General features: G+C 38.7%; 2 protein-coding genes and 1 pseudogene across 6 annotated transcripts; 2 read left to right on the top strand and 1 right to left on the bottom strand.

Annotated features, from left to right (window-relative positions):
* Positions 1-17,138: 17,138 nt before the first annotated feature.
* Positions 17,139-21,885, top strand: LOC131235056 (uncharacterized). Of its 5 annotated transcripts, none has more exons than XR_009165905.1 (4): positions 17,139-17,975; positions 18,383-18,460; positions 18,953-19,047; positions 21,493-21,885. XR_009165905.1 is itself a non-coding variant. In XM_058232156.1 (3 exons), the coding sequence occupies exons 1-3, from the start codon at positions 17,235-17,237 to the stop codon at positions 18,956-18,958; spliced, it is 807 nt and encodes a 268-aa protein (XP_058088139.1). In that variant the 5' UTR covers positions 17,139-17,234; the 3' UTR covers positions 18,959-19,156. The 5 variants fall into 5 exon arrangements, 2 of the variants coding, with proteins under 2 accessions (XP_058088139.1, XP_058088137.1); XR_009165904.1 differs by lacking the exon at positions 21,493-21,885 and adding an exon at positions 21,000-21,420; XR_009165906.1 differs by lacking the exon at positions 21,493-21,885 and adding an exon at positions 19,200-19,706.
* A 26,739-nt stretch (positions 21,886-48,624) lies between these two features.
* Positions 48,625-70,611, top strand: LOC131234416 (AMSH-like ubiquitin thioesterase 1). The gene is made up of 14 exons (XM_058231270.1): positions 48,625-48,912; positions 57,009-57,073; positions 57,387-57,462; positions 57,555-57,746; positions 60,027-60,127; positions 61,392-61,497; positions 61,574-61,620; positions 61,813-62,143; positions 62,332-62,421; positions 62,515-62,577; positions 62,680-62,754; positions 69,366-69,428; positions 70,049-70,101; positions 70,188-70,611. Exons 1-14 carry the CDS (start codon positions 48,793-48,795, stop codon positions 70,204-70,206), a joined length of 1,401 nt encoding a protein of 466 aa, XP_058087253.1. The 5' UTR covers positions 48,625-48,792; the 3' UTR covers positions 70,207-70,611.
* On the bottom strand, positions 51,642-53,519 carry LOC131235016 (shaggy-related protein kinase zeta-like; annotated as a pseudogene).
* Positions 70,612-72,089: the final 1,478 nt, after the last annotated feature.

Raw genomic sequence — 72,089 nt, 5'->3', positions numbered from 1 at the left:
GGGCATTTATCACCACTGTGTGGTCCACATGAAATTTGGACCTTCCTTATTTTTGGGCTCATAATGATATGAAAGATTGGATGACCAATGTGCATTAAACACATACATCATAGTGGGCCCAAAGTGCACCATATGCAATCATCATCAGGTTGAAGGCTCCACGTGAGTGGGCATTTCGTGATCTTTGACAAACACGGAAGGTACTTGTTTGACAATAACATGATTAATGAGGTAGTTTAACGAAAACTTAATTAAAAAAGGTAACAAAATGTAATTATATTATTTTGTAAAATTCCCCATTATATAAAAATTGAAACAAAAAAAAAAAAACTTAAAATAAAATCACTTTTTATCTTTAACCTTAGGCCTCGCCCAAATTACCAACCCAACTATACCCTAACCATTCAATAAAAAGATATCACGTGTCTTAAGAACTCTTAAGAGCCGATCACAAAAAGTCATTTAGCATTTTGCCCCACCAACTTATTAATAACCAAAATACCATTATTCTCATTTATAAATATTTCATCTCCTCTCATTTTTAACACACAACAACCACAACTTGGCCTTGAAGACTAGATGAAGACATCCATTTTAGAGAAAAGAGTAAAGTGCTTGCCTTTCTCTAAGACTACCCTCCGGAGGTTTGACATGAAGCTTTAAAATCTACGTGGGCATGTCCTAGAGAAAAGAGTGATATGTTCCCTTATCCTTAAGACTAACCCCCGATAGGTTTCGTATGACAAGGTCCTATGAGTAAGGTGCATGTTAGAAAGCTCCGACTATCTTCTCTGATTAAGGAGTTCTTCTCGACTCACATCTCCAACTAGGCCAGTCGTCTTGTGAAACTAAAAATAAAAATATAAAAAATAAAAAAGTCTTAGAATTGAAGATCTAAGAGCTCTAAGAGGCGTATTGAAGTTCTTCCCCCATCACTCACATCTCTAGGTTATCAGTTAATCTAAGCAATTCATTTATTGCTTTAAATTTAATGTGTTGCTACATTTTTTTCTCACACACTAATTTGATGTAGTTTTCCTTTAGTTTTTTCACTGTTCATTTATTTATTCTAAAGCAATTAGCTAGAGCTAAAGTTCTTAATAATCCCAAGCTATGTAAAGTAGAGACTATACATTTGTGCTGGTGGATTTCCCCATAATTGAGGCTCTTACCCAAAGTCTATAAACATTGACCATGTGGAGTTGTTCAAATCCAACCACGCATCACGACCCTATGTTATTATGTTTTTGTGTCTAGCCAATCGTTGATTTTGAGATTTTAACTAAGCGCGACTCCATAAATATTCTCACTTTCTCCTGCCACATCCTCCTCACTTTTGGTGTGTTTCGCCGATCTATCTTGTACCTAGGATCGAATGAGATCGAATGAAACGGTCTGAGTCACCAAGTCAAAAGCCTACCATATATTGCTCTCACACGTTCTATACTATGACTAGATGAGAACCGTTAATTTGACAAGCTGAATATTAAATGAAAATTAATATAAAAAAATAACACGAAAGACCCGTTTGGATACTACCAAATAAATTACTTTTTAACTTATGTTAATCAATAAGTTGTTTTTCCACTTAAGTTAGTTTTATAAGTATTATTGTAAAAGTAAGTTACGTGCTAAAAGCTACTTATCTTAGTAAGTAAATTTTTTTTTAGCTTTGTAACTCATGACTTTTCTACTTCTCTCTCTCACTGGTCATATCAAAGGAGACTCTCACTATTTATATCAAAGGAGGCCCTCACATGATAGATTGTCCACATTGAAGGTGGAGCTCACATGGTTGACAATCTACATAAAAGGTGAGTCCCAGATGATGGATGATCCCATATTAATGTGGGCCTACATATGGATGGTCTACATATTAATGTCATATTGGCACGTGGCACATGTGAGATGCTTAGAAATGAATAGTAGCACATGTAGCATACACAACACATGTGACCACTTGAAGATGAATTGTAACATGTGTGGTACATGTAAGGTGCTTGAAGTTATAAGTGACATATGTGGCAAAAGGCATGCATTGGCATATTTAACATGTGGACACTAAAACTAAATAAAAGTATTTGTGTACATTAGCACCATTCACACGACACATTTGAAGATTGAAGATGGACAATGGCATGTTTGGCACATTGGCACGTGTGGGGTGCTTTGCATTTGTAGGGCACATGTAAGATGAATGGTGACGCATGCGATAAAATATCACATTTAAGATGTAAGAGAAGATAGATGGTGAAATATGTGACACATTAGCATATGAGGTTCTTTAACGAGAAAATGAATGGTAGCACATGTGGTATAGTGGCATGTATGCATCATGACTGAATGTGGACAACTTCTTCTTTGGCATATTGTCATACATGGCACATGTGAAGCAGTTGAATATGAATGATGGTGCATATAAGCTTTAATCTTTGAGAAATTCATTTTTCTTCCATTAAAAAAATGAGATCATAAAATAAAATAAAATAAAAAAGGTGAAAAGATAAATTTATTCATTTCTAACAAAGATAGAAAGGAAGAGACAATGTTTTCCATCCTTTCTCATTTAGAAAAAATATATATATACCCGCGTAATGAACAAATAAAAGTAAGTTATAGGAAAACACAATATCCTTCCTGAATCCAGACAAACCCTTGAAAGGAGGGCAGACCTTGTTAAATCATGCTTGAAACTTCTAAAATCATATGGTGTGGCCCACTGGAGTTTTGGAATTGTTTAATTTAGGTGTATCCATTCGTCCCAGTGCGGCCCACCTTCCAAATGGATTTAACAGTGAAAAACGTGTAGGGCACACACGGTTTGCAAGGTTTTTCTAGGAGACGGATTGGCTACTCCCCCTTCCACCAGCCCATGGCTGGTGATCGATGCTCGGTGGGCCCCACCATGATATATGTGTTTCATCCATGCTGTCCATCTATTTTTCTAGATCATTTTATGGTAAGTACCGAAAATAAGGTATATTCCAATCTCAAGTGGACCACATTACAGGAAACAGTATTGAATGAACTTCAATCATTAAAAATTTTTTGGGGGCCATAGAAGTTTTGGATCAAGCTGATCTTTGTTTTTTCCCTTAATCTAATCTGTATCACCTAATCAACAGATTGGATGTCAAATAAACAGTACATTGGGCCTTAGGAGGATTTTAACGGTGGATATCCATTCACTTTTATTTTCATGTGGTGTAGTCGGCCTGAGATTTATATCCCTCTCATTTTTGGGATCAAGCCCTAAAATGATCCGTAAAAATGGATGAACAGAGCGGATGAAACACATACATCATGGTGGGCCCACAGAGCACCAACCATCATCCACCGGGCTGGTGACAAGGAGAACCTTAGGGGACACACCTGATGCACGGACAAGATGTCATCATGCACGCATCATCATGGCCCCACACAAATTAATCTATAAAGCTTTGGAGTAGAGACTGTAATTCCTAAAACATTTCCCATCACTGTCTAATCGAAATTCGACAGGATAGCTACTCCATATTAATCAGTGCAAGCACTATCTCGACTGCACTTGCGTCACACATGGAAATGGGGGGAGCACGTGTCACGCGATGGTGTGAATGTGGATGACTTGACGTCTAAAGAACATGGCCCCTGGAATCATTAGTTTCGCCACACCTGGACGAAGCAATATATGGTTAAGACAAGTTGAAGATGGTCTAATATTCCAAGTACGGCTGAGATTAATTGCCATTGTGCTCATTGGCACATTTGATCCATTGGATGATTCAAACCACTCATCAGGTGGGCCACATCATGCAGATTCTAGAGCAGCATAGTTCAATAAGTAGGTAGGATGTACGTAGATGCGTTACGTACACTAGTTACGCACATTGCAATTATGAACGGCCTCGATTTTGCACGAAAGTGGATCTTTAGGCTTGGATTATGATCGGTTCTATTTACCTGAATCGACCAAACTGTGCTGAATTACGTTGAATTCTGGTTCAATTTACCTGAATCCGCGGAACTATGCTGAATTATGTTGAATTTTTTTTGGACTGCTTTGATCCATATGTGTTAGGAATGTGATTGATTTACATTAAATTTCTTCCCTTGAAAAAATAAAATAAAAAATAAAAATAAAAAAATAAAAAATCCTTGAGTTATCCTCCAATACCAATTCATGATACTTATACAAGCCAACTACATTAAATGTGCATGAGATTTTTATATATTCGAAAAGATCAACAATATAAGCATTGTCATTGATTTTATGGAGTATAGGGTCACAGTAATGTCTAAATGGTATCTAGCTTGGTTGTAAATTGCCAATCACCCAGTCACCACAAGGATACTCCATGATTGGATTTGATTGTATCACATGCTACTATTAGATATGAGTATAACTCAACAACTTTCAAACATGTTTTGTATGGGTTCTATCTCTATCAAGAACTCATGGCCTAGTCAAATCCCACCATGTTTAGTCACCAGGGATACTGAACACCAAGCAATCTCGCATCCTCTATCTTATGTACCAAATGCGCCCTTATCAATTAATGTTTTAAGATTCTCCCAAAATCTGAACGCGTATTGCGTCTTACCCCCGCTCAGACGATAACCTGTTCGGGCAAAGCTCTGTGGAGACTACCCTAATGTAAGTGTTTTATCCACACCGTTCATATTTTTTCTTAGATCATTTTAAGGTATGATCTAAAAAATGAAGTAGGTTCACAGCTCCAATGGACCACACCAAAGGAAGCTACGGTGACAATAACACTCACCGTTGAAACCTTTCTAAGGGCCACCGTGATGTTTTTTACCATCCAACCTATTCATAAGGTCATGTAGACGTTGGATGAAGCGAAAAAAAAAAGAAAAAGAAAAAGTAAGCTTGATTTGAAACTTCTTTAGCTGCCAAGAAGTTTTTAATGGTGGATGTTCAATCCCAAATTTGTGGTTCACTTAAGACTTTTTTCTGCCTAGTTTTTCTATTTATGCTTTAAAATGATCTAAGAAAAATGATGAACGGCGTGGATAAAACATTTACATCACGGTGGGCCCCACGGAGTCCTACCCGGACGGATTACCATCCAGGCAATCCGTCCGGGCAGGGGTAGGACGCAATCCGCGTCCCCAAAATCTGACCTTAATAGACCAGGATTGCTTGGTGAGTCACCGGATATACCTTATGGCTAGCATGGTTGCAGTTGGGATCCTTGCCTGTGGGGCCCACCATAGTGTATGTGCCTTACATCCATGCCATTCATCCGTTTTGAAAGCTCATTTTAGGTCATGATCTCAAAAATGAAGTAGATCCAAATCTTAAGTGGATCATACCTTAGAAAAGAGTGATAAATGAATAACCATCATTAAAAACTTCTTGGCAGCCACCAAATGTTTATTTTCTATCCAAATTATTGATATGGTCACAAATACCTGGGTGAAGGAATTAAACAAATATAAGCTTGATCTACTGTTGTGGTCCCAAGAAGTTTTTAATGGTCAATTACCACTCTTTTTTATGTGTAGTCCACTTGATATTTGGATTTGATTCATTTTTTTCATCATCATGGATGTGAGGCACATACATCATGATGGGCCATATAGTTGGGAATCCATTAAAGGTCATTCCCATTTGTCTAAACTATAAGATTTGATTGGATCACGTGTTGTTGACAGAGATAGGCCAGTCCTCCATGGAATAATTTTTAACCTTGTTTTGTATGGGCTCATTTCTTACAACATCACGTGACCCAATCAAATCCCACCCAACCAAATATATCTAGTCACGTAGTTATCAGGCAATTCTTATTTCTCTCAATGGCACGTGGCCCAATCAAATCTTAAGAAAACAATATATCTAGTCACTCGGTCCCAAGCAATTTCAAGAGTCGCTTCAACCATAGTTAGGTAAGACATTAAAGTGAAGAATGAGGACAAATTTTTGGATGGAATGTGGGGTCCAATGTTTATATGTGCAAAGGGAAGCATGAAAAATTAGATCATTTCAAAACTTCTCTAGGACTCAATGTAATGTTTATTTGTCATCTAACCTGTTGATTAGATTACTTGTACTTGGACGATCGGAAAACAAAAATATCAGTTTGATTCAAAACTTTTGTGGCCCCAAGAAATTTTTAATGGTAGGCGCTCAATCACCACGGTTTCCTTGGGTGTGGTCCACATCAGATTTCAATCTGTTTTAATTTTGGGCTTATGCCATTAAATAGGATGGAAAAGTTGATGGACGGCGTAGATAAAACATATACATCATGGTGGGGCCCAATGCACGGACCAGTACGGAGGTCGTACTTGAGAGGTCACTCCCGAATCCGAGTCGGACTCGCGTAAGATGATTTTCGGATCATTTACTAGATTGGTAACAGTATGCTTGCATATGATCCGTTAATCACAGTGAATTGACTGTCCCAAATCGTAGCTCCTTTTTTGTTTTCAAACTGTCTATTTTCATACCTTTGATGCAACGGCCGAGATCGTCCAATGGTCCCTGAAAGTTGACCTATGCCGCATCTTTCTCATGACGCATCAGATGAACGGTTTCGATTCACGCAGACATTTAACGCGTGTACAAATAGAGATGGGAGTGTCGGCGAAGCAAGTGCAACCAAACCCGGACGTGGATTTCCTGCGAATGATCCTGCGAAATCCTTCGCAGGAAATTCCTGCGCTGGGAACCTAGGTGGGCCCCACCGTGATGTTTGTGAGAAATTCACCTTGTCCATCAGTTTTATGAGCTAATTTTAGGGCATAAGTCAAGAAATGAGTTGCATCCAATACTCAAGTAGGCCGAAAATGTAAGGATTGAACGTCTACGGTTGAAATATTCGTTGGGCACAAAAGTTTTGAATCAGGCTAACATTTGTGTTTTCAATTCATAATAGTAGGAATGACGTTATGAACGGCACGAATGAATGTAAACATCAGCGGAGACCCAAGGAGGTTTCAATGTTAGGAATTTCTCCACCCACCTTTTCCTTTAGTGCAGCCCACATGAGTCTTGGATCCTGATCTATTTTGGTCTCAAGTACTAAAATAATCTCACAAAACTGATGGACGGTGTGGATTTCTCACAAACATCACTGTGAGCTCCACCTAAGTTTACCGGGCAGGAACTTCCTGCGAAAGACTTTTGCGGAAAATCCGCCTCCCAACCAACCCTAACGTGAGCCGTTCTAACAAGCTTCGTGTAAGAATTATCCACATTACTGATCACATGTTTATATCCATCCATTTGTTTCCTCCCAGAGTATCCTTGTACACAATATACGATCATCCGTACAAAAGGTGGGCCCCATTAGTATGATCACATTAACTGAGAATCAGTGCCGTCCACGTATTCGGTGGTCCCCACCAGGGCACTGAATCATAGAATCAGTTGTCTGTTGATTATGTTGAGTCCGGGCCAATGAATGGGTTTGCCCCACTTTTGAATAGGCCGAAATATCTACACATTTTAGACTAGGCAGGAAAGAGGCGGATGAATGTTAAAGTTCTGATACAGCCTCTGTATCTAATTGGCTAATTATGTCTACTTTGGGTTATTAACTGAAATGGCCCTCAAGTATAATGTTATACCTCATAGATTCAATTTATATATTTTTTTAGCTTTTCTGGTATTGTAGGAGTTTTTTCCAAAAGTTGAAAGGATTTTTTGAGAATGGGGTGTGAGCCTTATTAAATCAATGATTGGGGCTACTTATCTGATATAATCTGTTCACTTTAATCGGACAAGCGAAAACCCATAATATGATCATTCAGATCCTTATTCTTGCTCTGGTGGTAGACTCTTAGGAGTTTCAACACCCGGTCAAGGGTTCGAGTATCCATAGGTGGTGAAATCCTACAACCGTGTGAGTGTGTGGGGTCTGTGTGCATGTGTTTAAAAAAAAAAAAAAGGATCATTTAAAAAAATTTAGAGTTGTTTGTAGCCCACAATTGTATTAATATTATGAGGTAATTCTGAATTGTTTCCTCCGGTGTAGTCCATCTGTGATGAATCTTTTCCTTAAACTTAGGTAGATGGTATGAAATTAAAATTCATTTCTTGTGAACGGCTTGGATATGTTATAAGATGAGTCAGTAGGCCTCACACAGGATGTCAAATGGGTTCAATTGGTGGGTCCCTTGCTCGGAAGGCCATTTATCTTTTTCTTTCTTTTTCTTCTTGGGTTTTTTTTCAATGGAGCATACCATTTTAGCTGTTAGGACCATTGTTACCTCCGTGGCACCCAGTCTAATGAGCTTCCAACGTACATCTGATATCATTCCCTGCTAATTTCATTCCCTACATTGTAGCAAGCTTCTAATGTTTTTTTTTTATTTAAATGTTCGACCACACTATCCAATGTAGAAGCTATGACAACCAAAGATAGGTTTAGGTTAAAATAATAGTAGCTTTGTGTGTTTTGTTTTCGTGAGTATTAATGATGAGAGTTTGTAAAGGGGAGGAGAGTGTAGTGGTTCCCTTTATAAATTTTTTTTATGGCTATAAATGAAAGGAGTTTATAAAATTGATGAATTTTATAATGGAAGAATATTATAATTAATGAATTTTGAAATGGAAGAATGTTGTAATAGATAAATGTGACGAATGTTGAAATGAATAAATGATGTAATGGATGAATGTTGTAGTGGAAGAATGTTGAAATGGATGAACGGTCAAAACTGTCATAAAGAGAGAGTGATGAATGTTTTCATTAGATCGACGATTCACAATGCGTATCGACGATTCACAGTTTTTTATGAATTTTAGGCCCACTTTTGAGTAATCAAATGTTGTCCAAATGAAATGATTCTAAAGACATTTAAAATTTTTATTAAAGTATTCTTTCGACGATTACAAGATCACCCAAATCAGAATGTAATAAGAGAATTATGGCCGTTTTCATCGGATCGATGATCCACAATGCGTATCAGCGATCTATAGTGAATATCGATGGTCTACAGTTAATATCGACGATCCACAATTAATATTAGCAATCATCAATGAATATTGTTGATTCATAATGAATATTGGTGATCCATAGTTAATATCGGTGATCCATGTGATTATCAATGATCCATAGTGAATACCTCGATCCACTATACAATATTCATCCATTTGAACATTCATCACATTTATCTATTATAATATTCTTCCGTTTCACAATTCATCTATTACAACATTCTTCCATTACAAAATTCACCCGTTTCACAAACTCTCACTATTCATGTAAAAAAATAATTATAAAAGGAACTACCACACCCTCCTTCCTTTTACAAACTCCTACTGTTAATCTATTAAAAAAATATATAAAAGTCATTTTTATCCTAATTTAAACTTACTTTTGGCCATCATAGCTTCTATTTCGAAGAATGTGGTGAGAAATCATTAAAAAAAAAAAACTCAAAAGCTCCCTGGAATAGAGGGAATAATGTCGATGCATGCTAGAAGCTCACCCGAGTTAGTGTAATAGAGATGGCAACGATCCTAATGGATACAATGGTCCTCCCCATGAAAAAAAATGAAAAAAAAGAAAAAAAAAAAAGAAAGAAAATGGTAAATGACCTTCCCACACAAGGGACCCATCCCACATCTTACGTGCAGCCCACCTGATCATCTTATAACATATCCGAGCTGTTAACTTGAAAAGGGTTTTAATTTCATGCAATTTGTTCAAGTTTGAGGGAAAAACTCATTAAAAATGCATCACACCAGAGGAAACAATTCATATATAACTCACAACGTTAATGCAATTGTGGCCATATATACCTCCAAATTTATTTTTATTTTTTTAAATAATCCTACCATGAGTTCATGACTATCCAATTAAAATGAACATATTAAATTGGCTGAGGGGTAGCATCAATTGTTGATTTAGTAGGACCATAATTTTTTTTCCTTAAAAATGAAGGGATTAGGTGTGGCCATAACCGTGGGGCCCACCTGAATGTATATGTAATATATCCATGCCATCCATCCATTTTTTCATATCATTTTAGGGCATGGTAGCAAAAATGAAGCAGATACAAATCTTAAGTGGACATCAATACATGAAAGAGTGGTGATTGATCGCCCACGGTTAGAAAATTCCATCCAACCCGTTTATGTGGTCAAATATATCAGGATGAACTAAAAACAAAATAAAACTTTAATGGTCAATCACCACTGTTTCCTGGAGTGCGGTCCACCTGAGATTTGGATTTGCTTCCTTTTTTCGTCCCATGTTCTAAAATGATATGAAAAAACAGATAAAAGGTATAGATATACTACACATACATCAAGGTGGGCCCTACGGACAGTGCCCAACGTGTTGGGTGAGGCCGGGCCGCACCTAATCCGCTCCCGTTGTAAAAAGCGGCTAACGTCTGTCAATCAACATAAATTCATCCATCAATAAATGGTTAGGATTGCAGTTTTGAACTGTGGCCCACGATCGGTGCACTATGAATGGTTTGGATTCATTGACGGTGGGCCACATGTATGGTGTATACAATTTCGAGTGCAATGGCAGTCCACGTCATCATTCATTCAACCCCCGTCAACTGTCTGGCTTTTGTAAAAGCCAAAAGGTGTAAAGTGTCAACTGCCAGGCATTCGTTACGTTCAAAATCTTAGCCGTCTAATTGTTAGCCGTAGATGGGGAGCGGATTAGGTGTTTCGTGGGCAACACCTTACCAGGTGTTATCACCCTTACCGTTTGGCCCACCTTGATGATTTTTTTGTATATCCACTCCGTTAGTCCGTTTTTTCCAGCCCAATTTAAGACAAGATCCAACGAATTAAGAAGATAAATCTCAAGTGGACCACACCACGGAAAACAGTAGTGATTGAATGCCCCACCATTAAAAATTTCCTAGGGCCCATCGTATGATTTTCATAATGTTTATTTGCCATCCAAACTGTTGATAAGGTCAACAAGAACTGAATGACGGTAAAATACAAAGATCAGCTCGATGCAGAAACTTTTGTGGTTTAGAAAAAGTTTTTAATGGTCATTCACCACTGTTTCCAATGGTGTGGTCTGCTTCAGATTTGAATATTTTTTGAGGTTTGGCATAGCTTCATAAATTGTGATGAGAAAACAGATGGACGGCATGGATATTCGAAAATTTTATCAATGTGGGCCTCTACCAAGGTGTTACTAGGGTAACACCTAATACGCTCCCTGCAAATGGGAAGATGAATGCCTGTGAGCTCTCTGCCCGGGGCTGTGTGGGGTCCACAAAGATGTTCATGACAAATATACTCCGTCCATCTGTTTTGGAAGAGAAGAGTAAGATAGGATTTAAAAAATCAGGCGGATCCAAAACTCAAGTGGGCCACACCAACAAAACACTGGGAATAGCAACGTCTACTGTTCAAACCTTTCTGGAGCTGACCATGATGTTTATATGCCATCCAAACCGTTCATAGAATTATTACCACTCAGATAAACTGTGGAAACAAATACCGTCCGGATACAAAACTTCTGTCACCGTCGTTCGTTCAATTCCCACCGTTTCGTGTGGCATGAGTATGACCCACATGAGTTCTTTATCTACCTGATTTTTAAAATCTTCTGTTATTGTGGCCTTTCGAAACAGATGGATGGAGTGACTTTGTCATGGACATATCTGTGGGCCCATGCAGCCCCGGCCACAAAGGTATGGGTCCAAGGCAATCAGCTCCCTATGAATGGACGGTTGATTCAGAATCAAATGAAACAATGGTTCGGATATGTTAAAATGATTTTTATTTATTTATTTATTTATTTATGCCACACCCACACACACCACAATTAGAGGTCGGCATTGAGTCAAGCCGGACTGAGTTAGGGCTGACTTGACTTGATTTGGTTTTGAAATACTCTCCACTCAGACTCAATTCGACTCAATACTGTGTCTAGCATGCTTGACTCGATCCAAGTCCGGTCTAGCCTGAACTGATCCGGATTGAGTTCGATTCGATCAAAAGTACTAAGTCAGATTGAAAGATGAGAGAGGGAGAGATCGAGTGTGTGGAGAGGACATAGAGGAGGTGGAGGAGGAGGACGAGGGTGATAGTGGTGGGTGGTTGTCAGACTTGGAGATGAGGATGATGACGGAGAGAGAAAGATCGGGCTTGAAAGATGATGAAGATGGAGGGAGAGAGAGATTGGGATCGGGTTGAGGTAGGAAGCGGCGAGTAGGAGTTTTGGGTCGAGTCTTGAACTCGACTCCATTTGAATTCGGATTGGGTAAATCCTACTCAGTTCAGACCGACTCACCCATTTGGTTCAGTCAAGTCAGATATGAATGAGTCGTAAGAGTCGAGTTAGCCGGATCGAATCGTCCCTTGCCCACCTCTAACCACAATGGTCACTCCATCACATTAGTGTTGAAACTCTTGTGTGTTTATCATTTATTGAAATGATTAATCCAACTTGTATGATTGTTAAATGTAAATATGGAACTGCATACTTCTTATAGGGTCCCACCAGATGAACGGTCCTGATCACCACTCAGGAACGGGTCAGATAAAGTGTTAATCCATCTAAGTCAACGTTGGCGTGTCAGGTGTTCAGTCGCTAATCCCAGTCTGGTATGCGCACGACGCACCACCGCGTGTTCTAGAACTCCGACACAATATCTACGGAAGGTCTTGATTATGCTGTGAGTACGCAACAAACATGTCATTTTAGATTGACCACATAACCTTGATGGGGCTATCCAAGTCGTTCGGGAGGAATTATAGGGTCTGGATCATTTGATCTAAATGATTATAGGGTCTTGATTATTTTATCTAAATGATTATAAACTTAGTAGGGTCCAACGTGATGTTTGTGAGAAATCCATCCCATTCATCCATTTTTTTTAGATCATGTATTTGATCTAAATGATTATAAACTCAGTAGGTCCAACGTAATGTTTGTAAGAAATTCATCTCATTCATCCATTTTTCTCCGATCATGTTAGGACATGAGCACAAAAACAAGAAAGATACAAAACTCAAGTGGGCCGCACTATAAGAAAAGGTGGGTAGGAAAATGCTACGATTGAAACCTCATTGGTCCACTGTTATGTTTTTATACCATCCATACGGCTCATATGGTCATTCCTAGCGTCATGAACTGAAAACATAGAACTCCACGAATGTTTCAATGGTGGATGTTTAATCATCATTGTTTCATATCATCTGGGGCACTTGAGTTTTGGATCTACCTCATTTTTGAGCTTATACCCATACATGGTCGGTCAAAACAGATGGACGGAGTGGATTTCTCATGAACATCATGTTAGGCCTACCTAGCTTGTGACTGCAAAAACCTCCTCCCACTAGGAGCCGATAAGGTGTTTACCTGGATCCACAGGGTGCGTTGGACCGCTGACTGTTGGGCTGATAGTGATGTATGTCCCTTAAATCCACACCGTTCAACCATTTTGAAAAGTCATTTTACGGCATGTTGCCAAAAATGAAGTTGACTCAAACCTTAGGTGGACCACACCATAAGAAACAATCATAATTGAATCCCCCATTAAAAGCTTCACAGATTCTATGGGAATGCTTATTTGCCATCCAGCATGGTGATAAGGTCACAAACACCTAAATGAAGAGACCACACTAATATTATCTTGATCCAAAGTTTTTGTGGCCCACAGGAAGTTTTTAATGATCATGCACAACTGTTTTCCTATACTATATGGACGGTTTGAGTTATATAACTGCTTCATTTTTTGGATCGTGCATTGAAATGAGTCGATATGGATGGGTGGCGTAAATGTAGTCACATACATCACAATGGGCACAATAATCAAGGTTCCCACCCACCTTGGTTAGGGTTGTGTATTCAGCCGAGTCGAGGTGGGCCAAGCTTGGCTTGACTCCTCCACACTCTCCTCGAGTTCAATCTCACCCTTGAGCTTATTACTAAAGCTTTGCTTGACTCGTCCCTACTCTCCTTGAGCTTGAGCTCGCCCTCGAGCTTACCAGTTGAGCTCGTAGTCCCAAGGTAGTCCCAACCTAACTCTCAAACATTTTAATTTGCAAATTATAAATTTAAAATCCCAAATCTCAATTTTGGAAATAGAAATTTTTCTATTCTTAAACAATTATATTTAAAAAAAAAAAAAAGATTTAGAGGTACCTTATTGGTGAGAGAGAGTGAGTGAGTTTGGTCAGTGCGGCTATGTGATTGAGACGCTGAGTGAAGCTAGAGAGAGAGAGAGAGAGAGAGAGAGAGAGCTCGGGTGGGCATGACAGATTGAGTTTGTAAAGAGAAATGTAAAGATAGAGATTGGTAGGGTATGGCGTTAAGGGTCGCAGCCAAGTCGCGCTCCCTAAATTTGGTAGTGTATAACGAAAGCGGATTAGGTGCTGCCTGGCCTCACCCAAGATGATGTAGCCCTTACTGCGGGGCCCACTTTGATGTATGTATTCTATGATGTCGTTCTTCATTTCTTCGTATCATTTTATGCATGAGCCAAAAAATGAAGCTGATTCAAATCTTAAGTGGATCATGTTATAGGAAACAGTGGTGATTGAACACCATACTATTAAAAACTTCTAGGGCTCACAATAATGTTTATTTTTCATTTAACGTATTGATAAGGTTACGCAAACCTGCATGAAGGGGAAAAAATATATTAGCTTGATCTAATAATTTGGTAGCCCATAAGAAGTTTTCAATGGTCAATCACCCCTATTTCTCAGGGTATGGTCGTCCGATCTCAATCCACTTCATTTTTTGGCTCATGCCCTAGAATGATGTGAAAAAACGGATGGGTAGCATAGATGTCTAATACATGCATCAAGGGTGGGCCCCACAGAAAGGATTGCACCTAATCCACTCTATATACATGGCAAAGCTCCATGAGTTCCACCATGATTTATGTGTTTCATCTACATTGTCCATCCACTTTGCCAAATAATTTTAAGGTATGGGTTAAAACATTATGCAAATCCAAAAATTAAGTAGGCCACACCAAGCAAGATAGTCAAGGGACATTGATGCCCCCTATGAAACCTTCTTAGGGCTTTACCATGATGTTTATTTACCATCCAACTAGCTCATAAGGTCTCCTACAAACATGGATGAAGGAAAAACTCATATTTCGACTTGATCCAAAAAATTTATGCATGGCCTCGTAAAGTTTTTATTGGTAGGCATTCACTCCCCATTTTTTCGTGTGGTGTGGCCTACTTAAGCTTTGAATCTTTCTCAATTTTGGGCTATTGCCTTAAAATGATTCAGAAAAAAATAGATAAACAATAAAACACATATATCAAGGTAGGGCTCATAGGGCTTTGTCACAAATGCACACAGTATCATGGTAGGTGCTGTGTTCCACACCACCCAATCCAATTCTCCAACTGTTTTTAACAGCACATTTTAAGCCATCAGCTCAAAATTAAGGTGGATCCAAAACTCAAGTGGACCACCCAACAAAGAGTAGAGAGTGAAATGCCTACAATTAAAACCTTCTTAAGGTTTACCTTGATGTTTCTGTGCCATCGCAACAGTTCATTCTAAGGTAATTCCCGTTGGGATGAACTGGGAAAAAAAAAATGAAAGAAAAAAAAAAAAAAAGAGCCTAATGTAAAACTTCCATAATTTGTGAATATTTCAAGGGTAGGCGTTTACTCCCACTTTTTCCTGTTGTGTGGCCCACTCAAGTTTTTGATCCTCCTCATTTTTGGTATTATGTGCTAACATGAGCTAACAAAATGCATGGACACGGTGGATTTCTCACAAACATCGCTATGGCCCCACCTAGCTTCCCGACTGCAGGAACTTCACTTGCACTCCAAGGTCACTGGCAATCCACGTCCTCCATCTTGAAATGTTTCAACCAGCAATCTATTTTATTTCTTTTCATGGTCCATTGATTGAAAGGTTAGGATCTTCCAATACTGGGCATTTTAAAGACAACCCTAAGCAGCTTGGGGCCAACTGCTTGGATCACCGACCCATCCCATCATGTACTCTCTCCCAATTGAAGCACTTAAAATTGAAATAGACGCTTAAGATCTTCTGCTTATTTTAGTTCCAGGTCTATATTCCGTTTAGGGGCCATGATCTTTATACGGTCCAGATTGCGTTAGGTCGATCACATCAAGTTCATTTTCTTTTTAAACTGTGAAAAACGCGCAGAGTAGTCTATTCTATATAAAACACTCAAGATCACAGGCGAACGTTAAAAGAACATAAAGAAATTCAATATTTACTCGCACGAGTAAGTAAGAATAAAACTCACGATATAAGTACAATCATCTCTCACCTATGAAAGATCTCATCCGTTCATCAATAAATTACCTCAGTTTCCATAAGGACAAACACAAACTAATATGATGTTATTGGAATATGAGCCATACTTGCAAGCCTAACATTAGTCTTTAATCAATATTTCATAACCGTCCTTTTACTTTAATCATGTTTAATCCCTAGTAAAGATAAAAAATGTAAATTAATTAATTATATCAGTACTTAAACTACATGTCCCACCAGATGAACGGACCCGATCGTATTTAAAATTGTTCCATATAGCCACGTGCGTCCGCGAATACGATTCATACACTACAAGCGAGAGTAGAATTTGCCCGCTTAACGGCTTATATGCTGAAGCGGATTGCGTACTGCCCCGCCTGGATAGAAATCGGTCCAGCCAGAGGCTCTGTAGGGCCCACTTTGATTTTAAAAGTTTCATCCACTCCGTTAAAAATGTTTTTAAAACAAATTAAATCTATAATATATAAAATTATATAGAAAAATCTTCATATGGACCACACCAAATGAAAAACCAGTGATAATGACGCCCAACGTTGGGAAGATTAATAGGGCTCTCTGTGAATTTTATTTTCCATCCAACCTGTTAATAAGTTTAAAAAACTATGGATGAAGGAAAATAATAAATTTTATCTTCATCAAGAACTTCTATGGCCCCGTGAATTTTTTAATGGTACTAGTTCATTTTCCACTGTGTGGTCCACTTGAATTTTGGATATGTATAAAGTTTTTTATCATATCTTTAAGTCATCTGGAAAAATATATGAACGGTGTAGATAAAATTAATACGTCAAGGAGGGCCCCTCAGATCCTTGCCTCTACCAATTCTGTCCAGCGGGAGCAGGACGCAATCCGCTTCCCTTATATTCCCCTCCCTCCCCTCTCCCATTATTTCCCGGCGATTTCAGAAATAGGGAGCGAGAGAGAGAGAGAGCTTTTTTTCCTACACTCCGACACGCCCAATCCGATACATCCGATCCGGCACGCCGAAACGTTGTTCTCCCTTACATGGGATTTTCGGCCATGTCCGAAACAGAAACGGCACCGTTACAATCCATGCCTTCAAAACCCCACCCACCTCTCCACAACTTCTCTCTTCCATTTCTAAAGTGGGGCGGCCAACGCCTCCTCCGCTGTATGAAACCCGATCAGGCCGTCGATCGTAGATCTCCTCCTTTCGAGTCCGAATCCAACGGCTCCGGCGCTTCCCCCATCAGAACTGTGGCCGCCCAGCCTAAAACCTTCCGCAAACCTTCTACCCCTACTTCCTTCGAGAAATTACGGAGTATGGCACGGATCGGAGCTTCGAAGTCTGAAGGAGAAGCGGACGATGATGGAATTGAAGAGATTCGAGAGAGGCTCTTGGATCATCTCCGCTCAGCGGCGGATAAGATGAGTTTTCGGGTCCCGGAAGATGAGGAATCGACGGCGATGCCGTGGAATCTCAGGACGAGGAGAGCGGCTTGTAAGGCTCCGACGGAGATCGGCGGGATGCCTCTTCACTCGCCAGCTCCCCTGCCACCTCCGCCGCCATCAGTGCAGGAGAATCAGACGAGGTCGATGCGGTCAAGAGCGGCGGCCACGGCCGCGGCGGCAGCAGCGCAGGGCGGAGATAAGATGAAGGAGAAGAGGAAGTTTTCGGTCGCGCTGTTGAGAGAGGAGATTGAGGAGGATTTCTACGCGATGACAGGATCGAAGCCAGCTCGGAGGCCGAAGAAGCGATTGGGGAAGGTGCAGCGGCAATTGGACGTAAGGAATTTCATTCTCTGTTTCATTTTTCTCCTTTCTTGAATTGTAAATTTACTGCCGGCGGGGCCCGCTTTCTAGCGTTCGGGATCCTTCATCGGTGGACCTAATCATGGAATTAGTGGACAGGCGGTGCCTTGAGAATCTCCCTCGTTGGAAAATCCCTGCTGCAAAGTAGGAGTATTGGTTTCCATTGCAGAAACTATTCATTTGCAGAACAGATCATCCATCTGATAGAGGGGATGATGGTTGTGGGGTCCATCCGTGATGTGGCCTACTGGATGAACAGTCAGATCACCACCGGAAGAGTGCACCCGGCTTCTGCTGTTGCTGGCTGCTAAAAAAGCATGCGTGATTCTGTTTCTTGATTTTTAGCATGAAATTGATGCATTTTTAACGATTTCTCTCAGGCGACTTTCCCTGGTTTATGGCTGTCCGACATAACGCCCGATTCATACAACGTTCCTGAAGTTCATGAGTCTCGAAAGGTAACTCCTTTTCCTTTATTATTATTATTATTATTAATTTTGCAGCTAGTTTGATTTTTTGTTGAAAATGATATGATTAGAGGTAGTCTGTGATGTTTGATGCAACAAAACATCAGCTTCTGTTGCCGGGCCTGACAACTAGCTGGGTGGGCCTACAGTTTGATGATCCCTCCTATTCATCATGCTACAAAAATATCTTCCATTGGATAGATGATCTTAACTGTCCGGTTGGTTATCTGGAAATAGACAGTATAGTCAATAGTTTGAATTTTATGAGAAAATTGAAATCTAACAATGCATGGTTACTTTCTGATAAGGAGTTTTTTTTTGGGGCATGACCTATTTAGATTACGGCTCACCAGATGAATGGTTGGGATTCAAGAAAGGTGTTAGGCGGGCCCACCTGTAGAGTTGCCTGTTGAGCAGTATATATTTCCTTGTGTATGATTGTTCTGTTGGTGGAACTAATGATCTTGATTTTGGTTTATGCAGAGATAAATGCAATTGCAACTTGGATCTCTTGAAGCTACATCATTTTTCGCAGGCTAACTAATACCTACCTCTATGCTGTGACCTCAATTGGAGAGGTACTATACTATGTTGATTTGTAAAATGGAAATGGAAATAAAAGTGTTGAAGTACATGCTAACTTAATGTTGAAGTTGCTTTAATTGCTAATTTGATTTGTTAATGTGATTCCGCTGTCTCTTTGTTTGTTATATATCTTGTGTGTGGTCAGGGATGGATTGGTTTGTTGCATGGAAGGTTCAAAAAAAAAAGAAAAAAAGAATCGATTTGAGATGGGTTTTCTGGAAATTTTCATATGAATTGAATTTGGTGTAAATGCATGCAGCAGGCATTGAGAATAGTAAAGATGAGCAGGGGAATGAATATAATTTAGAGGCTCGTCTTTGTTCGTTGTGATGAACTGGCCTTGATACATTTCCACAGACCATTGTATGTGGTGGCTGTACAGTTGGTTAATCCAGATCATCCACTTAGTCGGTCCTACCGCGAATGGCCCGACGATGGGAAGCCACACGGACCAGGCACTCGTAGCTGTATGATATATGGGCTTCAAATCAACTGGAAAAAGGCTAAAGAAGGCCAATGATCCATGGCAATGACCAATACCAAGGAAATCAGAAATCTCGTCAACATGTGGATTATTCATCTGTGAAATTTTTGTTTTTTGTATCAAACAAGAGAAAACATTGCATTAAGAGCCTTGCCTTTCTGTCTAGAAGCATTTTGGTGTTGAATAATTTCAGAGTTTTAGCTGTTTGGTTTATTCATGTTGTTTACAAAAAAGTGGGAATGTGTTCATAGCTTTTTTAGATGCAATCTCTGAATTTAGGTACACTTCTTTCTCTTAATACCCATTAATGAACGATTTATTAAAATGAAGAGAAGCCAAAAAGAAAAAAAATTCTGGTTTCTTCGGTTAGGATGTTGACATAGACCAAATGTCCGGTGCTGTATGCTGCAGTGGCATATGTTCGCCGTAGAATTTCCAGGCAAAACAGGGAGTGATATTAGAGAAGATCCTTGATGATATTTTAGATTTGTGAGTTTGTATATTCATTAGGATAAAAGCCATAGGAAAAAAGAAAACTGCCTTTGATTTTGCAAGCTGCAAATGGGTTTTATGTTCTTTTTTGTAGTAACAAAGAAAAAAAAACAGTAAATGGGTGAATCTTTTAGAAATTTAGTTGAAGTTCTCTTTCTGTCATTTCTCTATTTGTTTCCCGTCTGACCCCACACCCGACAATCAAGGTTTATTTGTCAAAGATAATTGTTTCAGTTTTCAAATATCTTTTACAGTACCATAAGAGCCCCATTAGATTTGTCCGAAGCTATTGTAGTAGATAATCATCGATCCAGCTTTTAAACATCTTTTACGGTACCTAGATCCCCATTTGCTCCATTTTCATTTACCCATGATAGATGAAGACATTGACAGATATATGAAGACATGACAGATTAATGTATATGACGACATGGAGCATATGAAGATATGGACACATTTCTTTCTTGTAAGAAAAGGAAAAGCTTCTTTAATGGCTTTGATTATTCAGTTTTATTTGCAGAATGTCTTCTGGTCTGTAAATTCTCATTTAGAAGTTTTTATAGAAGAAATGTCACTTTCAAAGAATGTAACTGGAGGTTTGCCAATCTCACATCCCCTGCCTAACCAAACAGCAGCACATGTGAGCTTTCATTACATCAGGTGGGCCAAAGTGGGTAGATCTTGTGGCTCAAAATCCATGCTGGCTAACTCATCAGGTTGGCCACAGTGAATGAAACTAATGGAAGGCTAAAACATTTGCTTTTTAATCCTTACCAACAATTCTCTTCACTGTGACCCACCTGATGATCTGGCCCACTTGATCGTTGGACCCGAACATCTATACTGTGTGACCCTCCTAATGAAGTGCTCTGATCTTTCACATGAGTGTTCGAATTGGCACATGTGGAATAGCAAACCTCTGTAGTTAAATGGAAGCTTGAAGCCTTGTTTCTCATTTTGGCTTTTCAGGGCCACTTCATCAGAAGTGAAATGCAAGAGGGTGTTTTAGTTGCCTTACCAAAACAGTTAACTTGCAAGTCATCGATGCTTTTGGTGCTTCATACCATTTCAGCTCCCCACTCCCAAGCAACGATCAGATGCAATGCCATGTAGGCCGTGGCGGTGCTGGATAAATCCATCCGTTGGATCTAGAGTCGAGCAATGTTACACATTCGATGCCCAAATATTCACTGATCGGTTGGATAGAACTGTGTTGGTGGATTGGAATGTGGGCCATGGGCAATCCAATGTATGCCCCACTAGATAGACGGTCCAGATTTGTGATTGTGATTGGAATCTGCATCCATGATATATGCCTTGTTGCATGATGATGCCCAGTTGTTGTCTGCTGGCATTCCTTACCGTTTTTTACACGTGCACCTGCCTTTCTTTTCGGTGCTTAAGATACGTGCGTCATTTCACTGTTCTGCCTAAACCAGGGTTCCAATTTTCACTGTTCCAGATTTTTATCTAGTGGACCCCACTTCCAAGTGCGATCAATCAAACGTGCACAGGACCGTTGGATGTTGGTACCTTTTGCCGCATCGACCATCCAGACTAGGGCCTACCAGATGGGTGGTCTGGATCAGATGAAAACGGGAAATAAGGCGGCTGCTTTATTAAGTTACAGTCGAACTAGCTTTCCAACGATGGGACACGGCTTATGCGGGGACTCGGATGGGGAGGCGGTTTGGCCGGTGACCCTGCACCATCCGCTAGCTGGTGGAAAAGCTCCGTGGGCCCACCATGATGTATGTGTTTTATCCACGCCATCCATCGATTTTACCAAAGCATTTTAGAGTATTCGCCCAAAACCGAGGCAGATGCAAAGCTCAAGTGGACCACACCACAGTAATCAATGGGAAGTGAACACTTATCGTTGAAAACTTCTTGGGACCACAGAAGTTTTGGATCAAGCTGATCTATGTGTTTTCCCTTTGTCCAGGGTTATGTTTCTTTATGAACTGGTTGAATGGCAAATAAACATTGCGGTGGGCCCTCAAAAAATTTTCAATGGTAAGCTTTTAATCTCTACTATTTCCTTTAATAGGTCTAAAGCTCATTGGCAAAATGAAAGGAAGCCGTAGATAAAACACATGCATCATGGTGAGTCTCACAGCTTTTCCACTAGCTACCTGCATGGTGTAGAGGTCACCAGCCAAACCTCTTGCACTTGTGTAGCCAGATATCACAATGGCCCCACCATTCATTTATTTTGTTGGATCACTAAAATTAAGGAGAGCCAAGGTGGTAGACTGAGTGAAAGATACTTTGCTTCAGCGCTGAGGTCTTGGCATCGATTCCCCCTAGTGGGGGTGGCTAACAGTGAAGTGTGATTGGAATTAAAAAAATTAGGTAAAAAAAAAGAAGAAGAAAGGAGAGCCAAAGTTCAAGTCGACCACGTTACATGAAGCGTTGGGAATAATGGCGCTCACCATTAAAACCTTTCCAAGATCATTATAATATTTATTAACTATCCATTATCCAACCCCTTTGCAAGGTCATAAATATCAGATTGACCTGAGACTTCTGTAGCCCCAAGAAGTTTTCAATGGTAATCCAACTGTTTCCTGTGGAGTGGCCCACTTAGCTTTGAATCTGTCTCATTTCTAGGCTTGTGACTAAAATGATCTGAAAAAAATAGATGGATGGCGTCGATATAACACATCGGTGGGGCCGACAGAGTATTGACAGTTATTCACAGTACCCACGTGTGCTGTGTTCTGCACAGCACAATCCCAGTCGGACCCATCAATATTTCTATTGTATATATGCAGCATGAATTACCGATTGAGGACCGTACGTTCTATGTAGTTCCTAATCCTAGCCATCCGATCAATGGGCTTCAAAGTCAACGGTGGACACCACGTGTAACGTGTACAGACGGCTCTACCATATTCCGTTCCACTGTCTCTCTATGCAATCATCTTCCACCCAACATTGTCAACAAACCACTTAAAATTTAAAAATACCAGAGCTCAAAAGTACAGCAAAAGAGAGACTATCCAGTTCATCATGCAATCAAGGTATCGGTTCATGTGATACACTTGTAGATGATCTGACCTTTCATCTGTTCGACCCTACTATGTATTGTGGATTCTACTTAAATCATCCAGATTCAGGACATCCTAACCACTAATGACTATAAATGGGCTGTCAGTATCCATGATCATCGGACTGGTGGTGTGATTTTGGGCTATGGCATATCCGCCGTGGGGCACACTAGATGAAGGGTTCGGATTTCGTGTTCGTGTGCCAGATATGCGTGCATGATAACTATATGATAGATACTCTCTCCTATTAAATGGGGCACGGACCGCACGGTCCTTTTCAGTCGGGTGAGATGAGAGAGGATTAGGTGAGACCCCGGACTCACCCAAGACGGTGCGGCCCTTACTGTGGGGCCCACCTTGATATATGTTTTCTGTATCCACGCCGTCCATCCATGTTTTCAGATCATTTTAGGGCATTATCCCAAAAATGAAACAGATCCAATTATCAGGTGGACCATACTATAGGAAACAGTGGTTATTGCAAGCTTTACCATTAAAAATTTCTTAGGGCGCACCATAATATTTCGGTAGTGTTTATTTGACCGTGCCCCCTTTGATAGAAGAGAGTATATCAGCTGGTGTTGAATGGACGGTGTTGATAAACCCATACATCACGGTGGGCCCCTCGGAGAGCAGCCTGTTCCGAGCTCGGTATATGCGGGGTAGTACCTAATCCGTGTCCGTTTTAACAGCCCATATAATTTCGGTTGGAGGATCCTGACCATCCATCTAGTTGTTTCAGCCGTAGATGGTCTATGGTATAAAACCGAACACAATGCCAGCCACACGATTTTTACCTTCACAACGAGTAAAATAGAAGCGAGTCAACGGTCAAAAAAAGAGAGAGGAGAAAACCATATTAAACTGATGGCTAGGATTCTAATCAGAAGAAAGACAGATGGGCGGACGGTCTGGATTCATCATCTCCACAGCCACTTGAACCAAGATCCATTGATTCCGCAACCAGCCTGAAATGCACATTTTCACATGATGGCCCCACTTTAGACGGGGCATACCTTGATTTGAAAACCTAATCTCCAGCCCTTGGAAATTTGTTTCTTGAATTTGGACCATTCACTAATTTTCATTTAAACCGTCCATTTGATGGCCACTGGTTGGATTTTTAGGATTATATGTAATCTATTTTTGTGCCGTGCCCAAGGTTTGGATGGTTAGGATTGAGGTTGCCAGTTGCACAATGTCTGTGGACAGTGCCAGATAAGTTAGGTCGATGGATCAGTGATCTAGATCAATTGTCTGCTTGGGTCCACTGTAGATGGACCATCAACAAGCATCTCCGCTATGGAAGAATTCAACCCTGTCAGATAGATAACAGGATCCACGTTCATAAAAAAAAGGCCCACGACTGATGGCTAGGATCTTCAGATTTGGGACATTCAGACCTTATTCCATTGAGAAATACGCCCACCAATATTTCTTTATGGTCCAGATCATGTTCATAGTGTGAACTACATGATGAATGGCCCGGATCTCATACACTTGTGCTGTCCGACGCAGAAAACCATGTTGCGCAAGGTAGATGTCATTCTGGGCCCACATTTTATAAAAAGATTACTTTTTTTTTTTCTTCTCCTTTTTTGTTTGTATAAGCTGTCCCTTTTAAATAAGGGACCGCTTATCTTTCGACATTTTCTATTAATGGAAATTTTAATAATGGATGATATTCAATTTAAATGATTTTTAGTTTATCGAAAAGACAAATTGATAAACTTTCAAGAATCGTAGTAATTGAATGTCTTAAAACTCCTCTTTGAAAAGGTTTGAAATCTAAGATAAAAGTTAAGATTACATCCGACATCTTTTCATGAGTGGCATGTGTAGCATGTGTGTCACTAGGTAACTAATCTATTAAGCATAAGTAATGATATCTATAAATAATAGATTATATATTACATTACTAAAATTATTTTAATAAAATGATTTGTGCAGTCCAAACATTATTTATGTAAATCAATGGTTATTGGTTAATCAATGTAAATCAATGTTTAGAATTATTGGTTAATCTCTTGAATGTGATCTTATAGACTTGAAATTTCATCATTTTAACATATATATATATATATATATATATATATATATATATATATATATATATATATATATATATATATATATATATATTAACAGGTCTATTATAATCATTATGTCATACATTACATATATACACTAATTAGAGATATTAAAATTAATTTATTAATTAAATTCAAACTATTATACATATTTTAGTAGGTATTACCCTTACTGCGGGCCTACTTTAATGATATGTTGTTTATCAACTCCGTCCATCTTTTTTTCCATCCTAGCCGAGGGTATTATCTTAAATAGCTTTAAGAATTTTTCTAAACAGCACGGATTGAAAGAAAGAAAATTCTTATACATCATGACGCAATTAAAGAGGATAATAAATATTGAATCAATCACAAGAATAGAAAGATGAAAACCATTCATCAAAGATTTCAATTCCCAAAGTAAAAAAAAAAAAACTATATGACTCTGAACAAGGCGACCCGGAGCAATTCAAGAAAGGCTTGGCCGCCAAACAAAGCACAAAAAAGGTCTCTTTCTCGCTTTCCAATGAAGAGATCGATGAGGATTTCTTGGATATGACGGGATCGAAGCCGCTTAAGAAGCCCAACAAAAGATCTAATGTCACAGAGAAGGAAATGCATGTAAGGAATTTCAACTACTTATTTTTCTTCTATCCTTCTTTTTATTGGATTAATTATGTTTTGCTTTTCCAAACTTTTGTAATTACTCTTTCCTGGTTTTGGTTTTCAGTAGACGATTCTTGCAGTTTCCTACAAAGTGCTTCTCTGATGAGAATTCTTTAATTAGAAGGAAACAATGGAGTTTTACTTTCCATAAAAAAAATTATTAGTTTAATAGAAGACTTCACTATTGTGTACTGAATTTGTAAGTGTGGGGCCATGGCATGGCTATCAAGTTGAACTGGTGGTAGCATCACAGATATTTGACAATACTAATCTTTTGAATCGGCTAACAGTCCACATTCAATAAAAAAGAGCCAAAGATTGACTGGATGGTGTGAAAGGTATTTCAAGCGTTACGATAGTTTCATTAAAAAAAAAGAAGAGAAAAAATGTTTGTTATACCCTCAGTGAAAAATTTTAGTCCCACATCAGATAAAAAGAAAAATATGAAGTGAGTTATGATCCGTTGCTTACATAATACGATTGATAACTTGTTAAATTGTTATCAATGCGAATCATCTGCTTGCCACAAGCAGGAAATGATGTTGTTATCAGCACTAGTGATACGTTAAATGCTGCAACCAGAGTTTTCCTGCTTGTGGCAAACAGAAGATCTGGATTCAATTGTTATTTAATACAAATAACCAGGGTTGCTTGTGAGAGTCTTTGACCAGAGAGTGATCCTACACTTGATTTGGCCCAAGGGGGAGTAGATTAGGTGCAGCCCCTCCTCATCCAAGATAGTGTGACCCTTACCATGGGGTTATCCTTAATGTATGTATTCTATATCAAATCCGTTCATTTACTTATTTTTTTTCATATCATTTTAGGGCATGAGTCCAAAAATGAGGTAGATCCAACTCTCCAGCGGACCATATGATTTTAAGGCCTCTTTGGTTTTTCATTTATAGTAATGAATGACTGTAAATGGGAAATGATTTTTCACTCTTGTAGTTTTATTGTGATATCACTTATATTTGACTTTGTTTTGTTTCACTCATAAATATTGATAAAAAGTGACAATTTTATAATATATAAATGTAATTACTATAATTGTAACACCCGGGCCAAACAAAGTGGTGTCCTGGGGCATCTACTAGCGGACTGTCGTAGGACCATACTAGACAGTCGCATTGTGCGCACATGCGAAGCCCACCGTTGATAAGTTAGGATAAATTAAGTCGCTAATGCGAACGAGCCTGAGCATGTTTGGGTCGGGCAAGGGCCGTAGCATCGGTCTACCTAGTAATACATTACGACAAACTGTAATGACTGTGTAACGCCCGTAAAAAGTCCAATAAGTCCGAAACTATGGGAAACTATGGACCTCATTGGGCTTGAGGTCCATTGCAGACGGTAGACCCAAACGACGCTTTAAACTGGGCAATTTAGATCATCAAGTCGGCACTTGCAAGGTACGACTATCCAAGTCTAAAACCTGAAAATCTAAAATTTAAATAATTGGCCTCGCCACTAAAGATGGCAAATTATAACTTTCTGACCGTTATATTTCATTCAAACTCAAGCCATAGATCATGGATATTTCCTCGCTCTTATCCGCCAAGTTAGACTCCTGATCAAATAATAGTTACCGTCGATCGCAAATCGGGCCCCTGTGATCAACTGCCTCATCCGTTTGCCACCAAACTTGGGACGGCTCTTTGTCAAACTATCGGACATTTATTCCATAGCATAGATGGGACAGGGGGCCACTGGGACAGCCCCAGGGACCAGAAATGTACCCATTAAGGTTATATGCATTAGGACTAGTCACCCTAGGGCCATTTGAATTAACTTTTAGACTATATAAACTCTAAAAACTCTCTCCCTCACTCTCATACGAATTTTTCAGGAAAATGGGAGAGAGAGGAGAGAGTAGAGCGAGAAGGAGCTCCAAGGAGTTGGGATTTGAGGAAATTCCCTCTCCTACCACAACCCCACGCCGGAAATCGTGACTCCGCCGCCATAGAAGCGGTTTACCAGCCATCGAAAGGTATCCACCCCATCTTTTTCTAGATTTTAGCACATTGAGCCATTTGCATGTACCCTAACATACAAATCAAATTGGCACAGGGCTTCGACGCACAAATTCGTGGGACCGGCACCCTAAGGGCGACTCCACAAGCCATCAACCATCCTTAGGTGCGGACATTATCTATAGGTGACCGTTTATCAAATATAGGCTGAATTTAGTGATTGTGGTTATAAATCTTGTTTTGCATGTCACTTGCATGAGGCATGATAGTAGATTAGAAATGTTATAGTAAATAAATCCTGATTAGGGAAGAAATGTTGGATTCTCAACCGTCCCAATACTTGTGTTGTCTGATTACATGTTTACCATAAAGATCTAACTACGACACATCCCCAATTTTGAAATAAATAGGAAAAATCTTGCTGCATGTTCCCTATACACGTGACTAACCTGATTTTCTGTTTACTATGAAAATCAAAGCATGACGTATCCCCTATTTCTGAAACAAATAGGAAAATTCCTACTGCATGTCTCCTATACACATGACTAATTGCCAATTTCATTCTATGCACGTTTAATTTCTCTGTAATTGGGCTTGTTTACATGATTATTTAGAGTTTCCATGTTTTAAAGAATCCATGACGAATTATGATGAGAATGACTATAATTTATTGCTACGTATGCATAAATCCTTCACAACTAGAAGTAGATTGACATCTACTTTAATATGATTCATTTATACACTTCCTCCTTTGCCGGATTGGCAAGCAATTTTAGAACCTGCATGGGCAGCCCCTCCGATAGGGCCGCCCAAGGACTAATTTGATCCAGTTAGGCGAAATATGGATAGTCGGCAGTAGTTGGACTACGCGAGACGCTTGCTCCCAATGCCGTACGTTTTATAATTCGTTTAGAGAGGACATATTGGCTCATCAGTTGGCTGACTATGTTCGTTAATTATGTATGTACATGCCTGCTTGAACCTAAAACACCCTGCATCCACTTGCGCCCATTGATAACCAGCTTGTTGCGCCCCATAAGTCTCAGAAGCCGGGCATGGTGGAATGAGACACTATGCCCGAGCTGTCGACCTACGCTGGGGCGATGGGCCTCCCCGTAGTAACCGCGAGCAAGAAGTTACAATTGCCCCTCGTATGTTTTAAAATTGGAGTGACGAACCCAATCAAGTCAAGGATCGCGAGAGCAAGACCGCCACGACCGCTTGGGCCACGCGATCAGGATAAGGCATTGATCTGTTAGGGTGTCTTAGTTTCCCTAAACTGCTAGATGAATGAATGTAACTAATCAACACGGCTAACATATTCACCATTACATCGCATTAGTTAGGACGTCAACTCGGTAGTCGAGGTCGCATTGAGAGAGTGTTTGACATTACGAATGTTAGATGGTGTCGCTCAAGGGAGTGTTGGAAGTGAGGGCATGCATTATATTATGGAATCATGCATATGCATTAATAAGAGTAATTAGGATCTTGTGATTGGTTGTTTTTCACTAATTTTGTCAATAAAATTGATAATATTCGTAACTTATTGCTAATGGAACCCACTGAGTTGATCACTCACTCCCACTCTGGGATGGTGTTTTAAAACACCAAACAGAACCTGTCTTAGATGTAGGGATTACGAAGTTCAATGTACTTAATGGAGCAAGCGTGGACGAGGAGGAGCGATCATACTTCAAGATCTTTGGCGGGTTCCCGTATACCGCCTTAGGATTAGCGATGGGCCCAAGATAGGGTTATGTATTTTTTTTGGAATATGTGTATATTTTGTGGGACACGGTCTCTCACGTTCACTTACATTATCTTTTTGCCAGATCTGCTCACTCTATGCTAGTTGCATATGAGTTTACTATTTTGGTCTTGATTTATGCTGCATGGTCCACTTAAATTTTTTATTTCTTATTGCTAATTTTGTCAATAAAATTGATAATATGCGTAACTTATTGCTAATGGAACCCACTGAGTTGATCACTCACTCCCATTTTAGGACGGTGTTTTAAAACACCAAACAGAACCTGTCTTAGATATAGGGATTACGAAGTTCAATGTGCTTAATCGAGCCGTGGACGAGGAGGAGCGGTTATACTTCAAGATCTTCGGCGGGTTCCCGTATACCACCTTAGGATTAGCGATGGGCCCAAGGTAGGGTTTTGTATTTTTTTTTGGAATATGTGTATATTTTGTGGGACACGGTCTCTCACGTTCACTTACATTATCTTTTTGCCACATCTGCTTACTCTATGCTAGTTGTATATGAGTTTACTATTTTGGTCTTGATTTATGCTGCATGGTCCACTTAAATTTTTTATTTCTTATGAAACAAATAAATTATGCATAGTTTGAAACCCAGTAGGGTATAAATGGCACTCGGGAATTCGGGAGCCGAATACCTACTCGGCCCCCAAAATTAAGGGCGTTACAATAATTTACTTTATCCACTTCCTTTTATAAGTATATTGATTTTTGAGCCCTAATTTCTATTCAAAGTACATGCAAATCAAAATATAAATTTAATTTTTTTTTAAAAAAAAACTATCCATCAGTAAAAGGGACTGTATAGATGAATTGGCCCAATTCATTGCCATGCTACTTACACTATGGATAGATGGCCCTACCATGTTGTGGCCCCACATATCACCTTCTTTATTTGAGGAGGTAATCCTAGGTAGTGGATTGGGCGAAGCATAGATTTACTTGGGCCATGTGCTGTTGTTAGAGATGGACCCGGCAAAGCATGTGTGAAAGGGCCTCTTCTTTGGTGGATCCCTAAATATGTGGCCAACTGTAATGTACGTGCCTTATATCCGTATTGTCTATTCATTTTGCCAAATCATTTGTGGGTATGAGCCAAAAAACGCAGCATATGGAAACTCAGGTGAACCACACCAAAAGAAATAGTAATGATTGACCATTATAAAAAACTTAGCAGGGCAACAAAAGTTTTGGACCAAGCTGATATTTTAATGGTCCTTTCATCCAAATATTCATAATCTTATCAACAGGTTGGATGGCAAATAAACATTCTAGTGCCAATAAGCTTTTAATGGTGTGCATTCAATCACCACTATTTCTTATAGTGTGGTCCACCTAAGATTTGTATCTGCTGCATTTTTGAGCTCATACTAAAAAAAATGATCCAGTCAAACAGATTAATGACATGGATCGGATCAATGACATGGATATAAGACATACATCACGCTGGGTCCCATATTCAAGGATCCACCTACTCACACCGAGCTCAATAAAGCATTAATATATGGTGAAATTTGATTGGACCACATAATGCTATCATCACGTGATGAATATGCAACTCATGTTTAAAAGTAGTTAGGTGTTCAACCAACATCACACGTGTGCTGGGTGAGTGAGAGCCCTCCACGTCAGGCCTCACCGAACTTGGTACTCGGCCTCATGAAATCTGGTTCTGCAAGGGGAACCGTTGCATTAAGTAGGTTTGTGTCCACGTGGTATAGCTGCATGGCAATCTTAATCGTCCAAATGGATTTAAAACGAGGATAGCACGGAATGGCACTGATGGATGATACGGACCGTCTGAGTTTCCAGGTTGAATTTGGACCACTCATTATTATACCTTTAACCATCTACTGACTGGTCAGGATGAAAGATTGGGTCATCCCCATGCATAGCTGAATGGACGGTCTGGATCACTGGATCATCTGATTGAACAGGCTGGGCACACATCCTAGCTATCAACAGGATTCCACCATAATGATCGGGTCCTGATGCATTCTCATGTGCATTTTCCGGGTGTACCCAGTCCGTACAAGTGGGCCCATGGTTCAGTATTCAAGACCATCCATCTGATGAAACGCCAACATGGATAAGTGATACCCCGATTGTTTCGGGATTGGAAGATCCTAGCCATTCATCCAATTTTTAGCCTCTTTCTTTCTTTCCCGTTAGCGTCCTGGTACATCGTGCACCAAGAGCGAATTGGGTGTAACTTTCATGAGATCAAATCCGTCCATCAGGTATGGGGCCTCAAGTTTACCTCAGAAGCGAAAAATCATAACCATCCATAACTCAGGTAGGCCACACCGTAGGAAAAAGTTTAGATAATATCCACCGTTAGTTGCTTAGAGCCCACCACGGTGTTTATACGCTCTCCAATCCATTCATCTGACATGCCTCATCAGTGAGAAGCAACGGCCCGGATTAGGTGTTGCCGGGGTGACAGCTTAGTGGGTGTTATCCTTACAGAAAGGCCCACCTTGATGACATTTTATATATCCACTCAGTTCATTCATTTTTTCAGCACATTGTAGGATATGTGGCCAAAAATTAAACACGTCCAAGTTACAGGTGGACCACACCACAAGAAACTGTTATGATTGAATATTCACCATTAAAAACTTCCCAATGTGCATTTTAAGAAAATCCATACTATCTATTTGCCCTCCAAACCATTAAAGTGATGCAGACATTAGTTTTCATTTAGGGTTAGGTCATCACATATCCCTGCATTACAGGGTGAACCAAAAATTAATGAAGGGAAAAGACAGATTAGCTTCATCCAAAACTTTTGAAGACTATAAATAGCTTTTAGTGGTTATTCATCACTTTTTTCCAGTGGTGTTGTCCACCAGAGTTTTGGATATACTTAAATTGGGGGATAACATTCTTAAATAAGTTGAGAAAATGGATAGACGACATGGATATAAAATAAATTCATCAAGGTGGGCCCCACATGATAAGTGTAACACCCGCTGAGCTGTTACCCGGGTAACAGCTAATCCTCTCTTAGAAACAGTTACCCAAAAAGCACAGCACTAAAAGGTTTTGTGGGTGTGCCATGTGAATTTAGAGGTTTTTGGGAGGATAATTCCATCAGTGGCCTAGCTGAGCATTGAATCAGCCTAATTTTTAGGTAAGACTGAACAAATCTCAACCTATAGACGGTTTGGATTTAATTCATGTTAGGCCATTTGCAACAAGTCATCAACCTATGGACAGGCTGGATTTAATTTATGTAAGGCCATTTGCAACAAGTCATCATCCTACACCCGTTGGAGAGTAACCCACGAGGTATGTATAACGGGTATGCAAGAGTTTTCCTTGTTTTTGGTATGCCACATCCGTGCATATGGGGCTGGCAACTGTAGGCTGGGATTTTGATTTGTTTTGGGGCTGAGCCTATTCAAAATTTTGATTTTTCAAGCCCAAACCCAAGCCTAAGCCCGATCCATTGACACCCTACATCTAGGGTGGAGCCATTAAATAAAGAGAAATTTTCCTATGTAAACTTCATTTTTAACTAAGCAACTTATCCAAACTTCCAAAATATTTTTTTTTTGACACAAATACTCTTATTATACTAAAAACCAATCTTTTTGTTTTTGTATTTCTTCTTGAAATTATCTTGTCTCTTCGTATTTATTCCTCAAATCATCTCTTTACTTTTCTTCATGAAATCTTTACTTTGTTTTCTTTATTGCATCAAGCCAGTTATGTTGAAGAGAAATTTGATTCAGAATTTGAAGATGGATTTAAAGGGATAAAAGATGAAGAAGACGATGCCTCCATCCAAGAAGCCACATATTATAGATAGGGCTATACACGAGCTGAGTTAGCTCAGTAACTCACTTGACTCGACTCAAAAAAGCTCGATTCGACTCGGTTCGAAACTAAGTTCGAGCTGAGTTGAGCTGATTTTTTTAGCTTAAAAAAATTATGAATTGAGTTCGAGCCTGAGCTCGACTTGACTCGGATCGAACTCGGATCGATTCAATTCAATGACTTGGTTACTTTGATATTGCTGTTGCTCACCAAGTGTTTGATGAAATGACTTAATGAAGTGTGGCTGGTGGCAAGGAAGGTATGTATATAAACAAATACACTTTTTTTTTCTCTTGATTTTTATGTTGTTTACAAGGTGTTTGATGAAATACCTGTAAATCCATTGCTGTTATTTTACATACCACCAGATTTTGAAAGTGCAGTTCATGTGTTTGTGAAAATACTGCATAGACGAACTTGGCTCGATCTTAGCTCGAACTAGCCCGAACTACTGACGGAACTAAGCTGAGCTGGCCAGTCAGGCTCGATGACCGGTCGAGCCGAGTCCGAGCTGAGGTCAGCAAGTGGCCAAGCCGAGTCGAGCTGTACCAAGCTCGACTCAGATCGACTCGTGTACACCTCTAATTATAGGTATAATTGCTTTGGAGAAATTTCACTTCAGTGAATTTTCACTTGTACTCGGTGAATTTTCACATATACTTGGTCAATTTTCACCCATGAAAAAATGGCGGTTGAAAATCGTCTCAATACGTGAACTCAATGAATTTATTATGGTTAAAAACTATTTTAGCACCTATATTTGATGAATTTTTACATGTACTTGGTCAATTTTCACTTGTACTCGATGAATTTACGACGGTTAAAAACTGTCTTAACACCAACACTCAGTGAGTTTTCACTTAGTCAATTTTCACCTATAATTGATCAATTTTCATGTAGTTGGTGAATTTTTACCTGTTAAAAAACGACGGTTGAAAACTGTTTGAACACCTTTACTCGATGAATTTACGACGGTTGAAAACCGTCTCAAGACCTGTATTCAATGAATTTTCACATGTTGAATTTTCACCTATCTCAGTACCTGCACTCTGGTAAATTTTCACTCATGCTTGGTCAATTTTTATATACTTTGTGAATATTTGCTTGTGAAAGAACGACGATTGAAAATCATCTCAAATCTATATTAGTGACAATTTTTACCTATACTGTGGAATTCATTTGTACTTGGCCGATTTTCTTCAATAAATTTTCATCAGTACTCAGTCAATTTCTCTGCACTCGGTCAAATCCTCTATACATAGTCAAATTCTCTATACTTGGTCAATTTCACCGAGACAATGATATTTAAAGAGAGGAAAAGAAAAAAAAAAACCCTTGGTTAATTTCACTGCGAGAAAACACATTCATTCTTCATTCTTATCCCTCATAGCCATCATTCCTATGAAATAAGAAATCAAGAAGAAGAAAAATAGAAAAAGAGTGCAATGAAGTGAAACACGATTTCAAAATAGAAAGTCCTTATGGATAAAACTTGGAAGATTCTAAGTTCAGCAATGCGACCGATTTGATGAAGCAATGAATAGAACCCTAAGAAAGATTGTAGGTGTAAAACGACAATAATTGGATATTTCAGGAACAAAAATGAAGAGATGAATATGGGTTTTGGGTTTTTGGGTATAGCCAAATGAAATGAATATAATCCAAAAAATAAGGGTATTTTCATTCAAAAAAAGCCAGTCCATACAACATACATATAAAAATAAAAATTAAAGTTTTGGAGGTTTATTTAGGTTGGCCAGTCAAAAAAAATTTACAGATAGAATTTTCTCTTATTAAATAAAGTACCCCGGCAAGCATTTTGGGTGCCCCATCGGGTGTGTTGACATCACTAAGTTCTGTGGGGCCAACCATAATGTATGTGTTATATCTCAACCGTTGGTCCATTTGGCAAGATCGTTTCAGGGCTTGGGCCCAAAAATAGAAACATCCAAAGCTCAATTGGACAAGTAGTGAGGATTAAACGTCTACCATTGAAAACTTCTTGAGGGTCACAAAAGTATTGGATAAATCTGATTTTTTTCCCTTCATTCAGGTCTGCGTGACCTCATGAACAAGTTAGATGGCAAACAAACATTATTGTGGACCTTAGGAATGTTTCAATAGTAGGAATCATTGTCCCCACTACTTTCTAGGGTGTGCTACACTTTAATCTTTGGATCTGTCTATTTTTGGGCTCAAGCTATAAAATGATCTCGTCAGGTAAATAGACGGTTTGGATATAACACACATATCATGTCAACACACCACCAAGGCCATTGGTGTGTGGTACACTACAAAGTCGGTGGTGTGTGGCAAACCAGCAATCCGCTTCCCCAACTAGTTTGATACACGATGTACTTTCTAATACACTACACTATTGTGATTCACCGACCATTAGGGATGTCAGTGGGCTGGTTAGGCGCATTCGGGCCTGTCCTGCTTTAGACAGGCAATGGCTGGAGTATCAGGTCGGGTTTGGGGTTCAATTTCATGTCTGATTACAAATGGGCCAATCTTGGACTAAGAAGTCTAAAATGATAAAATAATTACAGAATCCCACCCGCCATCGTAATGACAAATCTCATCTCGGGCAATTTCTCTTCTTCTTCGAAATTTCATACGAATCCAGTGAACCTTGGTGCCTGACCTTGACCGTCAAAGTAGTATGCAAAGGTAATTATGTAATAGAACTAATATCGGAAAGTCAAGATTATCTGCTCTGTGAAATTTTATGTAGAGGCGGGCACCGGATGACTCGATTCGTCCAACTCATTCAAACCCGATTCAACCCGAACCAAATGGGTGAGTTGGTCCGAACCGAGTAGGCTTCGCCCAATTTAAACTCAAACCGAGTTGAGTTCTCGATCTGAAACCGACTTGATCGGATTTTATATATATAACGAATCCTAATTCCTAATTTCTAAGTATTTCTAACCCTATACGCTGACTCCAAACCCACCTCGACCTGATCCCAATCTCTCCCTCCCTCATCCTCCTCTTCTAAGCCCGGCAACCACCCACCACCAACACCACCCTCCTCCTCCTCTCTTTCTCTCTCCTATCCACTCCCTCCCTCCTCTTCCAAACCCGGCATCCACCCACCACCATCACCACCCTCTCTCTCTCTCTCTCTCTCTCTCTCTCTCTCTATATATATATATATATATATATATATATCTGAATCGGTGACAACTCAAACCAATTTGGTTCTTTTGACCGGGTCAGACTTAGTCTGGATTAGTCCATGCTAGATCCAAATTCAGATCGGTTCAGGCATGCTGGACTTGGTACCGAGTCGAGTTGAGTTCGGGTTAGGCCTATTTCAAAACTGGATCGAGTCGGGTCAGCTCCAACTCAGTCCAACTTGACTCGATGCCCAGCTATAATTTTAAGTAGGGGTGTCAATGGGCCGGGTTCAGTTCGGGCCAGCCTCTATTGAAGCCCGGCCCACAATTTTCTACATAGATGCAAACTCGATCCAGACCTGTGACTAGCCAAAAAAATTCAGCCCAAGCGTGGCCCTACATGCTTAGGTTGGCCGAGCCCTTTGAGAAAGAGAGAATTTTAGTTGCTAATGGGTGGAGTTTTTCAAATATCAGAATTTTCTAACCTAAATGGGTGGGTCGGGCGGATTCGAGCTGGATTTACGTGCTGTTATACTTGGCAGGAGCCTAACCTATTTTAAAAACATGCTTGCCCTAGCCCGTCCCATGGTTCTAATATTGCAGTCCAAGATTGACCTGCCCATTGACAGCCCTAATTTTCAGATGTACCATACACCCAAATGTAAACATCCTTGATGGGACCTCTCTTTGTTGAACAATCTTGTACGGACCTTTTCCATGCCACTTAAAGTGATATGGACCACTTCATAAGGGTGACTTTCCAGAGGAAGCATACCAAGGATGGGCTAGATCTAGTTGGTGGTCTAAATTGATAATATAGACGCAATAAGTCCAAATGCAAAAATGTGAAAGGAAAAGGGCCTAACCCACAGCTGGACCCAACCCGAAATTTGAGCCCAAGTTGCCTAACACAAACCAAACCCGAAGTCCTCTATAGTTGACCTAACCCGACTTGACCCAGCTTGGCTCAACTCCACATAAATGCATGTTATTATCCCAACCTACTTAACACATCTGGAATCTGCTTGACCTGAACCCAACGCAAGGACCTTGACAAACCAGCTCAGCCAAAGATGGACTGGGTTAATCTAGTATAAAAATCACATTAATCAATATAAGAATCTAAGAAAATCTTCGTCTCTCACTCATTCTTCATTGCATCCTTAAACCACGCCTCAAGATCAAAGACAACGAATATTCACTGCTGATGTTACCCAACAAACTGACCAATTGGAACTAATATCAAACAGTTCAAAGAGTTTCATGAAGTTTTCTAAATGGCTTGTTTCATCTTCTTCTCTTTCTTCTTCTTTTACCCCTCCTCAACAGAAACTAAAGAAATTAGCATTGGCTGAAAAGAAGGTAAACACCCAAAATTCTATGATCCATTTTGATGCAACTAAAGAGAAAAAAGAAACATGGAATCCATCAAAGATTTCAGTTCACAGAAGTAAGAAGAAGAAAACTACTTGCAAGACTCCAAATAAGATGATCAGTAGCAATTCAAGAAACATAGAGAGGATGGGCATTCCCTTGTTTTTACTACCACCTGAGAATCAGCTGAAATCATTCCATCCGAATGACTTGGCCGCCAAACAAAGCACAAAGAAGAAGATTCCTAATCTCTATTTCTTGCTATCCAAGGAAGAGATTGAAGAGGATTTCTTGGCTATGACGGGGTCAAAGCCGCCTAAGAAGCCCAAGAAAAGATCCAATGTTATAAAGGAGTTGGATGTTTTACTTTTTCACACTTTTGCAGGTCCTCTTTCCTGGTCTCAGTTTTCGGTAGATGATTCTTGCAATTTCTACTGGATTTTCAGTTCTCCGACAAAGTGCTTCTCTACAAGAATACTTCGATTAAAAGGAAATAGTAAAGTTTAGTTTTTCATATATATATATATATATATATAGAGAGAGAGAGAGAGAGAGAGAGAGAGAGAGAGAGAGAGAGAGTAACAGTAACAGTAACGCTCTCGAAAACCAGTTCTTTAGGGAACTTCGTGAAAACTTTTGATATGTGACATACGCCTAAAATCCAGTCCATTGAATGAGTCAGCTCATACACTTTATGTTAACCTTTTAGTCTTATCCAAAAATATGATAGGCCATTCACTTTACAATTGCTGGGGAATAGGGGAAGCACATAGAGATGAATCAAGTAGAGTAATCCAATCGCACCAAGCAAGCACAACGCAAACACAACATATTTAGCATGGAAAAACCCTTTGTGGGGAAAAACCATGGCACAAAGCGATAGTAAGCACTATGAAACCAAAAAATTAATGAAGAGAAAAGATACTACTTTATCCGAACAACCGCGAATGAATCCCGAAGCTATATACCCTTAAAAGTTGAAACCCTTAGAATGAATTTGAAAGCCCTAGATACCTCCTAATATCGATTACACCAAAATATATAGCCTTTGCAAGAATCACAATTGAAATCGGAAACAAATTTCGCAAATTCGCAAATCCGTGCATATGTTCGATGGGTCTTCAATGTCATTGAACTTAACTTTTTCAATGGCATCGAACTCACTTCGATGTCATCGAAATAACATCAAAACTATCAAGAGACAACATGGAATTCCAAAAATTCTCGATTGCATCGAATCATCTTCGATGACATCGAACTTGACATTTGATGTCATCAAACACTCCTTGATGTCATCATAATGACACCCAATATATCCAGCATCGAAGCCTGCTTGATGACATCAAACCTGTCATTAACAGACTATTGAATTTACAGATTTAAGACATCTATTTAGCAATCTCCGTCATGTCTTCAATCATCAACCGTGTAACTTTTTGTCATCTTCTCTCATATTTGCCTTGCATCATAATTCCACCATTGCTTCTCGTACATACTTCGTTCTCCTTTTACGCCATCGCCAAGCCTAGAGAAGTCGCACAAAACTTGAACTTCTCTGTAGGAACCACCTTGGTGAGCATGTTTGTCGGATTCACGCTGGTGTGAATCTTTTCCAGAATCACGTCTCCTTCCTCAAGCACTTGTCGGATAAAATGGTGATGAACATTAATGTGTTTAGTACGTGAATGATAAACAGAGTTTTTAGCCAAATTTATAATGCTCTCGCTGTCACAATTAACCAGCACAGCCTCATGATGAAGCCCCAACTGATTTGTCAAGCCTCTCAACTAAACGCCTTCTTTGAAAGCCTCTGTCACCGCTATGTATTCAACTTCTGTTATGAAAAGAGTTACCACTGACTGAAGCTTCGACATCCAATTGATTGCTTCACCCGCTGACACAAATGAGTAACCTGAAGTCAACTTTCTGGAATCTATATTGCCTACATAATATGAATCCACATATCCAACTAACTTTGTCACTATATTCTCAAAAGTACCTCGAATGTATCGAAGTAGCCATTTCACCGCTTCCTAGTGTTGCTTACCGTGGTTTGACATATATCTGCTCACAACACCAATTGCCTGTGAAATATTCGGTCTCGTACAGAATATGACATACATTAAACTACTCACAATATTCGAATAAGGCACACGAGACATATCTTGCTTTTCCTTAATTGATTTAAAACATTGTTATGAGGAAAGCTTGAAGTAAGCTGCGTGAAGAACGCTAATTGTCCATCCCACACATGATCAACACCTTCTCAATGTATTTTTCCTGAGATAAACAACGCTTGCTCCTCTTCCTGTCTCTATGAATAACCATGCCGAGAACCCTCTTTGCAGACCCTAGATCTTTCATATTGAATGTCCCTGATAACTGAGTGTTCAATACATCAATTTCAGACATGCTATGATTGGCGATCAATATGTCATCAATATACAATACTAAGATAATGAACTTGCCATCACTCAGTGTCTTGTAATAGATATAATGATTGTGTTCACTCCTAGTAAATTTCTGACTTAACAAGAAAGAATTTAACTTTTTTGTACCGCCGTCTAAGCGATTATTTCAGGCCGTACAACGACCTCTTTAACCTGCAAACTTTGTTCTATGTCCCTTTAACTTCGTATCCCTCTGGTTGATTCATGTAAATACGTTCTTCCAATTATCTATGCATGAATGCAGTCTTCATGTCTATCTGTTCCAGCTCGAGATCGTATTGGGTAACGTGCGTCAATACGAATTTGATAGATACTTATTTTACAACTGGCACAAATATTTATGTGAAGTCGATTCCTTCTCTTTGAGCATAACCCTACTCAACCAACCTTATTTGCTATCTATTCTGTTTCTTTTTGAAGATCCACTTGCACCCGATCGCTTTTCGGCCCATTGGAAGCTCCACCAGCTCCCATGTCTTATTCTTGTATAAGGAGTCCATCTCATCGTTCATTGCCGTATTCCATTTTTCTGCATTAGGCTCATTAAGAGCCTCCTGAAGAGTAGAAGGATCCCCCTCATCTGTAATAAAGGCATATGCGATATTAGAGTCGTCCTTGTATCTCGTTGGTAACCTGCAATTCCACAGTGGATTCCTTCTCACAGGTGACTGTTCCACCTACTCCTTTACCTCTGTCTGCACATATGTCTCAGTTTGAGTGTCACCTGTGTCAATCTGAACATCCACGACCAACCTTTCTGATTTCTTTTGCTTCTCCTGATTATTCTTGCGGAATAGGGAGCCTTCGTCGAATTTGGCGTCCCTGCTAATGATCATCTTTCGTGTGACCTAGTTGTACAACATGTGGCCTTTCACACCACCACCATAGCTAACAAAGATGTATTTTTTGGCTCTTTGGACTAGCTTATCTCTCTCAAATGACGGTACTTGAGAGTAAACTTCACAACTAAATATATGTAAATTTAAGTAGTCAACCTTATGATAATTCCATACTTTGGAATCTTACAATCAATCATCGTAGAACGGGACCAATTCACCAAATAGTAATTTGTGTTAATAGCCTCAGTCCATGGGTCCTTGCCTTACCTAGCATTATTAATCATGCATTGGGCCCTTTGTAAGAGAGCCTGATTCATTTACTTAGCCACACAATTTTGCTCAGGCGTGTGGCGCACTGTGTTGTGCGTGATGACCCTCCAACAGAAACCATGGGCGACGGCTCCCATACGTCAAAATACACATAATCAAGCATTCCTTTAAATACATATTTTCCAGATTTAAAAGATAACTTAGATTGTTTATCATATATACAATGCTCGCGTATATTTAAATCAAGACTTTTAAATTTTGGAATTAAGCATTAATAAGAAAATACCTTCATGCCACATTCGCTCATGTGGCCTAGACATGCATGCCACATATGTACAGATGTAGAATTCGCTACCACAGCTACAGCTCCACTTATTAAAGTGCTTCCAATCAATCTGTAAATATTACCATGCCTCCATGCTTTCATAACCACGAGTGCCCCCTTTAAAACCTTAAGGATATCATTGAAACTGGTAAATCTACACTCAATCGCCTCAAGTGTGCCAAGAGATATCAAACTTTTCTTCATATCAGGAATGTGTCTCACCTCAGTCAAGGTATGCTTCATCCCATCAAACATCTTGATGCAGGTAATACCAACATCAACAACATTACAGGCATTGTCATTGCCCATAAAGACCTGGCCACCATCGCACTCCCTATAGTTGGTAAACCAACTCCGACGAGGAGTCATGTGATATGAAACCTTGGTGTCTAAAATCCACTCAACCCCATGATCATCACACTTCCTTATTGTCTTTAAAAGACTCATACGAAGCTAGGAGTGAATTCAATGAGATACACGCCTGATCTTCATCATCGACCACTACCTCCACATCCAACAATTTGCAGATTATCTTATTAAATTTGCTAATGTGGACCTCAACATCTCCTCCCTCAGCTATCTTAAAATTGAACAACTACAACTTCAAGTGTAGGCGATTTTCAAGGGACTTCTTCGCAAAGATGTCCCTCAACTTCGCCCACAAACTTGCTGTAGTTTTCTCTCTCATGACATTGTGGAGAACCTCATCCCTTAAGCATAATTGGATGAAGGTCTTGGCTTTCTTATCCAATTTCTTCCATTAATCATCTTCCATAGTTTTAGGTTGCTTCTCAAGGACCTCATTCAATCCTTGTTGTACCAATAGGCCAATCATCTTGACCTTCCATAATTCAAAATTATTTTTCCCAGAGTACTTCTCAACACCAAACTTAGGATTGACAGCCATTAATACTCACTTTCAGATTCAAGCCTGCGCCCCAACGATAGCTTTGATACCACTTGTTGGGGGACCGTGGAAGCACACAGAGGTGAATCAAGCGGAGTAATCCAATCGCGCTAAGCAAGCACAATGCAAACATAGTGAATTTAACGTGAAAAAACTCTAGCGAAAAAAAATCATGGCACAAAACGATAATAAGCACTATGAAAGCAAAAAATTACAAGAGAAAAGAGATTACCAGATCCGAACAACCTCGAATCAATCCCCACGTGACACCCTTGAAATTCTTAGAATGAATTTGAAAGCCCTAAATACCTCCCAATCCCGATTACACCAAAATATATAGCCTTTGGAAGAATCACAATCGAAATCGGAAACAAATTCTACAAATTTGTAAATCTGCGCATACATTCGATGATACCTTTGATGGGTCTTTAATGTCATCAAACTTAACATTCGATGGCGTTGAACCCACTTCAATGTTATCTAAAATAACATCAAAACTGTTCAGAGACAGAACCTGGAATTTTAGAAATTCTCGATTGCATCAAACCATCTTTGATAGCATCGAACTTGACATTCGATGTCATCGAACACTCCTCAATTTTATCATATTAACACCCAATATGTCCAACAACCAACTAAAGAAAATCTGAAAAATCTCGACGACATCGAATCCTGCTCGATGACATCGAACCTGTCATTGACAAACTGTTGAATTTATAGATTTAAGACATCTATTCAACAACAATGACTCGTCAAATTTTTGAAATTGGACAAAAAGTTAGTTCAAAAGATTTCATGAGATGACTCATCTAGTGGACTGTCTAGATTTTATGTCCATATATATATATATAGTTCTTACCAAGTTCTCATGAAAATTGGTTATAAGAGAGCATTTTGTGTGTTATCATTAATTTCTAATAAAAAACTTTCCTATTGTGTATAAAATTTTGTAAGGGTGGGGCCCATGGTTTGGTTATCAAGTTGAATTGATGGCACCATTCCAAACCTTTGAGTATCGACACACAATAAAAAAAGGGCCAAAGATTGAATGGATATTATTAAAGATAGTAAAGTGGGTTATAAATCTTTTCTCATTGAGGGGAAATACCCATGAGAATATTTTGACCAGAGATTAATTCTACACACGCTTCTCGATTCTCATATTAACACGTGGTGGTGTTGTAGTTCAATGTTTTTTAATTTGTTTGACCAATGGGGCAATGGCAAAGATTTTGATTTCTTTATACTATAGTAACCTTGCAACAGAAATCTCTATGGGGCTTGTGCAATGGATGGACAAAATGAATATATTCTAATCTGTGATGGTTATATTCTAGTCCAATCCCTTGTTAAGGTGGTCTCTGTCAAGACGAAGGGATATACACATTTATTGGTCAAATAAAAAACCTTAGTGGACCATGAAGGTTTTAATGGCGGGCACATTTCTCACCCTAATCTAAAACTTTGGTGAGCCATAATTAGGGCTATACATGAACCAAGTTAGCTTGGTTAACTCGCTTGACTCGGCTTAAAAAAGTTCGATTCAACTCGGTTTAAAACTGAGTTTGAGTCGAGTCGAGCTGATTTTTTGGGCTCAAAAAAATTTCGAACCGAGTTCGAGCTTGCTCGAGCTTGACTCGAATCGAACCCCAACTTGAATCGAACTTGGATCGAACTAGTTTGGTGATTTGGTTACTTTGATACTGATGTTGCTCACCAAGTGTTTGATGAAATGACTCAACGAAGTGTCGACTGGTGGTAAGGAAGGTATGTATATGAAACAAATACCATTTTTTTTCTTGATTTTGATGTTACCTATAAGGTGTTTGATGAAATACTTGTAAATAGTTGCTGCTGTTTTACATACAGAAAGAAATTGAAAGTGCACTCCATGTGTTCGTGAAAATGTCTAATAGGCTCAATCTTAGTTCAAACTCGGCTCAAACTGGCCCAAGCTGGTGACCGAACCAAGCCGAGCTAGCCAATCAAGCTCAAGGATCGAGCCGAGCTAAGTTTGAGAAGGGTCAACTAGTGGCCGAGCAGATCGAGCAGTGCCAAGCTCGACTCGTGTACACCTCTAGCCATAATAAGATATATGCAAATCAAGGAGGAAACTATTTTCTTTTTCTATGATCCACGGAAGTTTTGGATCATGGTAAAAGTTGAGCCAGAGGGGTTTCATGGACGGTGTTGATAAGAGACATACAATAAAGTGCGTTCCAAAGAGTTTACTCAATACATTATCTGTGTATCACAATGTGTTTCAGATCCAAGCCACACATTGGGTAAGGCTATTATGCTAAACACCCTGGCCCAAGAATCAGGCTCGAATATTGACTAATTTCACACACTTTAGAAACATGTGTGGCCCATAAAATGGGGCAGACTAGTCTAAAATTGGGCATCTACACGGCGAGTCCCACATGGCCAACAGCTTGCATCTCTCGTACGTGTTTCAAATTTACATGTGTGGCCGCGAGTGCTGCTCTTCCTCATTTCTGTTTTGTAATGCACGAAATAACTTCCTTCTATCCGTTCGCCAACAACAAAAACTAGAGCATTCGCGCATGGATAGATTAAAGAAGCGAATCCGGGCACGCATGCCAACTTTGCATGCATGTACGAAATCCGAGCCATGTATCAAGTGGTACTCCATGCTGGACAATTCATCATGTATACTAACACTCGATATGCTTGCACCGAGAAATTGTACACGTGTCATATGCCAGTTAAATTAGATTGATTGAATATGAGATAGATTGCTTGCAGCCGAGCGCTGCAGGAAGATTATTATAGCATTAAGCTAGCGGGGCCACATTGACGTATGTGTATATCGCCCCTTCATCTTTTTTTGGAGTCCAACTCTTTTGTTTGCCACACAGATAGAGGTGGGCACGGGACAATCTAATCAGGCTAACTCGACTCGTTCGAATTGGTCTGATCTAACTTGACCCGAATCGAATGGTGAGTTAGTCTGAACCGAGTAAGCTTTGCCCAATCCGAACTCAAACCAAGTCGAGTTCAAGTTACCCAGTAACTCAACCCAACTCGACCCGATACTCGATCCGAAACCCGACTAACTCTATCTCGACCCGATCTCAACATCTCTCTTTCCCTCCCTCATCCTCCTCCTCTTCCAAGCCTAACAACCACCCACCACTATCACCCTCCTCCTCCTCCTTCTCCTCTCCTCTCTCCTCTCTTCTCCACTCCCTCCCTCCCTCCCTCCCTCCCTCTCTCTATCATCCTCTTCCAAGCCCAGCAACCATCCACACCATCACCTTCCTCCTCCTCCTCTCTTCCCTCCCCTCCTCCTCTCCCTCATCTCTCAGTCCGACTTGGTGCCAACTTGACCCAACTCGATACTTCTGACCGGATCGGACTCGGTCCGGATCAGTCCAGGCTAGACCGAACTTGGATCGAATCAGGCATGCTGGACTTAGTATCGAGTCGGATCGAGTTCGGATTAGGCCTATTTCAAAACCAGATCGAGTCAAGTCAGCCCTAACTAGGTCCGGCTTGACTCGATGCCCAGCTCTAGCCACAAAACAGAAAGTTCCTGTTTGTTTTCAATTCGACTAGTTCTTCTTCTTATTATTATTATTTTAGTGAGGTACATATAAATCTCAGTAATAGGATATTAACACTCACCTTTCAAACCTTGCTAAGGCCTACTGTGATGTTTATTTGCCATTTCATAAAGGTTTCTCGACTTATACGAAGGTACAACACAAATATCAACTTAATCTAACACTTTGGAAGGTTTTAAGAGTTTTTTAATGGAAAGTATTTAATTCTCAATATTTCATGTGATGTGGTTCACTTGAGCTATAGATATAACACATGCATTACAATGGTCCTACACAGCATAGGGCTGCTGGAATCCCTGCAGCCCCAGGTGCAGGCAACGGGTGTCCTTGACCAGGGAGATGATACGGTACAGATGGAAGAACTGTGATATGGAAGATCATCTCACCTGCTACACGTGGCAAATTCACCCATTAGTTGGGTCCACCCATAGCAGCAGGACAGATGGCTGACACATTTTAATATAAAACAACGACGCAATCCTACCAAATAATTTTTAATTTTTGGCATATTTTATTCCACTGCATATTTTTGCAGTTAATTGTATCTATGTTTTGACAGTTGCTTTGGCTACATATTAGATGGATGAACTTATCCAGTAAATATGCTTTCTGAAAAACAAACCATCCACGTTCATGAACATGCCCGAGCTGTACAGGAATGGATTTGGCGCACTTACAAAGGGGCCCACCTTAATGTATGTATTGCATAACCATTTTGCTAGGCCTTTACATTGAATGAGCTAGAGCTGTACATGAACGGAGTTAGCTCGGTTGGCTCTCTCGACTTAACTCGAAAAAGCCCGGTTTGACTCACTTCAAAGCAGAGTTCTAGCTGATTTTTTGAGCTCGAAAAAATTTCAAAGTGAGTACGAGCTTAACCTAGCTCGACTCAACTCAGATTGAACCCCCACTCTAATCGAACTGGGATCGAACTAGTTCAGTGACTCAATTATTTTGATTTGATGTTGCTTATCAAGTGCTTGATGAAATGACTCAATGAAGAGTCGGCTGGTAGCGAGGAAGGTATAGATATGAAACAACTACCTTTGTATTTTGATTTTGATGTTGCCTACTGAGTGTTTGATGAAATATCTGTAAACTGTTGCTGCTGTTTTATGTACAGTGAGAAATTAAATGTGCACTTCATGTGTTTGTGAAAATGCTGCACAAACTTAATCTTAGCTCAAACTCGGCTCGAACGGGCTAAGCTGTTGATCGAACCGAGCTGAGCTAGCCAGTCAGGCTCGAGGACCGAGTTGAGTCGAGTGCGAGCTGAGGTTAGCTAATGGCCAAGCTAAGTCAAGCTATGCCAAGCTCAACTCATGTACAACTTTCGAATAAGTCCAAATAAATGAAGCTAATCCAAATATCAAGTGAACTATATTACAAAAAACAATGATGATAAAATGCCCTCTAATTAAAAATTTTATATAGCCTATTATAATATCTCTACCACATAAGGTCACACAAATTAGATGAAGGAAAAAACAAATATCAACTTAATCCAAAACTCTTGAATCCATTAATGGTGAATGATCACTTTTTCCTATGATATAGTCCACTTAAGACTGGGATCTACTTCATTTTTTTAAAATCATACCCTAAAATGATTTTACATTGTTTTGGGTGAGGCGACACACCTAATTTGGGCATCACCCAAAAAGGTACAACCTTAATAGTGAGGTCCATCTTGACATATAATTATATTCACATCATTCACCTATTTTGCTAAATTATTAAAGTATGTGTCTAAATTCTAGTCTCAAGTGCACTTTATAGTTGCGATTGAATGACCCACGGTTAAAAATATCACAAGCCCATTGTAATATTTCAGTAATGTTTATTTTCCATCTAACTTATTTACTATTTTTATTTTTTTAACACGAACCGTACACCAACTTTTGACCCAAGTGTTGAAACATCTAAAGCTGAGATACATCACTTGGACAGTTTAACCGAACTACTTTACTCCACGTATGGAATTCATAAATAATAAGCGACTGAGCATCATCCATCTGACTCTGCCAGAGTATTATCATTCATCCATACGGCTTGCAGCATACTTTGAACGGTTTTTCAGACCTGTAATGGTTTGATTAGAACGCTTGTCTTATTTTAAAAATAAAATCAAACCATCCATTTTTTTCTGACATGAGGGTGGCCCACACAATGAACGGATTGGTCTGATTTATGGCCCAGGGCATTCGCACGGTCATCCTCACCTAATGATTGGCTCGGATTTCGTCCGTGTCGCATCTGCGTTCTGCTGTTGGCTCTCGATTCACCTCTCCCGTCTCTCCTCGTGCGAATCGCTGTAGTGTGACGAACAGGCTCGTGAGTCTCGATTCCTCTCTCTCTCTCTCTCTCTCTCTCTCTCTAGTTTCCGCCATTATCGAAACTCCGACCCTTATTCAATTAGGGTTAGGGTTTTCTTATTTTTTGGTTCTTCTAGAATCTTTTAAACAAATGTGATTCTCCTCCTCCTCCTGAAACAGAAAAGAAAGGAACAAAGCCCCGCAAAAGATGAGATCTTCCTCTTCTTCGGGAGCGATCAGCATCGCTGCCAGCACGCAGAAGCTCGATGTCGACAATCGGATCTCTCTTCGTTACTACTATCGCATCGCTGACAATCTTCTCAAACAGGTCTTTTTTTTTTTCCTTCTCTTTTCTTCTCTTTTTTCCCTTTTTTTTTTTTTTCCGAATTTTGCAGTCGATTCTGTTCTGAGTTCGATGTTTTTGCATATCGACTGAATTCCATTTTGTTGGAATTGGATGTGTTTATTGAATTTATCAGCACTAGTTTTTTGTTGGAATTTTTTTTTTTTTTTTTTGTTAGAGATTTTGATTTTGGATTGATTTGGAATGTGAAATTTGAGTGGGACTCAGGCTATTTATGTAGGATCTCATTTGTAATCTGGTAACTTTAGATTGCTGTTTGGATGCCGTCAAAATCAGGATTTGGGGGAAAGAAAAGCTGTTTGGGTGGCTTATATTTTCTTCAATTTGAAATTCCACCCCAAATAATTTATCTCATTACTTGCACGGAAATCATCTCTTTTGCTTGAGATGTGTTCGTTTGTTGGGCAATGACACAAGTCATGAGCTGAAACTGTTTGAAATGGAACGAGTCAGGGTTAGTTGTACAGCTTTTTATCTCTAGGTGACCTGCATTCCAAAACCACTTGTTGATCCATTCCTATACCAGAACATTCATAAAAGTTTTTTGGGTTTGTTTGTTGAAAGATAGAATATTTATAATAGATAAAGAAATACAATTTGCAAAGATCAGACAAGGAAAAATAATTGCGCTTGAAATATTTAAAGACCAACCCGCCAAGCAATTGCATGCCTTGGACACTTCACCTCAATCTACAAGTTTTACTATCAAGTGAAAATGATCATTCCCATCATGATCGGATTGGTGAATCTAGACATATGTTGTCAATCCCTTATTCGGAGCGTGTAGGTATTAGGCTTGATATGCTTTCAGAATGCTTGTTTCCACTCTTGCTCTGGAAAAATTCATATACTTTAAAAGGAAATGTATGTATATATGGGTCCTAGGTGAAGTAGGCCTATAGCAGGTTGTAGCCTATAGGTGGTGTTTTAAATATCAACAAGATCGGCCGATATATCCCATGATATATCTTGTATCCCACCTGTGCGATACGAAACATACAAGAAGTGAGATATATCCCACATGTTTGATCTGGTGAACATATATATATATATATATATAAAGACCAACCCGCCAAGAAATTGCATGCCTTGGACACTTCACCTCAATCTACAAGTTTTACTATCAAGTGAAAACGATCATTCCCATCATGATCGGATTGGTGAATCTAGACATATGTTGTGAATCCCTTATTCGGAGCATGTAGGTATTAGGCTTGATATGCTTTCAGAATGCTTGTTTCCACTCTTGCTCTGGAAAAATTCATATACTTTGAAAGGAAATGTATGTATATATGGGTCATAGGTGAAGTAGGCCTATAGCAGGTTGTAGCCTATAGGCGGTGTTTTAAATATCAACAAGATCGGCCGATATATCCCACGATATAACTTGTATCCCACCTGTGCGATACGAAACATACAAGTAGTGGGATATATCCCACATGTTCGATCCGGTGAACATATATATATATATATATATATATATATATATATATATATATATATATATTCAATCCTTTTGTTTTTCCCTTCTATAAATCATGTTAAATCAGTGTCAAATTGTTACAGATCCATGATTTTTCATGTTTTGCATGGCATGAAAAATCATGGATTGGGAACTTTGATTTTGAGATTTGGAGGAGAAGGACCGACTTGAGGAAAATTGGAAAAAAAATTAAAAATTAAACATGTATGTAACCTAATTTAGTGATTCTTCTTTTGCTTTTGAATGTATTGCTTGTGTTTCCACATGTCTTCTTACATTTATAAGTTATATGAATAGACTTTGAATATACTTGCATCAATTCAGTTAGACAACGCATAGATTAGGACCCCATACAAAGAAAACTTATTTTGTGCACTTGTTTTTTGTAATGTTTTGATTTGTAAGTGTGTATCGATGTCTTTTTTAACAATCACTGAAATTTCGTTGAAAAATTTGACCAATTTCCAATGTTTCCCCATGTTTCCAACAACGACAATACATTACGCGATACAACTGATATATCACATGCAATAACTGATACATATTTGTATCCCAAGGGTGCGATACGTAACGCGATACTGATATTTCGAACATTGCCTATAGGTGATCAGTCCTTTTGTTTTTTTATTAGTAAAACATGAATATTCATTTTCTAGGATATGGACTGAAAACATGTATACAAGTTGATGAACTTCAAACCACATCCATTCAACTTAAAAACAAGCGAGCCCCTTAAAACAGCATATGGAAGAACAGTAACTAACCAACCTTTGTGCTTTGGAGTTTGCAGAAAACAGTGTGCCATGATAGTAAAATAAAGCCAGGTAAACAAATCTCCCCTTTCTCCAGCCATGCTTCTTGCTCTTTCTAAATGCTTCGCGTCGTCTTACACTCACGGCTTCCTTACCGATCTGGTCGAAAGTGTCCTATCATCAGAAAAGTATACAAAAAAAATGTTGCTTGAAAGGAAAGAAGCACCAACTCCAAAAATTAGCTGCTCATTGGTTTAGAACTCCATAATGCTAGGCATTGCATTTGCTGGCCTTGATGTACAATAACCATAGAGAGGCCTTTTTCTTAGCATACATCTTGCTGCCTCACATGCTCAGGTGTCAGCCTGTTGATAAGCTCTGGTGAAGCATAGGCTCATTCTTGTTTAAAGTTAAAGCGGGGTAAAAGGCAGCCATTTGGTAGGCGAGCATTGGGCTCTTGGAGTTTTTCAAAGAAGGGATGCGCACATGCCGCTAGCGAAGTGCAGCAAAGACTAGGCGATTGATGGAGAGGTCGTGAAACAAGATTTATCACTTTTGGAGGCATTTGTTTATGGAAAACCTTAAGCCAAGGATCTTTCTAAAAAAAAGAAGGGAAAACCTTAAGCCAAGGATGAGGTTGTATTATAGGAAACCTAAAGTCAATATAATTAGGATTTATACAACGAATTTCCTCCCAAGCTGGAGTACCAAGAACCTTGATGATCTCAACCAGCTGGTCCACTGCACTTTCTCCGGGAAATAACGGCTAGCAAGAAGCAGCTCAGCAAGAATGACCATATATCAATTGAGTTTGTATATTCTGTCGAACCAAATCTAAGCCATAGAGCCTGGTGGTAATGAGAGCATATGTATGGCATGTTTGCTTCTCCCTTTCACTAGAATTTTTGCACTTCCATAAAAAAAAAAAAAAAAAAAAGCTTGACTAGGTGTCACTGTCAGCTTGTTGATATGCTAGGCCCCAAAAATTTAGTATCTATAAAGTTTCACAAGGATAAGTGGCATCTGCTTGGTACTGCTTCCGAACCCAAGACAGAGTTTCTGGGACATGTTCCATGACCAAGCTGAGGAAAAGCTCTTCCTTGCTTGGTCGAGAAGAAACAATGTGTCAAAGAGACCACGTTCGGGTGATCCATTGATTGTAATTCCTGGTCTTTACACCATATGTCCTATAAGACCTTTTTTCGTAGATGTAGTCTCTCCAGTCTCCAAGCATTTAGACTAAAAGACTATTCGAAATGACCCGTACCTTGCATTTAACTAATGGTCCAATTGGGTTCACCATTCTTTCTTCTGAATGTAGTGGAAATGATGTGGCACCAGTGACCAGATCATTCCCCTCTGGCAGCAGATGCCGATATTTTGTAGTTGTCTCCCGTGTTTAGCAGGCGAGATGTGATCTTCACTTACTCATTCTTTGGTGGACAAGGCCCTAGAAAAGGTGTTATTGTGCATTCTAGGATTGATGGATCCTCCCCCATACTTCCCTCACCTGCTCTCCCCAGTGCTGATCGCCACCCCCATTTGGTCTCCAATGGTTGTTTGGCTACTGTTTGACTGTCTACATATGTACCATTTTCCCCCTTTTTTGTTGTTTGTTTCGCTTCTAACATAGGTGAGCTTAGTTTTCTCTTTCTTATATACTTGTCAACCAGACAAAAGATTTTTAAATTTCAAGATTTATGATTCATAGTTTAGGATGCCAACCAAGCAAAAGATTTGGTCAATGTAGGAATCACCTATCCAGATCAACCAATCCCAGCATTCGTAATTTCCCTAGGATTGGGAACTATCACCATCCTAGCAGTAGCGGCGGCCATAACAGCCACCACTGTTACCTTTACGATATGGGCCGTAATGGCCATTACGGCTCCCATAATGGCCGTTATGGTCTCTTTTTTGTATTGAATAAAAAACTTCTATCGGCCCCATTGTGGACCATTATGGCCTTTATGGGGGGTGTGATGGGCTGTTACGAGGGCTGTAACAGCCTTTATGACGCCGTAATGTGTAACCGCTGCCACCATTAACAGCCTCGTAACGGCCATTAAGGCACACCATGGTAGAGAGAGCTGCCTCTTGACCAAAGTATTTCTCATGAGGAGTACGAGCATTTGAACTCCTTGAGCTTGTTTGCTTATAAATTGTGCCTTAAAGAATAGAAGTTTCCTCCCTGGTGAGCCCTCATATAAGATAGAACTCAACTCATCAATATCAATATCCTCTTCTACAACCTGAAGTAGCCCAATCCTGCCTTCAACTCCTAAATCCTTGCCTATCCTGTCTTCATTGTAGCCGTTGGCAGATTCACTTGGCATTGGTAAGTTAAACTTTGACTGAGAAGTAAAGGAAACCACCACGGTAATCTGGATTGCATGTTGCTCTGGTACATTCTGCGAGAATGTATATGTAGTATGCTACTTCCTCTAATATGTGGTATGCTAGGGGTTGGATCATATGGGTGGTTTAGGAATAGTTATATATCAAAATTGATATTTGTGATGTATATATGAAATGATGAATGCTATTATTATAAATCTTGTATGCCTAGTATTATATTATATATGCCTGATATTACAAAAATCAAAGAATTAATCTCTACATTATAAAATTATAAATAAAAATGTAAATAGTGACTAAATAAACAATAGCTATCTTGATTTTGGGTCAGTAAAAATAACTATCCAGATCGTGAATGACCCATAATCCAGATTTGGGATTTAGAACAGAAATCATTGGGGATTGGCAATCTAGGTTGCACGGGAAGCAACATTACTTTGGTCATTTGATATCGGTGGATTTGCTTTGAGGACTACATGGATTTCTCCTCCTTACTAAATTATCCACCCTTAATTAATGGGGACTTGGTGGCTGTTATTTTGGGGTTAAGAATTCTTGGACGGTTGCTTACATTCTCTTAAAGGTTTTTGTTATCCCTCATCAGTATTCATCTTCAGCTGCCCATATTCATAGAGAGGGTAATGCAGTTGCTGATGATTTAGCCAATTGAGTATCATTTGGATTTTTTAGACTTGAATTCACACCTATTGGTGTTTGGATCTGTGTGGTGCTTCGATTTTATTGGTGTCATGTTTCCCTTAGAAGGGTAAAGGGTCACATGATCCTGTATGTTGGCTTGTGTGTATTCAACTGAGTTCTTCATAATTCTTGATGGCTTATTGAAAAGATTAGGTGTTGTTCAACAAGATGATCAACATATTTAACCGTTAGCATTAAGATAGGGGCCATAATGGCTGTTATGCCTTTTATTTATTTATTTATTAATTAATTTGAAAAAGAAACCTGTAAAAACTCGCAAAGCAAGAAAAGAATACAGAGAAAAAAAAAAGCAAGAGAGGATGAATTTTTGTTCTCTCTCTCTCTCTCAAAAAAAAAAAAAAAAAAAAAAAAAAAAAAAAAAGAAAAGAAAAAAGGAAAAAGAAACCTGTATCGATCCCTTAATGGACCGTTATGAGTCATTTCTCCTGTAACAGTTGTTACGGCCGTTACAGAACCATTTTTTAGTATCTTGAAGGTGATGCATTTTCACCCTTCAATTTCATTTTGTGTGGGAGACTGCTAGTGGATTGGTTGGGAGGGCATTTGTCTTGGGTTCATTGGAGGGTTCAAGAGTGGTTACTTCAGGTCCAGTGGTATCATACCTTTAGTTTGCCGACAGGCACCCTTATGCTGTTGGATATCAGTTTGTAAGGATATCTAGTTCCCAAATGCTTTAATACCAAATATTGAGGCCATGGACTAAAAATCTCAGTTTCAAGTAGTTCAGGCAAACACATTCTTACCAAAGAATGTTCTGATGCATCATTGAATACATGTCAAGAATACAAACAAAAAGATAGATTTGTGGGTTTTCCCTTTTTCCTGACATTTTTTGTCATTTTCTTCTTTGCCAAGAAAAAGTAACCCCCCCTCCCCCCCTGACAAAAAAAAAAAAAACATATTCAAAACCTTGCTTGCTGGCCAATAAGAATAACAGAATCATTTGAAACTCATTTGAAACTCAAACGATGCCAATTCAACCGTAAGGTAAGCCAAAGAAATGCAAACACCTAAGTGACTAGAAGGAAATGTTCTACGGGAGCATTTGGGTAATAGAGGAACAAGAAGCAGGATTTATTGATCACATGAATGCCCACCGCACCCCGACACTGACCACCATTCCACCGCACACTATGCTATGGACTTAGATCGGTTTCAACGAGTAGGTAGCCTTTCTTTTCCTACTCATTTTTTTTGTCCCCTCTTGAAGTTCCTTGAACTTAGGATGCTGGATCACATACTCATCTCAAGAACTATTCATTCGTCAATCAGTCGCCTCTCTATGTAGTGCAATTCTGACAGCCCAAGAATTAAAAAAGTAATTAAAAAAAAAGCTACAGGAGCCTCCGATCACACAACACACCATCCATAGCTAGACCTTGTTCCCAACCCTACTCCTAATCCCCTTCTTAAACTTTACATCCACCATGCAGATCCCTCTCAATTTTCACAATCTATTTCCCCTTTAACAGGTCTAGGCTGTTGATGCTCCTCCCTCTCGTAATTACAACGGATCGGGCCTCCATTGGTTTGGGCCTGGATTTGAACTGGTTAGCTAGGGTGGGTCTATTCAGAATGTTCACTGTGCTTGGCCCGAGCCGCTCAGTTGACAGTCCCATTGTATTGTGCCTCTAGAGACCTCGATGGGTCTCATAAAACTTCCAATGCTTCTATCCACCACTGCCTTATGCATGTTAAAGACTCCTAATTCTGAAATCCTCTTCCTCCTTTGGACTAAAGACTTGGTTCCTTCCACCTAAATGGAATTTGTTCCCCTCGCACTATCCTTACACATGAAATCCCCCTAATTCCACTCTATCTTTAACTGTCCCAACAGGGCAGGAACTCTTATATTATTATTATTATTATTTTATTTGATTGAGCAAGAACTTTAAATATTGACATGATGTATATTGGTATGCTTTCCAAGATTCTACAATATGGGAAATCTTACCTCCTAACACTTCACAAGGGTGTTTTCAAGAGGAGACTTGCATCAGTCCATACGACAGGATCCCAAAGTTCCCTTTCAGTCTTTCTGGTATAAATAGGAAGTCTTTAGCAGCACCAGTTTCCTAACAAGCTAAACATCTAGCTAGTCCATTCAAGTGCCTCTCCTCTAATGCCACTCCCATGAGAAAGCTTTTAATAAAGTTTTATGCTCTGAATAAACACCACCTCCAAACATCTAAAAGAAGTCCTCAAAGAAGAGAGTTGAGCTGGAAAGGAATCTTATTTTGGGTTTTGATCTTTAATACATGCTGCCTTGCTTGATTAATTGAATCAGGCTTAAATCCCGTGTTTTAATCTCTAAAATAGGCCTAAATGTTATGGAAATGATTTTTTACCGTTCCTCTATGCTATGGATGAAGAAAATAGGTTAAAAATAGAGAGACTGAAAAAAAATAATGTAGAAGAGGCTTTTCATATGGATTTTGCAGGTCGACAATTCACCCCATTGCTCAGATTAGCCTCAGCTGATACAGTTCCGATTCGATGCTGTTTTCCTAATCGATGCCTGTCATGTCCCAAACCTACTTCTGTTTGCATGTTTACCTGTGTTTTCTTTCATTGTTCTACTTTTTTTCTCTTTTTATTTTATTTTAATTTTCCCTCTTGGGGTGGTGCTGATTATTATGATATTTGTAGTAAGAAATATTCTGCTTTCACTATTAACCTTGTAGAACTTTGATTTCCCATATTAAGGGTTGTGATTCCTGTGGGCTGAAAATGTTGACTCTGTGCAGGCTGACATCTATCGAGACGAGAAGAATATAATAGATCTGTATATTATGCTTCTTCGCTTTTCAAGGTCAGAAATGAACCTGACCAGCTTAAGTTGTTTTCTACTTTAACTGCGATTGGTCATCATTGTTTTGGCTTTTGGAAACTATTATCTTGAATATTAATAATCTGAAGAATAGGAGTTCATTATTTCATCAATCTTTTTCCCTTTCTTTGTTTCTTCACTATGAAGGCTCAAAGTTGTACGTATTATCTTTCTTTCTACTAATGCTACAACTACTAATATATTTATTGTTATTTAATCTCATAAGCTGTGGTCATGTTTTTCTGTAGTCCAAAATCCAAATAGTATCTGACTAGTTGACTTTTATCTGCTACAGTTTGATCACAGAAACTATACCATGCCATCATGACTACCAGGTGTCTTTAAAAAAAGAAAGGCTTTATTTTAAGAAGGTATTTTATTCATGCATTTTGGTTTTGTTCATTTAAAAATCTCACATGTGAGTATGCCTGGTGCAATTTAATTTTTGAAATTCTTCATGTAGAGATTATTGAATGCCCTAAGCGAGCTGGAGACACTGAAGCCTGTTGTTCAAAGCCGCATTGAGGAATTGAACAGAAAGCATATAAATCAAGTAGACGGACATGACCAGGTTCACCAAAATTTTGCCACCAATTCTTCCTTGGAATGGCCTCCTATTAAAAAGCAAACTCCAACAAATTATGGAGTCAAACAGGTAAAAAGTCAAGGTCTTCAATGTACCACTGGAAATGTGATATTACACTGATGCTATTACATTGCAAATAAGAATTTTAAACTTTTTTTAAAAAAATATTTTATTTGAATATGAAGAATTTTGCACTTCCCAGAATCCATTTACTTTTGAAAGGGCCCAATCGGATGCATGCACCCAATGTTTTTAACCCCGATCAAAGGTCAACCAATTTTCGTGGACAGTACAGTCCAATTGGTCCAACTGGGTTGACCCATGAAGAAGAAGAGGAAGAATAAAAGAAAAGGAGAAGAAAAATAAAGAGAGAGAGCTATTTGATACTGTGGTAGAGTATGATGGTTGAAACACAAACACTCAGAAATTGTATATGTGGCATACATTAACTCAAAATGAACTGTCTAAATTGCAGGACCTAACATGTCTCAAAATTAGATTGATTGAGCTATCCTTACGTCTGATGATGGACATTTATTCATTGAATTCAGACCATTTAATACTTTAGCTTTCTACTGTCAAATCAGTATTACTGTTGGCTTATGACCTACCTAAATACGGGTCCATGACTTGGAGGGTTTAATTTGAGTTGCTTGTATTCCATGTGTGCAATCGTCACAGTGCCTGCATATCAACCATGACACTCTTCCAGTGTCAAGACTTTGAGGAATTATTTTGTAGTTGAGCAGAGTATGATGGTTGATACACAGGCACTCATAAATCGTACAAGTGGCATGTAGTAACTCAAAGTAAACCATACAAATTCTGGGACCTACCATGTATAATTGGTACATCAAAATCAGATCAACTGACCAACTTTATCCTCTGAGCAATGGGCATCCATTTGTTGAATTCAGACAATTCAGTGATTTACACTTCAACCGTTCATTGAATTTCCACCAATCTCTTAATTTGAAAATTACGTTAGTCTGACTTTTTGTTTATGGTCTATCTAAATAGGGGCCCATGATTTGGTGGTTTAGTTTGAGTTACTTGTATGCCACGTGTACAATTTTTTAGTGCCTCTCTATCACAATCACACTCTTCCAAAGTATGAACATGTTTCTTATCAAGTATTTGAAATATCGGTATCGCGTTACATATCGCATCCTTGGGATACAAATATGTATTGGTTATCGCACAGGATATATCGTCTATATTGGGTAATTTATCACACTTTTTGGGAAACATTGGGAAAATAATTGAATTTTTCAATGAAACTTAAAGGATTGTTAAAAAAGACTTTAATATACACTTTTAAATCATAACATCTCAAATGAAGTGCACATAATAGGTTTCCTTTGTATAAGGTCCTAAGCTCTGCGTTGTCTGACTGAACTAATGCAAATATTCAAATTGAATGCATAACATTTAGAGTGTATGTGATGATCATTTCATCAAACACTCCTAAAATACTTTGAAGTTGGTTGAAGGGAAATTTCGAAAAAAAAAATTCAATAAAATTTTTTATATTAATTTTTAATTAAAAATGATTTTTATTTTCCAAAAATTGACAAGGACATAACAAATCAATAGATGATCCCTTGTACCTGCTTGATTTCATGTTTGGGGTGCAACATTGTAAGCAATTTGGAAGAAATTGGGGAAATTTTAAAAATTTCCCAATTTTCCCCAAATCGGACCGCCTACACTCAAAATTTGAAATTAGAGTTTTTGTGATGATCATTTCATCAAATACTCCTAAATACTTCGAAATTAGTCTCAATTGATAGCCAGTTGAAGGAAAATTTTGGAAAAAAAAAAACATGGAGAACATGAAGAACAATGGATATTGAAATCAAAGCTCCAGCTCTATGATTTTTCATGCAAAACATGACGAACCAATAGATTTATAAATTGTGAAAAATAACTTGTAGTGTAAAGTACAAAGCATATAGCGTAGGCTATATAGCATGTAGCATAGGCTACATGCGACTAAAGCTATGTTCACTAGCCACGTAGCATTAAGGCTAAGCTACGCTACATAGTGTAAGTATTTAAAACAGTGGGCGTAACTAATCTTGTGAGTAGTTGCCCAAGGTTCCAACGAAACCTACACCCAAATAACTATCCATTCCACCATCCACAAGAAAATGTCCAAAATATCCTGAGGATTCGTGCCAAATTTTGAATTCAAACTGAACAAGTGCTAGACACACGTGCAGCCCTGCAGTGTTGCCTGCCTTAATGGATCCCGGCCTTCCATATAGGTCAGGCCCATGTGCACTGCATCGGTATTCTATTTTATGCTTCTATCTTTATGCATATTATGGTATGTTCCTCTTACAGGTACACCAATTTGTTGGACAAGATGGTACATCCCAGGGTCCATGGATTCAGCGAGATAAGCTGTCACAGTTGCCAGCAGCAGAGGACCAATTTCGCAAATTGTAAGCGTCCTATTATATAGTCTGCATTACAAAACTCCATACAACTTGTGTGATTGTGTATGCTATCTACAGCCTTTAATTATAAAAATGGGGCTTATCAAATCTGGAAACTGCAGCAAGAAGTTGCAAAATCTTGAATAAGTATTGAAAAAGGTTTAGGGTAAGAAAGATAAGATATATAAGAAAATGATAAAATGAAAAGAGGAACTGATGCTTATTGTAGAAAACGACATAGAGCATGCGGCTTGTCTTATTCAAGGTATTCAATAACGGTAATGGTGGCCGTAACGAATAACGATACGGGCCATAACAGCCGTTACGGCCTTGTAATGGTCAAAAAGTTATTTTAATGGAAGAAATTGTATCAGCCCTGTATCGGACTGCTGTGGGCCTTTTTTTTTTTTCCCAGAACGGCCTTTACAGACCCATACCACGTAATGGTTCCCACTGTCACTGTTATGGGTATTACATATAACCATTTTTGAATACTGTGATCTTATTACATTAACAACTACCATACATCATTCATTATATGATCAACAACTTTAGAGTAAGATATCCACTTTGATCAGAAATTTTCTTCAAAAACTAAACAACAGTATGCTATGGATTTGTGAAATTAAAGTTCAGGCAGAAAGAAATGAAGTATGCTTGAAAGGGTAATTAACATGCTGGAGTAGAGATGAACAAGTAATGTTTCCATAGTCCCACACAGAGCTTGACACAAAGTTAAAATTCCCTTAAATTACAGTTTATTATTGTGCAAACTCAATTATAATGCCATTAATGCTGAATGTCTTGTAGTTGGGGTGAATCCTTCCATATTGAAAATTGAAGTAACAAAATGCTTACAGAATTTAGTCTCGAAGTCATCTTGACCAAAAGCTTTGAGCCAATATGGGAGGCAAAATGTGCCCTTTGGCAGAGCAATCAATAGTTCCACCCATAACTGTTATACTGTGCTATTGTTCTCTCTGAAAAGAACAAAGGAGAAAGATCATTTTCTAAATCTGATAAAAGTAATTATACTTAATATGGAAAATATTTTCTTCATTGTTAACCAGATTCTGGTTTTCTGGTGTGTTTTCTGGGGTTCAATATTGATTTCTGATGTTTATTTTTGGTTCTATTTTCCTTTATGCCGAATTCCTAACGAGTAAACTTGGAAAATAAATATAAAGTTGGTTTGTTTGTGATGTTATACTACATCTTATTTAAGCTTCATTCATTCAAATTTGGTTGTGTTCTGCCTGATATTCTACAGATCCCTAAGTATCCCGCCTCCAAAGGAGGAGACATTATCGAGACACTCTATTTTAGGTCCAAATGGGCTTCGAGGGCAGTGGAAGCCGCCTACTATCGATAGAGGGGTAAACTCTAATCCATCTGCTACTTTTTGTTCAGCTGCACTCATAAACAATGCTGACATGTCACCTGTGGATGTAGGTCCAATATCCACGCAATTTAGACTTAACTCCAATAGAGATCCCAAGGTTCACTTTTTTAATTTTTATTTATTTATTTTATATTTTGTGTATTTCACAAACACCATCATTTCAACATTTTAATTTAGGCTTATGGCTAAAGAAGGGCAATGCCTCTTTGCTCACTCTTTTGACATTGTTCTTAAGTCTTTCAGTTATGGTGATGAATCTAGTTCACCTTTGATTTTACATGACAAACAGCTTGGTTCAACCTGCCGAAGATGGAGCTGAGGTTCTAAAAGCTGGTGAAAAATCAGAGCCTGAAAGATCTACAATTGAATCTGTCCTTTCCCTGGATGATGGTAGATGGTCTGTCCATGCCGAGCAACCTTCTTCAATGGCTACCTCAAACATTGTAGAATCTCCTATTCAGATGGATATTATCAGACAGCCTGCTCCTCCGCCTGTACTAGCAGATATACAAAATTTGGTCCCTGTTACTTCATCTGAAGCTTTCGATTCAATAAATGGACCAGCAAAATCCTTTCAGGATGAGCTTATCCACTCTGAATCACCTCTGCAGTTGCACATTGTGAGATTCTGTAGCCTCTTTTGATCCAGTGCTGCATGCAGTTGCTTCTGTTTACCTAGTGCATTTTATCCAGAAAGATTTAATTGTAGATGATGAGCTTCTTTTCATACTGTGGAGTTTCTTATATGCTTCTTTATAGGTTTTCCTGGGTTTTTACCATGCCAATTATTCTTGTATTATCTTTGCAGTCAACTCAAATGATGGACAGCTTTATGAGGCTGGCTAGGTCAAACACCGAAAGGAATTTAGAAACCTGTGGCGTTCTTGCAGGCTCACTTGTAAGTTCAAAAAGAAAAAGAAGAAGAAAAAAGCTGTGTTTAATTGCATCCTCTCTGGAAAAAATATCAATTTAACTGCCATTTACTTTGCAGAAAAACAGAAAATTTAATGTGACAGCTCTCATCATCCCAAAGCAGGAGTCAACATCTGATTCAGTAGGATGCTGTTATTCCTTTTATTTATTTATTTTTTATATTTTTTGGGGGTGGGGGAATGTGACCTTAGTTCTCTTATTAATGATATCGTTGCCTTTTCAGTGTCAAACCATGAACGAAGAGGAAATTTTTGATGTCCAGGATAAGCAATCTCTTTTCCCCCTAGGGTGGATTCATGTGAGTGTCTTCTGTTGCTGCCATGACTTTGCCCCTACTGTTTTTTTTTTAAAAAAATAAAATTAATTAATTAATTAATTTTAAAGAGGTTATTTTCTAATAGTTTAAAAATGAGTTCAGAAGACATTCCAGACAAAATGATGACAAATAAATGAAATGTGCAATTCTCTATTACAGGTTCCATATAAGTATCTACTAACTTATCCATAAAGAATAGGAAAGAGATGTAGACTTCTGCATTTGTGCTAACTTTATAAATTCATCTGCTTGTCTCATTGCACACATAAGATTGGGTTTGAGCTCCCAACCTAAAGTTTGTGAAGCAGTGTGCAATTGAGTCTGGGATTGTCAGTTGTGCTGTATGTGTGCTTGTTCTTTTAAACCAGTTGGTCAAAGGTGTTTTGGATTGCACTGAATGCGACCATTTAATAATGAGTATGTGTCCTGACGTGGCCAGGTGTTTGTCACCTCAGACGTGTTGTCCTGCAGGTTGGGTATCACAGTGGTTTCCGAGGTCTAAAAGGTGTTTTTTTTTTTTTTTGGGGGCGCGCCTGCAGGTGGGTAACATGTTTGCAACAGGGTATTCGGGCTGGTAGTGGTTGTTCCACAAGGTGGTTTTAGATACAAGGGGTCGGCATTTGTGGGTATAGGTAAAAGGTCTAAGGTTCTATGTAGCCCGGCAAATGATGCTATGGCCAGCCTCTGGAAGTTTTCTTTCCATGACTGTGGACTTTGAGTCTAGTATCTTCCACTCACCTGTATCTAGTACCTCCATTATCACCATTACTAAAGGTTTATATTCTTTCTTGGGGGTAACAGTCCTTTTAATCAACCGCAGAGTTTCGAGGACACAGGAAGGACATCATTATTCATGCGTAATTTGTTAGTTCCCTCGCAGTCTTGAAACTTATCAGACTATAGTTGCAGGATCCTTCTACCTAGGTGCCGCTTCCACTTCGAATCTGCTCTTCAGAATCCCGCTTCTCTTCCTAGTTCCACTTCTTACCTACTTGTTTACATTTTGAAAGAGACAATTCCCTACCTTTGTACCCAAATTTGTTGCAACTTTGCCTCATGCTTTGTGCAACTATATAGCAGGCATGTCACATTGTGCTCTTCCTCTTCAATTGGCAGTGTATTGTGCAGATGTTTATGTTCCCATGCTCCTATTTGTTCCTGTCTGGAATGTCAAATTGGTACTTGTTTTTGGTATCTGTGGCCACACCTTATTTCTACTGGCTAGAACCTTTCCATTCCTTTGATGGCTCTTAAACTCTAGACATGGTAACAGTGTTGTCATATGCGATCACATAAGCAATTATGCCATTGCATATGCCATTTTGGACTAGTGGACTGCATATGCCATGGTGGCATGGTTATTGTACCATTTGGGTTTATGTAGTTGCATAGAGAAGTATGCAACCACATAAGCCATAGTTATACGGTTATGCCATCACTTTCAGATGGCATCACCTCCCAATGGTTAGATTTCTGAATTTTGGGACACTTTTTTTTTTTTTTTGCTTCATTATCGCTCACTTTTTACCTATAGATAGAAACTCCCACCCTCCTATTTTCACAACTCTCTCTAATACTCCCATCTCTTAATCTGCCAAGTCTCTTACTCTCTCTCACACTCTATTACTCACATTCTCTCTTAATATGACATCAATAAAATTTATACATTGTTTTTTCACTTATTTTTAGTATATGCATTCATTTGAGTGGTTGTTTGTTGACTCGTTATAATCTAATAGTCTAATAAAACTTAAAAAAAAAAAAAACAATTCCCTACACATAGTATTTTTACATAAATTTTCTTTTATATATATATACATATCAGTGTTTTAAATAGCGGTAGCGTGATGCGTAGCGCTTAGCCCTCTATAGTGTGTAGCGTAAATATGTAGTGTGTGGCGTAAGATACACGATACTTCTATTTTTTAATTTAAAAATAAGACAAATATAATAGATAGTGAAAAAAAAAGGAAAAAATAAAAATAAAAATGCCTAAATGATGTTTCATTTTATCAATTATAAGCATGTTCAAAAAAGCTAGTAGTTATCATTTATCAAAAGCCAATCCACATATATAATCCAAATCAAATAATTATCACATCAACAACTTTCTAAGCAAACCACTTTAATTAATAATGTCTAATTGAAACCACAAGTCACAACTATGAAAAGAAATAAAAATCTCATAGCTTAAAAGCATCAAGTATAATACAAGTGTCACATTCCTCAACATTAGAAACAAAGAAAACGTGAAAAAAATTATAAACAAATAAAATAGTAAAAAAAAATACATTGTAGTTTATGCTACAGACGCTACGTAGCTGTAGTGTACGCTACGATATATATATATATATCAGTGTTTTCAGTAGCGTGTAGCGTAAGCTATAGTGCATGTAGCGTAGCGTAGTGTGTAGCGTGGATAGCATTAACCTACCTAAAATCTCATTTTTTAAGTGTTTTTTTATTGTTAGTTTAACACCCATATTAAAATGATGATGACTTATACCTATGACATATGACACTACATTAAATTAATTCGGACCATCCAAATTGTGGTCCATATCGTAGATAGAGCACTTAGATCAATCTGGACCATCCAAATTGTGGTCTATATCATGAATTTGTGATGTTTCAATAAATAATTAAAAAAAAGTCGTACTTAGAGATGTCTAATGGCAGAGAGAGAGAGAGAGAGAGAGAGAGAGAGAGATTTTGCATGGAAATAAGTGGTTGATGAACCGGATTCGCAGTCAAGAACTCATAAAAATTATGCATTTTGTAAATTTTATCATATTTTTTATTATTTTAATTAAAAATATTAAGAATTGTGTAGCTTACGCTATACGCTATTTAAAACACTGATATATATATATATATATATATATATATATATATATATAGAGAGAGAGAGAGAGAGAGAGAGAGAGAGAGAGAGAGAGAGAGAGAGATGCTCACACACAACTAGTTGGACCGTGAGTGTTGGTCCAACTAGCTGGGCATTTAATGAAAAAATTCCCCCTTTTATACAATGCATACACCTATATTGAGGGATTTTAGAATGCATGTCATAGTTATGTAAAGTGGCATATTTGTTAAGATCTAAGCCATTCATCAGTTAGGATCCACTAAGGAGAACTTATATAGGGACAAAATTTAGATCCATTCATCTTTCAAGTAGGCCACGCCAACGTAAATAGTTTGGAGGGTGAACTTTTCTTTATCAACTATTTCCAGTTGTTTGGTCCACCTGAAGCATGGATGGGCCTAAAATTTGAGCCCTAGGTGCAAAGTGAGGTGACCCATCAGATGTTCGGGGTAGATTTAAAATTAACGGCATAGTCAGCCTACCCGAAGGGGCCACTCTTTTTCAAAGCTGCGTTTAAATCACTCGTGGATCGGTATTACGAGGATTAATTACCAAAACAACGCCACCTCTATGCCAGCATTATGAGCATTAATTACAACTTTAAATTACGCCAAATGGTAATATTTTGGGAACAGGTACCATGCACTCCCACAGATTTTTTACGGACCCATTCTTAAATGTATGTAAGATCCACTCCAACCATTAAACGTGTAATCCAGTGATAGGCTTAGAGCAAAGAAATTAGGCTAATCAGTGGTTCAGATGGGCCACACCAATAGGAGCAAGTAGGAGAGAGACATCTGCTCTTGATTTTTTTCAGGGCCCATCATAAAGAAACTATGAAATCTGTTCCAGCCATTAGATATCAAACCAAAATTAAGCCTGAGTCCCAAAAATGAAGTCCATATATGATTCATGTGAGCCACACTGATGGAAATAGTTTAGAGGGTGAACCTTTCCATATACGCTGTTTCTAATCATGTGATTCACCTGAACTAAGGATGGGAATGAAATTTGAGACCTTGATCTAACATGGGGTGACATACCTAATGGACAGGGTTGATTTTACATTATCGCAATGATGGGCCCACTCAAGCCGTGGGCCCTTTTCCATGCCAAAATGTAATTAGTCTACCATGGAAGCATTGACTTACATTAATTAAGAGAGGCTTCTTTTCTTTTTTTTCATTAAATGTAGAATGGACTATGCACTTATTATAGATTTGGACCATCCAACTAAAAATCAAATCCGTACATTAGATAAATTACATTATCAACTTCTTAGGGGCAAAAAATAAAAATTAAAATGATGATCTTATGATCAAACATGTCAAATACTTGTGAAAATAATGGGTTGTTAATAAAATAGTCCAATGATCTAGATTAACATGCACACTTGTACTTTTCTTAAAAGTGTAGTTTCTTAGTTTTTAGCATATAAGTTCTCCTTAGTGGATCCTAACTAATGAATGGCTTAGATCTTAACACATATGCCACTTTACATAACTATGATATGCATTCTAAAATCCCTCAATATAGGTGTATGCATTGTATAAAAGGGGGATTTTTTTTATTAAATGCCCAGCTAGTTGGACCAAAACTCACGGTCCAACTAGTTGTGTGTGAGCATTTCTCATATATATATATATATATATATATATATATATATATATATATATATATATATATATATATATATATATAGATATATATATATATATTCATTTTTCCTGGAATTTTCACTTTTTTTTCTTAATTTTTTTTTTTTGTCAAAAAGAAAATTTGTTTGGGGGATTGCATCAAAGGCCATTGTTTAGTTTCCGGATGGTTGGCTAGAGTTTTAATTCTCTGTTTTTTCCTCTTTTTTTTTTTGTGTGTTTTTTTTTTTTTAGTTTTTGTTTTTGTTTTTGTTTTTGTTTTTGGGTCTTTGTATTCATTTGGCTGCAGCCTCTAATTAATAAAATTGTCAATGTTCAAAAAAGAAAAAAAATTGTTTGGGGGTTGTGTCATTGCATAAGCACACAACCCCTTCGTGCAAGATCACTTGTGCCATTTGACAACATTGCATGGTAATCATATTTATACTTTCCACACTTTCCAAACCTTTTCTAGATGCCAGCATACTTCTCGATTAATTTATTTTTTTAATTATCTTTTGGAGGTGTTATTGGTTTCCTTTGTTTGATCTTCTTCCTTTCACATGTCACTCGGTCAATAATTCAAATAGGATACTTATTTTGTGTCAGCGAAACACCCCCTCTTCTCCATAAATTCTTTTTTATTTTTTGTCTTAGATCTAACTAGCCAATTGGTTTTTTCAGCCTTAGATGCTCTTTTTTCTCTACAAATTCTTTTCTTAACGTGTCTCTTATTTTTTGTCGGCATAGATATATCCTAGATGCCATATAAAGCATGCCTGTTGGAGTTACTGTCCACGGAGAAAACAACTCTGTGATGTCTTAGATTTATATGAGATGCAAATAGGGAACATACTTGTTCAAGAGAACTTCCAAAGAATAAAACCTCGCTAATGAGAAAGGTTTAGCACTTGAAACTTGATTTTGAGGATAGTCGCTAAATTGAGACATGGTTTATTGGATCTTTGAGGACTTGAATGCTTTAAAGATGGTCTTGGTTGAGTCATAAAAACCTGAATTTGAATTGTTAAGGATACTAGCTGAACTGAGACATGGTCTACTGAATCCTTTTGAGGGCTTAAATAAAGGTTGGCTTTAAATATGGATTCAGGCAAGTCATAAAGATTCATATTACCTAAACTTTCACAGGTATAGAAAAAATCAAATTACACTTATATCTCAGTCCAGATCGAGAAGTCTTACCAGTATCGTCTATTATTCGATTAACTTCATGAACCCTCACATTTATTCACAGACTAGGCTATGTATTTGTGCACTACCACAATTAACTTCACAAACCCTCACATTTATTCACAGACTAGGCTATGTATTTGTGCACTACCACATAAACATGGGGCTTGTTTGACTTTGTTCATGTTTCACACTTCTGCCTGGTACATGGTGAGGAATAAGTATAATGTTTATCAAATGGATTCACTGGACTAGCATGGTCTGTTGCTCATCAATCACATGTATAAAAGTTAGTCCAATATCCATTCGCTCTCCTTTTGAGTTGGAGAAGAAGTTAACATGGCTCTGTTTTATGCATGGAAATTACTTTTCATAATGTGTGAATGACCGTAAGGGGAAGAAAATCTTTTCTTTTGACAAGTATTCGTTGCTCTGTTCATGCATATTAGCATGATATGAAAATGGGAAAAATGATATTCTGGCAGAGCATGATAGTCCAAATTGTGGGCCCCACTTTAGATGGGTCATAAACCAAAAATTACGCTGTTGTTTTGACTGGCCATTTGGCGGACATCTAATGGATGGTCAAAATGAAAAATAGTCAACGGGCCAAATTCAACAAACAAATGTCCAGTAATCAGAGGTTAGGGATCATCTAATCATTCTGATTTTGATTCATGACCCATCTATAGTGGGCCTACACCATGGATGGTTTGAGTTGCATGTGTATGCCACATCTACAATTGCTGAGTGCATGTGCATGGCTGTCCTTTGAGCTTGTGTATCAAGTAACTCTCATATATAAATCCCATCTGCATCTCCGATTCACTATCTGATTATTTTCATGCTTCTGAATTCCATTGAACCAATTTAATAATATTCTTACATTCTATGTTCAGACGCATCCTTCACAGTCTTGTTTCATGTCATCAATTGATCTACACACCCATTATTCCTATCAGGTATGCTCTTTACAGTATCACACTCGTTGCTTCTACAGTCATTCTCAACCTAATGTTTATGATTTTCCCCTTCCATTACTGTTTTCAGCCTAAACGCCTAAACTTTGCACTTGAGGCCTTCTATCCATTTTTTTTTTCAGGTCTAGAGTGTTAGAAGCATATATCTTAGTTTGTTATCAAGCACTGTACCTCTCTACATGTAGATGTACAATATCTAGACCATTGATTTGCTGGCCCTAGTGTTAATAGGCCGTGAACCAAAAATCAGTGGTCAGATGATCCTAGCCAACCATTGAGGGACGTACCGCCTTGATTGTCTGCCATGGGCTGGGCATTTTTCCAACTGCCCTTCTGTAATCATCGAAATCCTCCCATTGGTGGTTAGGATAATCCAACTAGCATGATTTTTGGTGTGTACCATTGATGGCAGGGCCAGCTGATTAACAGTGTGGATTGCATGTGTTTTCCATATGCTTGATAACTGACTTGAACTACCAAGGCCCCTATGTGTGTGTGTGTGTGTGTGTGTGTGTGTGTGTGTGTTCTTTGTTTCTCTCTCATTTTCTTTATTTCCTTCTAAGCCATTTATCTCATTTAAGTCCTCTTGCTGATTGTCATAGATCATGTTGCCGGAAGCCATTGCGATTGTTATGGCACCGAAAGATGCATCAAGGTAGAGAGATGTGCTCTTATCCATACTGGAATTCAGTTTCGTCAAACTTTTGTAATAGGGCATTTCTGACAGATCTCCATGTGCAGAACTCATGGCATTTTCTGACTAACGACTCCAGGCGGCATGTCGATCATAAGGAATTGCCAGCAACGTGGTTTCCATCCTCATGATGAGCCACCCGATGGCGAGCCTATCTATCACCACTGCTCTGATGTTTATATGAATCCCGGTCTCAAGTTTGATATCATTGATCTTCGATGAGAATGGTTCTCGTTCTATGGGCAATGCTCTCTCGTTTTATTCACTAAATCATGTGTGATGATGGGACTCTAATACATATATATTCAGTCATTAGCACATGATATGATTTGTTTTGTAAAAGAAAATCAAATATCAGTTTTGTGAGTATCTGTACATAGAGATTGCCCATATAAACTGGAACTGCTGACGGCCTACCGGCTGTTCAAAACGATGTAATCACAAATCAATAAAATGACACTTTTTGCTCCATGTTTCCTTCTCTACGAAATCTAGTGACATCGTATTGAAGTTTATCAAGAACTTCCATCAGGGCACACTTGTGGACCATTGATCTGGCCATGCTCTGTGATGGATGGTTGTGCGCCCATTGTTGAATGGAGGACTTATGTTTTATTACATATGGATTGAATCTGTGTGCCGTGTATACCAAGATAAGAGTGCCTGGGAACTTAGATACAAGCATTTAGCAGTGGATACTTTATCTTTTTATTTAACACTTTGAATTTATTTATTTAAACCTCAAGTTATTTATGCATTGGAGAAAACCATCCTCGACTACGGCTGGCTGGTTATGGAATTGCAGGATTTTTTGTGACCAATACCTGGTATTCTATTGGGCAGAATGACCATTGGAGATGAAAATGCTGAGGATGGTTGGCTTCTTCGGACTGGTGGGAGATTCATCCATAGCCAAGCAAGTGAATTGAAATAATTGGGACAGGGATTATACCTTTTAAAAAAATAAATAATAATAATATACACGCACTCACACCAGAGTGGAATTTCACCATAATGGGTACTTTAACCCATGACCTCATGTCGATACTCTTGTGAGCCTACCACTGAGCCATGAGTAAGGACCCAACAGGGATATATACCTTGCTTGCTGGAATGGCCAGCATTCTCTTATATGTAGGGACCGACTCTTGATGGTCCAGTTCATTCATATGGCATCATGGATTTGTGGACGAAATCTCCCACCATCAAATAATCCTCGCCCTCTTGTTGGTGACCTCTCCATTTGCAGACTAATAATTGAATGGACAGAGATTGCCAATGGAGATTTTTATTTTACCTTTTTGTAATAATTCCTATTGACAGGACCCACTGGATGAAGAGTATCTATGCAAGCTGCTCTCCATCTGTGAGGAATGCTGATTGAACGGAAAATGCTAATTCAGTCCCAAAATTTGGATGGACTGGCTTGTTTGTTCTTGAGTTTGAGCTGTGCTCGATGAGTTTGCAGTGACTTGACTGAGTCAGGGCAACTCGCCCCCTTCTCGAAATATATTAAATTGAATTTTTTAAAATAAAAATGATGCTTAGGCTTCATTGGGCACCATGGATTTAAAATACCCTGAATTTGGAATCCTCCGGTTGTGTTTGGCACTCGATTCAGAATTTCTGTGATCCAAAAGTAGCTATACAGTATATTTACTATTGTTTGAATTTAATTACTAAATTAACTTTAATATCCCTTATTAGTGTAAGTATGTAAGGTTTGACACAATGATTGCAATAAGCATGTTGAAATATATACTTGGGCCGAAAAAGATGAAATTCTTAGTCTTGGATGGGCCACAAGCATAGGATCACATTTGAGCGACTCACCAACAATTTTTAACCGTTGATTTATATGGACAATGTTTGGACTGCACAGATTATCCTATTGAAGTAATTTTGGTGATGCAGTTGATAATATGATTGTTTTGGGATATCATCAATGG

This window comes from Magnolia sinica, chromosome 19 (genome assembly GCF_029962835.1).
Source record: "Magnolia sinica isolate HGM2019 chromosome 19, MsV1, whole genome shotgun sequence".
In the NCBI taxonomy this organism is placed as follows: Eukaryota; Viridiplantae; Streptophyta; class Magnoliopsida; order Magnoliales; family Magnoliaceae; genus Magnolia; species Magnolia sinica.
The sequence above is the reverse complement of the archived record's forward strand: the minus strand, read 5'-3'. Positions and strand labels throughout refer to the sequence as shown.

Coding starts and splice junctions, on each gene's coding strand:
- LOC131235056 (XM_058232154.1), top strand. CDS start 17,235: ATGGGATTTTCGGCCATGTCCGAAACAGAAACGGCACCGTTACAATCC. Junction 17,976..18,382: donor AGGTGCAGCGGCAATTGGAC/GTAAGGAATTTC, acceptor GATTTCTCTCAG/GCGACTTTCCCTGGTTTATG.
- LOC131234416 (XM_058231270.1), top strand. CDS start 48,793: ATGAGATCTTCCTCTTCTTCGGGAGCGATCAGCATCGCTGCCAGCACG. Junction 61,621..61,812: donor ACTCCAATAGAGATCCCAAG/GTTCACTTTTTT, acceptor CATGACAAACAG/CTTGGTTCAACCTGCCGAAG. Junction 62,578..62,679: donor AGGAGTCAACATCTGATTCA/GTAGGATGCTGT, acceptor TTGCCTTTTCAG/TGTCAAACCATGAACGAAGA.